This window comes from Bufo bufo, chromosome 5 (assembly GCF_905171765.1).
Source record: "Bufo bufo chromosome 5, aBufBuf1.1, whole genome shotgun sequence".
NCBI lineage: Eukaryota > Metazoa > Chordata > Amphibia > Anura > Bufonidae > Bufo > Bufo bufo.
Window position 1 is genome coordinate 188490260 of NC_053393.1, and position 72089 is coordinate 188562348.

Here is a 72089-nt window from a genome sequence, read left to right on the forward strand (position 1 = left end):
TGCACTTTCAGGGAGCAGGGACTTTAATTACACAGAAATGGATCCGCAAAAAACTGATCCATACGGAATGGTTTCTGTATGTTTTCCGTGATTTGTGCATCCATTGACTTGAATGGGGCTGCGGACCGATCTGTGCAGACAATAATGGTAAAAGCTTAATTTTTTTGCAGACGAGAAATGCGGAAACACGGATGCGGACAACATACTGAATGTTGTGTGCACATTTTATTCACCCATAGAAATTAATAGATCCACATCTATTCCGTGAAATGTGGAACGGATGTGGATAGGACGCGGATAAAATTATATAGCCGTGTGAATGTACCCTTAATGAGTATAAGGCCTCTGGAGGTTGAGATGGTATCACATCATGCAACAGATTGTGATAGCCTGGTTCTCAATATAACCATCTTGGGACTCAGAACTGTTAATACATATTATGCTCAACTATCGCTTTACCTCTTAGTACAAGTGCAGGAGCGTACAGCTTACAGGAACTAAGGAAGAAACATCTGGATTCTGAGTTCCTTAGCAGAGAATTGTATTGAGTACTGAAGGTGCTGGTTGTGCATCAATTTTACTATATGCATATGCTTTGTTTTGATCATGTAAGTAACCAGTGGATGATCAGGCCATCTGATGTATATACTGCTAAGTGTCAATCTATGCATCTATTCATGATCTATGCATAAGGTGTTCCACTGTATTATACACCTAATTCTAATACTACACTATTACTCTGTTAGTAATGATCATTTACCTCCTGGTTTTCCAGTATCCTAGTGCCTCGTCATTATGTTTTTATTTTTTATTAGGTTTACATTTATTGATATATCAACAAAGAGAACAGGTACCACTAAATACCCAAAATATAAAAAAATTATTAGACATAAAAACATAAACACAGATACAAATCTGTAGAGACAATACAAAGTTGATTTTTATAGCTGTCTTGCTATAGAATCTTTGTGAGCTGCCGCTGTGGGCACTTTGTATTGTCTCTACAGATTTGTATCTGTGTTTATGTTTTTATGTCTAATACATTTTTGATATTTTGGGTATTTAGTGGTACCTGTTCTCTTTGTTGATATATATTTAGGAGGTACACCCGTGCAAGCGCCAGGTGGTGTCGATCCAGTTGATTGTTACATTTATTGATGTATGCTTTGGGATAGTTTTGCTTTTGAACATATTAGTTTTGTGTAAACATTGATTGCAAAATAATAATAATAATAATTATTATTTGTTTTGTACAATGGTCAAAGCCATCCTAACATAATAGAGGAGTAGATATGAAGCTGTATGAGCCAGCCACCAACTGATATTAGTATTGGTTCTGAGTGCATGGGGTTGTGTTAGATACTATTGGATGATGGATCAGGCTCTAAAGACTTAGGTTAAAGTGTGTGTGTGTGTGTGTGTGTGTGTGTGTGGAGGGGGGGGGGTGGAGAAGAGTTAGATAAGGGGATTTGATAGGCTACTCTAAAAAGATTTGTTTTTAGGGAGTGCCTAAAATTGTGGATGTTGGGGATTAACCTAATTGCTTGGAGTAGAGCATTCTAGAGAAACGGTACAGCTTGGGGAAAAATCCTAGAGGTTCATATTATGGTGGATGTTAATCTTAGATAATTTGCAGAGCGTAGAGGACAAGTAGGGTGGTAGATAGAGATGAGTGCCGAGATATAGAGGTGTACAGAACTGTGGAGAGCTTTGTGGGTGAGAGTGAAAAACTTATATTGAATCCTCTACTGCATGGTCAACCAGTGCAATGACTGGCACAGGGTGGAGGTATCAGAGTAGCAGTTAGACAGATGAGTCTGGTGGATTGGAAAGGGGAGAGTTTAGGGAGGGGGAGTCCAATTAGCTGTGAGTTACATTAATCAAGATGAGAATTGATCGAGGCAACAGAGTTTTTGTTATTTCCACAGTAAGAAAAGGGGTGAATTCTAGAGATTTTTTTTTGAGGTGTAGGCAGCATGAGCAGGCAAGAGACTGAAAATAAGGGGTTAAGTAGAAATCAGTGTCAAACAAGACAGCAGAGTGCTGTCTAGGCATTATGGTAATGCCACACATTGAGAGAGAAATATTAGGTTTAGGCAAGTTAGTAGATGCAAAAAACACAAGTAGTTCCGTTTTTGAAAGATTCCATTTCAGATAGAGAGGTGAGGGAGTATGAATACATATCAAGGCATTGTAGATGGTACTGAAAAGCAAATCTACTGATAATCTGTCCAATGCGGATCTTCAACAGCAAGAGGAAGAGAAGAAGAAGTAGAGCCAGCAAATGACACACTGAAAGAGCGGCCAGAGATATAGGAAGAAAACCTGGGTCCTTGAATGGGTATTCCGGGTTTTCAATTTTCAGCACTGATTGACAGGAAACAACAAATTATCATTTACTAATGGTGATTACTTATCTGTAATGGCCTGTTTTTTTGCAGTCTATCTTGGTCATGTCATTTTCCACTGTGTGAGGCTCTGCCCTGTAGACACAACATCGTTAGTGACCTTAGCTCTCAGGCTCTGCCCTGTAGACGTGATGTCAGATACTGTGTCTTAGGGCATTGTTTTTCCAGCAGTGCTTCAAACATGCTTGGATCTAGGGCTGCCATCAGTAATTTAAAGTCTCCATAAAGGCAAACAGTATGCCTCCCCCATTTTTACTTATGCTGTTTCCAAATCACCATAAATAATATGTTCAATATATTGTAGGGTTATTTCGTTTACAGGGATACCAAATTCTGGTTTGTGATATTTACTAGTGTTGATCCAGCACCAAAGTGCTCGGGTGCTCTGGTACTTGAGTAGAACACTTTGGGATGCTTGTGTGCTCTACAGAGCACCCGAGCACAATGGAAATCAATGGGAGAACCCGAGCATTAAACCAGACACCCCCTGCTCTGAAGAGGAAGGAAAAGGTCAGAAATTGATGGAAACACCACTGAAATGGTTCGGGAACAGCATGGGGAGGATGTCTGGATGCATCTTGGACTCCTAAGTCGCTGCTAGGAACCATGTTGTCCGAGTAGTACACCACTTTTACAGACTGACAATATTACACACTAAACCAAAGATAAAATTGATTTTACAGGAAAAATTGTCAGAAAACATTCTCCTGTATATTTATTTGTATATAAAGTGCAAGTGCTGCCAAAAATTACAAGGAAGAGGCACTCCGATACAACCTGTATATCACATAAAGGAGGGCCTCATTCACATTGTGGTACAATTGTTCATCTAGTGGGACTCCTACACTCATAAAGCCTATGCACTAAGTGAAAGGGCTGCCAAAAACTACAAGGAACCGGCACTCCAATACACCCTTTATTACACATAAAGGAAGGCATCATACACACCCTTGAAAAAATATGATTGATGGCCTGCTGGTGACCCTCTAAAACATTAGGGGCGAGGGCCTTCTGCTGATCTGACCATCTAAAACATTGAGGTGAGGATCTGCTGCTGAGCTGACGATCTAAAACATTAGGGTCGAGGGCCTGCTGCTGATCTGCCCAACTAAAATATTAGGGGTGAGGGTTGGCTGCTGAGCTGACCATCTAAAACATTATGGAAAAGGGCCTGCTGGTGACCTTCTAAAACATTAGGGGTGAGGGTCTACTGCTGAGCTGACCCTCTAAAACATTAGGGGGAGAGGGCCTGCTGCTGATCTGACCATCTAAAACATTAGGGGTGAGGGTCTGCTGCTGAACTGACCCTCTAAAACATTAGGGGTGAGGGCTTGCTGCTGATCTGATCATCTAAAACATTAGGGGTGAGGGTCTGCTGCTGAGGTGACCCTCTAAAACATTAGGGGAGAGGGCCTGCTGCTTATCTGACCAGAAACAAAAATAGATATAACAAACAATAGTAGTGTCCTCAAAAACTAGAAAATAGTTTAATTTACAAAAAGAAGGACCCTTAAAACTACAACTTTATTAGGATTAAGTTAAAATCCCCTTATAAACCCACTAATATATAGGTATTAGTTCAGGGCAACAACAGTGGCCCAAGCAGCCTTAGTACAAATAGTGCCCAAAGGATGACAGGTACAATGACAAGGTTCCATAAAAAGGGATCGGGTTGAAGGACAGTATGATTGTGGAGTAACGAGCGGGGAGCGCTTTCCCTATCGAGGCCCTACTAGAAGCCTCAGCCCAGGGACAACCCCTAATGGTGGGGTCTCCCTGTCCTTGTGCCTGCCCTAAAAATCCCTGGAATGCCCAAAGTGATTGGATTATTATTATTAACACCTCAACGCGTTTCCCCCGGACGGGTTCCTCAGGGGGTTGGTAATAGAAATAGTCCCAACAATTATAATAATGTATTAGATGTAATAAGATAGACACAAAAAACATCAGTTTAGGCAAACTTAACAATGAGTACTAGATACATCACATGTTCCCGCTGGGCTTTTGGAGGAGGATACCACCTACAAATAAAAGAATCAAAATGCCCAAGAGGGAGGATCAAGTGACATAAGAGTCACAATATGTACAATGGAAGATCTAACTTACATGTGAAGTGCCCCATCGGATGCTAGAATGCCTCAGGAAGAGTGCTCGATACAGCAGTGAGGCATATTAATCGGGGGAGGTTTAAATAGGGTGCCGAAGCGCGCCTCTCAAACACCGGAAGGAGCACTTCCGGTAGGTGGAACGCACGCTGTGCCCTCACTTCAGGTGCCATAGAACGCATGTGTCACTTCCGGTTGGTGAATCGCATGCGCTCCAATCGTATCCCCGGAAGGGAGGGAAGGGGGCATGTGTGAGCGGTCGTGTATTCATATCCCAACAGTCCCCGCCCTTGGGCAATGTATTAATGATAAGAGGGCACAATGGAACCAATATGGGGATATGAGCCACCTCAGAAAAGGACAAAACACACAGTCCTAAGGGGTCAATGAGAAGACGATTGCCATGATAAGATATAGTTTAAATTTTATGATTTTTTTATTTTGTTAACAGATGGTAGTACATGAGTACATGAAGAAGCCGTAATAGTAAAAGCGTCCGCGGTAAAGGCAATACCTCCCTCATACCGTCCCTACCCCCTAGTTTTGATGTCCTCCGCATCCCACAGGCAGGGCACTCATAAGGCTCGCAAATTGTTCAAACTGTTTTCCAGATAAGAACAGTCCGGTTCGAAGAACTTCACATATAATTCTTTAAAAAAATATATATATAATTGAATGCTTTTCGCATTCATAACCAGTTAGGGTTGTCAAAATGTTGGAAGAAGAGGTCTCACTCAGAAAAGGAAAAGTTTATTTTACTTGAGAGAACTGCATAAAAAAAAGTAAGGACTCATAGATGCTAAATAATGCAAGTGAAGGACGGTCAGTCTCTCATTGAGACCAGAGGGTGATTGGGATTTACATCTGTAAATCCATTCTCCCTCCTTCTGGAGAATTTTCCTATCCCAGTCTCCCTTTCTAGGGGAGGGAAGCACTACATCAAAGACAGAAAACCTTAGTACTTGGGGGTTACCTACATGGTGCTCAGTCACGTGATGGGCAATGGGCGTGATGTTTTCCTTACATACATCATTGATATGCTCGCATACCCTTCTTCTCAACTCCCTAAAGGTTTTTCCGATATAATCCTTAGGGCAGGGGCACTGGCAGATATAGACCACGCCTTTGCTATTGCAGTTGACAAAATCACGGATGGTAAAAGTTTTTTGCGTAGCAGAACATGTGACCATTTTTGATACAGAGATGAAATCACATGCCTTGCAGTTCCCACATCTAAACATGCCCAGCGGTTGACAATCAAGCCAAGGGCCAGGTTTGGCCGGAGGTACATAGTGACTATGTACCAAGCGATCCCTGAGGCTCCTACCCCTACAGTATATTACACTAGGGTAAGGAGAGATATTCTGTGCCACCTCCGGATCCATCACTAGGATGGGCCAGTATCATCTCAGGATCGCTTTGACCTCTGCATTCGCCACGTTAAAGGTGGAGATGAGACAGGTTAGTGTCTGTTCTCCCTCGAATGGTGTTTTTATGGTAAGTAGGGTTTCCCTTTCCGTGGCTAGTGTGTGTTGAAAGGATTGTCTAAGGGTAGCCTTAGAATAACCCCTCTCAATCAATCTATTGTATAATTTTCTCAATTCCAGATGGAATTCATTGATGCTCGAACAGTTTCTGCGCACCCACAGGTACTGGCCTCTCAGGATACCCCTTTTCTGGGGAATGGAATGGTGACTATCCCAAAGCTAAATTGCAAACCAAGTTACGGTTATTATCAAACACAACCATGCCTGGTTGTAGGTTGAGTGGCGAGAACTCAGTCTGGTCCCTTATACCCTGCCGCAGCTCTGTGGCGGTGTGCTGTTTGTCACCTAAGCAAATTAGTTTCAGCACAGCCTGTTGCCACTTCCCCACTGCAGTGCTACACTGCTTCCAACTACTGACTGATGGCTGACTGGTGCTGCAAGATGAAAATTCAGAGGTGAAAGTGGAGGAGGTGGAGGAGGAGAAGGGGGGGTTGCAGCCACTAATGTAGGTGGTGGCGGAAATCCTGATGGAAGTAGCGCCCACAATCCTTGGCGTTGGTAGCACCTGTGCCATCCCAGGGTATGACTCTCTCCCGGCCTACACAGCGTTCACCCATTGTGCATCAGGAAAATTTAGCGTTTATGTCCAAAAGCACTTGTCCATGTGTCAGTCATTAAGTGGACCTTCCCAATAACTGTGTTGGTCAGGGCACTGGTGATGTTACTGGACACATGCTGGTGTAAGAAGGGGATGGCACACCGGGAAAAATAGTGGCGGCTGGGTACTAAGTAATGAGTGACGGCCGCCTCCATCAGGCTGCGGAAAGCCTCAGTGTCCACAAGCCTAAATGGCAACATTTTCAGGGCCAGCAATTTCGAAAGGTGCGCATTTAGTGCTTTGGCTTGTAGGTGGGTGGCTGGGTATTTGCGCTTTCGTTCAAAGGCTTGGGGTATGGACAGCTGTACGCTGTGCTGGTACACAGAAGTGGATGTGCTATCTTGTGAAGGTCCAGGTGCAGGGCAGGAGGCATTCAGGCCAGCGACTTGGAGAGGGGATTGGCCAGCACGCAACACAGGGGAAGAGGAGGCAGTGGTGGGACCCACAGACACTGATTATGGACCCAGGCATTTGGCCTACCTATTAGGGTGCTTTGATGTCATGTGGCGGATCATGCTGGTGGTGGTGAGGTTGCTAATGTTCACGCCCTGGCTCATTTTGGTACGGCACAGGTTGTAAATAACAATTCTTTTATTGTCTGCACTTTCTTCAGAAAAGCGCCAGACTGTGGAACGCCTACCCCTTGGCAAGGGAGATTGCCGCAAGAGGGTGCTCCGGGGACCAGTTGTGGGCCTGTTTGGTGTGGCCCGCCTTCTCCCTTTTGCCACCCCACTGCCTCTTCCAGCCTGTTACGGTGCTGCGGATCCCTCCCCCTCTGTACAGCTGTCCTCGCTCGGCTTGCCACCTTCCCAGGTTGGGTCAGTGATTTCATCATCCACCACCTCCTCTTCCACTTCCTCACTCTGGTCATCCTCCTGACTTGTTGACCTAACAGGAACCTCACTTATTGACAACTGTGTCTCATCCTCATCATCAACCTCTTGAGACACTAATTGCCATTGACTTATTAAAAACTGTGTCTCATCATCATAATCCACCTTGTGAAACACTAATTACCATTCCCCACTGTCATCTTCTTCTGATTGTGGATGCTCAAGAGTTTTGGAATCAGTGCACAACCTCTCCTCATGTCCATCTTCAAGCGTGCTTGGCGAGAGGCACAAATCAAGGAATGGCGCTGGATAGATCTCCTCGGAATATCTGAGTGTGGGATCAGTTGTTTGCCAAGACTCTCCATTGTGGGAGGAAGGAGGACCAGGGTGAGGATTCTGTTGACCAGACTCTTAGCTACTGAGACTGGACTTTGTGGAAGACAGTGTGGTGCTTAACTGACTGGGAGCATTATTTGCTGCAATCCAACCGACCACCTGGTTGCACTGGTTTGACTTCGAGAGTGGTGTTCTGCGCCGCCCTGCAAATGGGACATAAAGCTAGGTATCGTGGATTAGTGTGTTTCTTGTGCTCTGGCAGCAGACACAGTTTCACTGCGCCCAGGGCCACGGCCTCTGCGTGCACCATCAGCAGCGCGGCCACTACTCCATCCTTTACTGCTCGCCTTGAGCATATTAAATGGTATATATGCTTACAGTATGTCACACTTACAGTAGCGCAGGTTTTTTAAGTGTATGAACAATTAAGTTACACTGAATGTCACAGATATTTGGAATGCGCAAACTTTATACAGAAGATGTAGCATAGGTAATGTCGCTGTCGCCAGCAGCGAATTTTTTTACTGAATGTTCACAAATATTTTGGATGCGCCAACGTTATACAGGAGATGTAGCGCAGGTTATGTCGCTGTCACCAGCGGCTAAGAAAAAATTAGACTGAATATCACAGATATTTAGGATGCGCAAACGTTATGCAGATCTCCCTGACTAAGACTGAGCCAAACCACGTGTCATCGGGTGCTATATAGCACCCGATAACGTGTTCCGGCCAGCCAATCACTGTAATGCCAGTAACCAACATGACTACGGCATGACAGTGAGGATCAGTACTCCCCCGCATGTTTTTTGGCTGCGTAGCAGCCAACAAATGTGTGGGGAGGAGACTTGAGCACTGCACTTGAGCACACGTGGTGTTCGGCCAAACATAGCTATGTGCAGAGCATCGCGATGCTCGAGTCAAAATGGTGTTCACCCGAGAATGCTTGCCCAACACTAATATTTACAAAAAATAAATAATAGGGGATAAAAATTCCATCTTTACAGAAGAGTTTTCTATAGACGAGTGAGTAATCAGCTGCTTACTTTACAGAGGTTCTGGGGTTCAAATTTCACCGAGCCCTATAAAGTAATCTTAATAGTAACATTTATCACAGAGATTTTTTTATTATTCACTCTTTTTTTTTATGGATAGTTAAGATATTCAGCAAATTTACTGTTACTACAAAAATAGCAAATCAAAAACCATTAAAATTTAGTTGAGCAAACATATTTGTGTCCTTTACCCTAAGGACTTTAATAATAAATCATTTTAAGAAAAATGGCGCTCAAGACCTGCATATATTAATTAAAAAATGTAATAGAAGTCACCATAGACATATAATAAACCAGATATGTCTGCCTGTAAACAAGGCAGACATAGCAGAGCTGGAGAGGGTCCAGAGGAGGGCAACTAAAGTAATAACTGGAATGGGGCAACTACAGTACCCTGAAAGATTATTAAAATTAGGGTTATTCACTTTAGAAAAAAGACGACTGAGGGGAGATCGAATTAATATGTATAAATATATCAGGGGTCAGTACAGAGATCTATCCCATCATCTATTTACCCCAAGGACTGTGACTGTGACGAGGGGACATCCTCTGCGTCTGGAGGAAAGAAGGTTTGTACACAAACATAGAAAAGGATTCTTTACGGTAAGAGCAGTAAGACTATGGAACTCTCTGCCTGAGGAGGGGGTGATGGTGAGTACAATAAAGGAATTCAAGAGGGGCCTGGATGTATTTCTGGAGCGTAATAATATTACAGGCTATAGCTACTAGAGAGGGGTCGTTGATCCAGGGAGTTATTCTGATTGCCTAATTGGAGTCGGGAAGGAATTTTTTATTCCCCTAAAGTGGGGAAAATTGACTTCTACCTCACAGTTTTTTTTTTTTGCCTACTTGCAGGATAATAGGCCGAACTGGATGGACAAATGTCTTTTTTAGGCCTTATGTACTATGTTACTATGTTACTAATTCACATATACAAAAAGAAGAAAAATAAAAACAATATTTCAAAATATTTCATAATACATAACAAACATAAAAAAGTCTTTTAAAAACAATAAATCAGAGCACTAGGTGTGAACTAGGGTCCAAGCGGTAGTATTTAAAGTGCTTGTGCAGGACCCATGCATCAGCACTAAGAAATCAATATGTCCATTTAATGCAGCTGGAATCAACCATAAACATAACTATATTGATGGTCCTGGAATAATCTAATAATTATAATGTTCTTCAGATATAAATTATTATACATCTAGTACAGCTTTACTTCAGTTATTTTTCATTTACTGAGCAGTCACTAATAGGCCATATTTGCCAATGGTGTCATGCTATTAGGTAATCCGATGTATAAACCGGATTCCAAAAAAGTTGGGACACTAAACAAATTGTGAATAAAAACTGAATGTAATGATGTGGAGATGGCAAATGTCAATATTTTATTTGTAATAGAACGTGGATGACAGATCAAACGTTTAATCCAAGTAAATGTATCATTTTAAAGGAAAAATACGTTGATTCCAATTTTCACGGTGTCAACAAATCCCAAAAAAGTTGGGACAAGTAGCAATAAGAGGCTGGAAAAAGTAAATTTGAGCATAACGAAGAGCTGGAAGACCAATTAACACTAATTAGGTCAATTGGCAACATGATTGGGTATAAAAAGAGCTTCTCAGAGTGGCAGTGTCTCTCAGAAGCCAAGATGGGTAGAGGATCACCAATTCCCACAATGTTGCGCAGAAAGATAGTGGAGCAATATCAGAAAGGTGTTACCCAGCGAAAAATTGCAAAGACTTTGCATCTATCATCATCAGCTGTGCATAACATCATCCGAAGATTCAGAGAATCTGGAACAATCTCTGTGCGTAAGGGTCAAGGCCGTAAAACCATACTGGATGCCCATGATCTCCGGGCCCTTAAACGACACTGCACCACAAACAGGAATGCTACTCTAAAGGAAATCACAGAATGGCTCAGGAATACTTCCAGAAACCATTGTCAGTGAACACAATTTACCGTGCCATCCGCCGTTGCCAGCTGAAACTCTACAGTGCAAAGAAGAAGCCATTTCTAAGCAAGATCCACAAGTTGTCTTATTTCTGTGGAGGTTTTTTTTCAGGCCCTGGGTACCCTCTATGACGAACCAGACAGGGCCCTGGTAGCCGAGACGGCTCTTAGGGCACTGGTTCAGGGCCATCTCCCTGCGGAGGAGTATTGCACCCAATTCAGACGGTGGTGTGTCCCCTCAGGATGGAATGAACCAGCCCTGAAGAGTCAGTTTAGGTCTGGTCTATCTGATAATTTAAAAGATCTATTAGTCAATTATCAAATTCCTGAGACCTTAGAGGAGATGATGACCCTAGTTGTCCGACTTGACAGACGAGTTAGAGAGAGACGGCAAGAACGACAGTTCTGTTCTCAGATGGTGGTCCAGCCAGCGGCCTTTTCCAGGGACAACACTGAGGTGTCCACCGAGGAACCCATGCAGGTTGGCATGACCCGGGGTAATCTTCGTCGCAGACGCGGAGAGTGCTTCTACTTTGGAGATCCTGGCCATTGGATCAACAAGTGTCCTAAGAGGGTCCTCTCTGGGGGTTAATAAGTGGCCGGGTAAGGCCTTTATTGATTCCGGTTCAGCGGCCAGCTTTATTGACTTTGAATTTGCTAGTAAATTGTTTATTCCAATGTTTGCTTTACCTACACCTATCCATGTCATGGCTATTGATGCTACTCCCCTGATTGGTGGTACGGTGAGGTCATGTACCTCTGAAATTTCTCTGACAGTGGGTGTGTGCCACTCTGAGAGAAGTTCTCTTCTAGTCCTGGAGAACCTACAGGTTGAGGTGGTACTAGGGTTGCCTTGGCTCTGTTTACATAACCCCACAATTGATTGGTCCAAAGGAGAGTTGGTGAAATGGGGACCTAAGTGCTTGTCTGTGGTCCAGGCTGGGGTTTCAGTAAGGTCTAATACATTACCCTCTGTTATTAAAGAATATTCTGATGTATTCTTGTCCCCTACTCCAGAGGTTCTACCTCCCCATAGACCTTATGATTGCGCCATAGAGCTAATAGAGGGTGCCGAATTTCCTAAAGGGCGAATTTATAATCTTTCAGGGCCCGAACGCAAGGCATTGGAAGACTATATTAAGGAGAGCCTTGCTAAAGGGCATATTAGACCTTCAGTCTCTCCTATGGGAGCAGGGTTTTTCTTTGTTAACAAGAAGGATGGTGGTCTTAGGCCTTGTATTGATTACCAGAGATTAAATAAAATCACCGTCCAAAATAGATACTCTCTCCCATTGATTCCGGATTTATTTAACCAGGTTTTAGGGGCAACCTGGTTTTCCAAGATTGACCTGAAAGGGGCATACAATCTAATCCGAATCAAGAAGGGAGACGAATGGAAGACAGAGTTCAATACTCCGATAGGACACTTTGAATATCAGGTGATGCCTTTTGGACTCAGCAATGCCCCAGCTGTGTTCCAAAACTTAATGAACGATGTTCTTAGGGAGTTCTTAGGTAAATTTATTATTGTCTATCTTGACGACATTTTGATATTCTCTCCTGATTTCGAATCTCATGTGTCTCATGTCAAACAAGTATTAGAGGTGTTGAGGGAGAACCAGCTATCCTCTAAGCAAGAGAAATGTGTCTTTGGTGTACAGGAGATACTGTTTCTAGGGCATGTTTTGACTCCTCACGCCTTTAAGTAAGGTTTTAGCAATTAAGGAATGGGTAAGGCCTTCATCCTTAAAGGCTTTACAACGGTTTTTGGGTTTCGCTAATTACTACCGTAAAATTATCATGAATTTTTCTGTAATTGCTAAGCCATTGACCGACCTTACTAAGAAAGGGGCGGATTTGGAGAATTGGTCTACCAAGGCCATTTCTTCATTTGAAACATTAAAAAAGGCATTTAGTAGCGCTCCCATTCTGATCCAGCCTGATCAGGAGAGACCCTTTATTGTGGAGGTGGATGCGTCCGAGGACGGCGCAGGAGCAGTCCTTTCACAAGGTCCTGCTAGCCTCACTAACCTGAGACCGTGTGCCTTCTTCTCTAGGAAATTCTCTCCCACGGAGAGAAACTACGACATAGGGAATAGGGAGCTGCTGGCTATTAAATGGGCATTTGAGGAGTGGAGGCATTTTTTGGAGGGGGCAAGGCATCGAGTAACTGTTGTCACTGATCATAAAAACCTTATGTTTCTCGAGTCTGCTAAGAGGTTGAATCCCCGACAAGCCCGATGGGCTCTGTTTTTTACCTGTTTTGATTTCTCCATTACGTTCAGGCCGGGAAGTAAAAATGTGAAGGCAGACGCATTATCTCGGAGCTTCCATGCTTTTCAACAGGATATCTCGGCCCGCATTAAGGCTGAACAACATCTGGCACCGGCATCCACCCCAACAGATAAGTTGTTTGTTCCCGTACAATTTCGTCTCCAGCTGTTGGGTGAGTGTCACGATTCTGCCTTTTGTGGACATCCGGGTGTTGAGGGCACTAAGGATCTGGTCTCTAGATCTTATTGGCGGCCCACTCTGACCAGGGATGTCAAGTCCTACGTGTCAGCCTGTGAGGTTTGTGCCAGGTCTAAGACACCTAGGACTCGCCCTGCTGGTAACCTACGACCCCTACCCATTCCCAGTAGACCCTGGTCCCATATCTCGATGGACCTTATAACTGACCTACCGCTGGCGGAGGGTAAGACTGTGGTTTGGGTAGTGGTCGATAAGTTTAACAAGATGGTTCATTTCATTCCCCTGTCTAAACTTCCGAATGCTAAAACCCTGGCGTCTATTTTTGTGAGAGAGATTGTTCGTTTTCATGGCATCCCGGAAAATATTGTTTCTGACAGGGGTGTGCAGTTTGTGTCCAAATTCTGGAGCGCCTTCTGTCAAAGATGTAAAATTTTGTTGTCTTTTTCTTCCGCCTACCATCCTGAGAGTAATGGGCAGACTGAACGCCTTAATCAGTCTGTGGAACAATTCCTTAGGTTGTATGTTGCTGATGACCAGCAATTATGTGTCAAATTCCTTCCGTTGGCTGAATTTGCTTTGAATAACCGTGTCAATTCTTCTGCTGGGGTCTCCCCATTTTTTTGTAACCATGGTTTTCATCCCTGTTTTCATTCTGGGTCGTCCGTCTCCTCTAACCCTGAAGCTGATAAACTCTCCTCCGAACTGTGCACAGTTTGGGCCCTGGTTCAATCGAACCTAGAAAAGGCTCAAAGTTCTCAAAAACTCAAGGCCGATAGGAGATGTTCAAGGGGGGTGAACTTTCAGGTTGGGGATAAAGTATGGTTGTCCTCCAAAAATCTATCTCTCAAGGTAGCTTCTAGAAAATTTGCTCCTCGTTTTATTGGACCGTATAAGATCACGGAGGTGATTAACCCGGTATCATTTAGTTTGGAGCTGCCCGAGTCATTTCACATTCATAATGTGTTCCATAAATCTCTACTTAAAAAATATTTTGAACCGGTAGTACCATCAAAAGCCTCGCCTCTGCCGGTTCTTGTTAATGATGCTGTCGAGTATGTGGTGTCTAAAATAGTGGATGTCAGGAAGGTGCATAATTCCTTGCAGTACCTGATTCACTGGAAGGGGTATGGACTTGAAGAGAGATCTTGGGTACCTGCCAGGGAGGTTCATGCTCCTAGACTGATTCGTAAATTTCATTTAGAACACCCTGAAAGGCCATCGCCTGAAGTCTTGGGTCCGGTGGCCCCTCGTAAAAGGGGGGGTACTGTAACGGGGTTCCGAAGGTGCACTCGGTCCCCCATTACCCGTAGACCTGTTGCTTAGCTTTGGGAATGAGAATCTGTGTTTGACCTCATTCCCAGGGCGGCTTTACTGCTGGGTGGCTCCCTGCTCCTAAGTCTGCCTTGAGCGCCGAGCTGATCACTCTGTGCTCAACTGGTTGGTCTGTCGGTCATGTGACGCTGGCCACGTCACATGACCCTCACTCCCCACTATAAATACAGGCAGCCTGCTAGCCACAGGTTGCCTGTTAATTTCTAGTTTCCTGGCTATTTGTTGGACTACTGAATACTCACCTGATTCCCTGACGATCCTTTGCCTGCTCCTCCTGTACTGCGCTTCCGTCCTGGTATTGTGACCTCGGCTCCCACCTGACTACTCTCTTAGGACTCCTCTTGTACTTCTCTATTCTCCTGGTATTTGACCCCGGCTTCTCCTGACCATTCTTAGCTTAACCCTTTGTACTGCGTAGCTCTCTTGGTTCTGACCCGGTCCGTTCATGTTCCGTATTTTGTCTTGTCTATCTTCCCTGCACGTATCCTAAGTTAGGGACTGTCGTCCAGTTGACCCCTGTCATCAGAACTCGTGAGGCAAGTAGGCAGGGCCAGGGGTGAGGGTGGAGCGCAGTGGTCACTATCCTTTCCCCTGTGTGTGTGTGGACGTGACCGTTACACATAGAAAACCAAAAGAATACAATGACTATTATTAAAAAGGGACCAAATCATGTATGTCATATTAGAGGTTAATCTCGAATGCCTCATTTAGACCATGCAGATTGAGGCAATTTAATTTGTAAAACTCCTACAACAGCACCCACCAATAGCTCCCTGAAAATAAGAAAATAGTCAGATATGAAATATAGAAAATTCTTTATTGGTATAAAATATATATGACATAGGTGAAAACGAGGGGAGAAGGAAGCCAGTGGGTTGGCGAAACGCGCGTTGGGGCATCAGCATACAGTGAGCCTCGGGTCATCAGTCGACTATGGGTAATTGATTTAAGCCATTATTTGCCAATATAGTATATTGTTATGTAGCTTATGCATTCATGCTCTGTTGTACGGACCTGTTACTACTTTATTCTGTGCACCCCTGGTATCGGGGTTTGGTTCCCGTTTCCACATTGTCCTCACACACTGCAGGTTTGCAGGATACTTGGGTCTGTATATGTAACCATTGTTCTACCATGATCAATATTTGTATTTAATTGGCTGCATATACATATACCGTTTTGCTGGCACTATTCATCACAATTCCTTTGGGCTGTTGACCTGTAGTTGTTCCTGTGTGGTCTCTACTACCAGGAGTTCAGGGGTTCAGGAGTCCCTGTGGCCTCCTTCTCCCCTCGTTTTCACCTATGTCAAATATATTTTATACCAATAAAGAATTTTCTATATTTTATATGTGACTATTTTCTTATTTTTTGGGGGCTATTGGTGGGTGCTGTTGTAGGAGTTGTACTGTATAAGTCTAGGCCCCCTTTCGTCTTTTCTTTGTTATATCTGAGGTATGTTTTGGTTCCAATTTAATTTGTAAATACAGAACATTTTGTGTCTTCTTAGTGTCTGGATGATATAATGACCAGAAATAAGCAAATTTCTAAAAAATTCGATACAGCCGGTTCGCCAAATTTTCCCCAAAAATTTGGTTAGATTCAAATTTATTTGTGGCAAATCGCGTTAAAAAACTGCTATTTTCTGGCTGCATAGAGCCTTTTATAGTGGTGTAGATAACTGTGCCTTGCAGTAACAGGGAGTCTGCTTTGGTAGTGAAATAATAATGTGAGTTAGTATGACATACAGATGACAGGCGTCGCTCTTAGAATGACTGCACACTTCACTTATTTGGGCAGTCACTGGGCCAAAACTGACCAAATAACTCAAGTATGAACTGAGCCTTACAGGTTGATGTTAGCGCCAAGAACAAGCGCACTCCTTTCACACCGTCAGCTGATTCCACATAGATGTCTACAGAACCTGTTCTATTAAATGCTTATACAAGTAGAGCCCCCCGACAGAATGGAGAGGGTGTCAGCAGTAAATTTGTGTTGACGTCACTAATTATTTTGCCCTTCCTCTGATCTGTCAGAACAAAAACCTCCAAAAAATGGTTCTTGTCTGTTGAGCATGCGCCTTCATTCGGTCAGCATTTGGTCAGAAATCCATCAGTATTGCTAATGCCAAAAAAACAGGAGTGGATCCAAAACAGAGAAGACACGTGAATGGAATATTTGCATGTCTTCTGTGCTTTGTACCCACTCCTGCTTTTGGCTACCAAATCACAAGACAATTCTGATGGGACCGTACAGGTCTTACAGCTGCTATACAGACAGGATCTGTTGTGCGTCTCATTTTTCCTTTCTTCTGATAGATCAGAAGAAGGGCAAAATAAATTATGTCAGCCAGGCCAAAAGGCAAAATAGTGGCCCAGTCATGAAGTGGGGAGGGTGGGAACAGAGTGAGAAGTCCACAGAGTGGCCCTATGACATAGAGGTGAGGTGGAAGCAGCATGAGGAGGCCACAGAGTGTCACAATGACAGTGTGGAGGTGGCAGCAGCAGCATCAGGATGCCACAGAGTGGCACAATGACATAGTGTGGAGGTAGCGGCAGCAGCAGCATCAGGAGGAGGCCACAGAGTATCACAATGACAGTGTGGAGGTAGCGGCAGCATTAGGAGGCCACAGAGTGGCAAGGTGACATAGTGTGGAGGTGGCAGCAGCATAAGGAGACAACAGAGTGGTAAGGTGACATAGTGTGGAGGTGGGTGGCAATACCAGTACCAGCTAAAGATGGTGGTTGAAAGAAAGAGCACTTGACATCAGATGTGTGGCATCAGGCAGGTGGCAGCATCACAATAGTAGCTAAGGCAGGTAGCCAGAAGAAACCGGTCTTTTTTGTCAAAGTGTTGGTGTGGCACCATGAATGATCTAGTCTGGTGCATCAGACATTGGTGGGTGAAAATCCTGGCTGATCCACGCCTGATTCATCTTGACAAAGGTCAGTCTCTCCACATTTTGGGTAGACAGACAAGTTCTTCTTGGGGTAACTATGGACCCCGCCACGCTAAACACCTGGTCTGATGCCACATTACTGGCCAGGCAGGACAGCTTTTCCAGGGCAAACTCTGCCAGATGTGGCCACAAATCCACTTTGGCTGCCCAGTAGTCAAGTGGATCTTCAACTTGGGGTGGCAGGGTGCTGTCCAAGTATGCCACCACCTGCTGGTTCAGGTCCTGCTCTATGTCTAGCTGCTGGTGAGTAGTTTATTCACTATCATCAGCAACTTTAGACTCAGGCTGCTGCTGATGGAGCTGCTACTGCTCCTGCCACCCCACCCCTCCCCAGCAGCCATGGCAGTGGAACGTGAGCACAGAGGGCCCCCCCGGTCAGACCTGCGGGAGAATGGACGATGGCGCAGATAGGCAGCAACCAACTGACTACATAGGATGTTTCTATAGTAGTTCAGTATGTCCTCCCTCTCGGCGGGTGTAAAAAAGGCCCCCATTTTGGAACAGTAGTGAGGGTCCAACAAGGTGGAGAGCCAGAAGTCATCCCACTGTCTAATGGTGACAATTCGACTGTCACTATACAAGCAAGTGCGCATGTATCGGGCTATTTGTGCAAGTGATTCGGAGGGACTCCCTGCCTCTATCTTCACTGCATACTGCCACTGTGTGTCTGGGTCCTCTGCCACGTCTTCCTCATCACCCTGTAGCTCCTCTGCCTGCTTCTGCTCCTCCTCTCCTGTCACCTGTGTCGAAAAACCACCCACATTGCCTGTGGTCCAATGTCCTCCTCCTCCTCCAGTTCAGTCCCCACAGGCCTCATGCGGCGCCACATCTCCAGTCCCCTGACCAGCCAGATTTACCAGCATCTGTTCCAGGACATGAAGCAGTGGAATGACATTGTTCATCCCGTAGTCCTGGTGACTGACAAATAACGTGGCCTCCTCAAAGAGCCTGAGCAAACGGCAGGTGTCACACATGAGCTTCCACTGGCTGACATCGAAGTTACACAAGGGAGTACTCCTGTCGGCTTGGATCATCAAGAAATCGTTTATGGCCTTTCTCTGTTTATACAGTCAGTCCAGCATATGGAGGGTGGCAACGTCGCATATCAATCTATGTTGGGGAATGCCGTTCTGCCGCTGCAGCTCAAGGAGGGTGAGCTTTCCGGTGTACAAGTGGCTGAAGTGCATGCAAAGTTTCCTGGACATTTTTCGGATGTCTTGCAGACTTCATTAACCGCTTGACAACAAGATTGAACACGTGTGCTATGCAGGGTGCATGGCTCAGCCCTCCTTGACGCAGCACCAACACCATGTTCTTTAGTGATGAGCGGCAGGGGCTATATTTGCATTTGTGATATTTGACAAATATTTGTAGAATATTCATCATATATTAGCGAATTTTGAGAATTCGCAAATTTTTTATTGAATGCAAAAAATCGGCAATTTAAAAATCGCGTAATGCGACTTCATAACTAGTGTTGAGCGAACAGTTCGAGCATAGTTCGGGTCCGTACCGAATTTTGGGGTGTTCGTGACACGGACCCGAACCCGAACTTTTTCGTAAAAGTTCGGGTTCGGGTTCGTCGTTCGGCATGTATTTTGGCGCATTTTGAAAGGCTGCAAAGCAGCCAATCAACATGCATCATACTACTTGCCCTAAGATGCCATCGCAGCCATGCCTACTATTGGCAAGGCTGTGATTGGCCAAGTGCAGCATGTGACTCAGCCTCTTTATAAGCTTGTGCGCACGTCGGGACGTGCTCACTCCCGATGTGAATAGAACAGGGATAGACGCAGCTGATGCTAGGGCGAGAATAGGCAGGGATAATTGAATAACTGGAAGCAAATTTCTCTCCTCCACCTGTGATTCATCTGAACAACTGCAGCTGAGCTGCTTTTTTGATAGGGATTGGCTATTTTTAGAGTGGCCAGAGTGATTTTTCCATCCACATGTACCTGGGCTGACCGCCGGCCGCCATTTTGCGACTTGTAGTGCTGCAGCAGAAGCTGCCACAGTGTGCATTCCAAAGCTCCAAACAAGTCAGACATCTACACCTGGGATTCAGACCAATAGCGATTTAGCAGCACAGTCCAAGGCTATTTTTTTTAAAGGTTGTGCAGACCATTTTGTGGCACATGTTACTGGGCTGATAGGCGGCGGCCATCTTGGGACTAGTGCTGCAGCACAATCTCTCCCAACGTCCATTAATCACTTGTAATAGTGGTCTGTGCCATAGAAATCCTACATCAGGGACTTGGGTGTGCTTGTGTCACCCCTACTAATACCAGTCCACCTGTAATACATACAGTGAAAAGCCATAAAGTATTCCAGTGAGGGAATTTTTTTTTTATTTAAAAAAGGCCAAGTTAGTTTATCTGGCGTTCAATATACTAGATACAGTTAGGCCTGCATTTCATACATCTGGAATTAGCAAACTAATGTGCTGGGGTTGGGAAAACATATATGTACCCATACTAGAATCTGTCAAAGAAAGCGGTACTCACATATAACAGTCATTCCATCTGTAATCCATACAGTCAAAAGACTGAAAGTATTCCAGTGAGGGAATTTTTTTTATTTAAAAAAGGCCAAGTTAGTTTATCTGGCGTTCAATATACTAGATACAGTTAGGCCTGCGTTTCATACATCTGGAATTAGCAAACTAATGTGCTGGGGTTGGGAAAACATATATGTACCCATACTAGAATCTGTCAAAGAAAGCGGTACTCACATATAACAGTCATTCCATCTGTAATCCATACAGTCAAAAGACTGAAAGTATTCCAGTGAGGGGATTTTTTTTATTTAAAAAAGGCCAAGTTAGTTTATCTGGCGTTCAATATACTAGATACAGTTAGGCCTGCGTTTCATACATCTGGAATTAGCAAACTAATGTGCTGGGGTTGGGAAAACATATATGTACCCATACTAGAATCTGTCAAAGAAAGCGGTACTCACATATAACAGTCATTCCATCTGTAATCCATACAGTCAAAAGACTGAAAGTATTCCAGTGAGGGGATTTTTTTTATTTAAAAAAGGCCAAGTTAGTTTATCTGGCGTTCAATATACTAGATACAGTTAGGCCTGCGTTTCATACATCTGGAATTAGCAAACTAATGTGCTGGGGTTGGGAAAACATATATGTACCCATACTAGAATCTGTCAAAGAAAGCGGTACTCACATATAACAGTCATTCCATCTGTAATCCATACAGTCAAAAGACTGAAAGTATTCCAGTGAGGGAATTTTTTTTATTTAAAAAAGGCCAAGTTAGTTTATCTGGCGTTCAATATACTAGATACAGTTAGGCCTGCGTTTCATACATCTGGAATTAGCAAACTAATGTGCTGGGGTTGGGAAAACATATATGTACCCATACTAGAATCTGTCAAAGAAAGCGGTACTCACATATAACAGTCATTCCATCTGTAATCCATACAGTCAAAAGACTGAAAGTATTCCAGTGAGGGAATTTTTGTTATTTAAAAAAGGCCAAGTTAGTTTATCTGGCGTTCAATATACTAGATACAGTTAGGCCTGCGTTTCATACATCTGGAATTAGCAAACTAATGTGCTGGGGTTGGGAAAACATATATGTACCCATACTAGAATCTGTCAAAGAAAGCGGTACTCACATATAACAGTCATTCCATCTGTAATCCATACAGTCAAAAGACTGAAAGTATTCCAGTGAGGGGATTTTTTTTATTTAAAAGTGGCCAAGTTAGTTTATCTGGCGTTCAATATACTAGATACAGTTAGGCCTGCGTTTCATACATCTGGAATTAGCAAACTAATGTGCTGGGGTTGGGAAAACATATATGTACCCATACTAGAATCTGTCAAAGAAAGCGGTACTCACATATAACAGTCATTCCATCTGTAATCCATACAGTCAAAAGACTGAAAGTATTCCAGTGAGGGGATTTTTTTTATTTAAAAAAGGCCAAGTTAGTTTATCTGGCGTTCAATATACTAGATACAGTTAGGCCTGCGTTTCATACATCTGGAATTAGCAAACTAATGTGCTGGGGTTGGGAAAACATATATGTACCCATACTAGAATCTGTCAAAGAAAGCGGTACTCACATATAACAGTCATTCCATCTGTAATCCATACAGTCAAAAGACTGAAAGTATTCCAGTGAGGGGATTTTTTTTATTTAAAAAAGGCCAAGTTAGTTTATCTGGCGTTTAATATACTAGATACAGTTAGGCCTGCGTTTCATACATCTGGAATTAGCAAACTAATGTGCTGGGGTTGGGAAAACATATATGTACCCATACTAGAATCTGTCAAAGAAAGCGGTACTCACATATAACAGTCATTCCATCTGTAATCCATACAGTCAAAAGACTGAAAGTATTCCAGTGAGGGGATTTTTTTTATTTAAAAAAGGCCAAGTTAGTTTATCTGGCGTTCAATATACTAGATACAGTTAGGCCTGCGTTTCATACATCTGGAATTAGCAAACTAATGTGCTGGGGTTGGGAAAACATATATGTACCCATACTAGAATCTGTCAAAGAAAGCAGTACTCACATATAACAGTCATTCCATCTGTAATCCATACAGTCAAAAGACTGAAAGTATTCCAGTGAGGGAATTTTTTTTATTTAAAAAAGGCCAAGTTAGTTTATCTGGCGTTCAATATACTAGATACAGTTAGGCCTGCGTTTCATACATCTGGAATTAGCAAACTAATGTGCTGGGGTTGGGAAAACATATATGTACCCATACTAGAATCTGTCAAAGAAAGCGGTACTCACATATAACAGTCATTCCATCTGTAATCCATACAGTCAAAAGACTGAAAGTATTCCAGTGAGGGAATTTTTTTTTTATTTAAAAAAGGCCAAGTTAGTTTATCTGGCGTTCAATATACTAGATACAGTTAGGCCTGCGTTTCATACATCTGGAATTAGCAAACTAATGTGCTGGGGTTGGGAAAACATATATGTACCCATACTAGAATCTGTCAAAGAAAGCGGTACTCACATATAACAGTCATTCCATCTGTAATCCATACAGTCAAAAGACTGAAAGTATTCCAGTGAGGGAATTTTTTTTTTATTTAAAAAAGGCCAAGTTAGTTTATCTGGCGTTCAATATACTAGATACAGTTAGGCCTGCGTTTCATACATCTGGAATTAGCAAACTAATGTGCTGGGGTTGGGAAAACATATATGTACCCATACTAGAATCTGTCAAAGAAAGCGGTACTCACATATAACAGTCATTCCATCTGTAATCCATACAGTCAAAAGACTGAAAGTATTCCAGTGAGGGGATTTTGCTTATAAAAAATAATATATTTCATTGTGGTGCGAGTTGAATCGCAACAATGAAGAAAAATACTATTAAGGGACGAGGACGCGGTCGTGGTGGTGTCCGTGGAGCCTCTGTTGCTGGTAGAGGACGTGGCCGTTCGGCCCCAGGCGCACACAGTAGGGAACGAACTCCCTCAACTAGCCGGCAGAATGTACCGCAATATCTCGTGGGGCCCAATGCCGCTCTTAGGATGGTAAGGCCTGAGCAGGTACAGGCATTAATCGATTGGGTGGCCGACAGTGCTTCCAGCACGTTCACCACATGGTCTTCCACCCAGTCTTCTGCGGAAAGCGCACAGGTGGCACCTGAAAACCAAGCCCATCAGTCTGTCACATCACCCCCAAGCATATCAGGGAAACGGTCTGAGCCACAAGTTATGCAGCAGTCTCTTCTTCTGTTTGAAGACTCTGCTTCCAGGGTTTCCCAGGGGCGTCCACCTAGCCCTTCCCCAGTGGAGGAAGACATACCATGCACTGACGCACAACCACTTATGTCTCCAGATGAAGAGGACATGGGAATACCACCACAGCAGAGTCACCGACTCTCTGATGATGACGAAACACAGGTGCCCACTGCCGCGTCTTTTTGCAGTGTGCAGACTGAACAGGAGGAGGTCAGGGAGGGAGACTGGGTGGAAGACGATGCAGAGGACGATGAGGTCTTAGACCCCACATGGACTGAAGGTCGTGGCGATGACTTTCACAGTTCAGAGGAAGAGGTAGTGGTAAGACCGAGACAACAGCGAAGCCAAAGAGGGAGCAGGGGGCCAAAGCAGACGAGCCGCCGCCCCCAGAGTTCGCCTGCTACTGGACATCGCCAACAGGGACCCAGCCCCACAAAGGCAGCTTCAAAGAGTTCCCTGGCATGGCACTTCTTTAAACAATGTCCTACCGACAAGACCCGAGTGACTTGCACGCTCTGCCATCAGAGCCTGAGGCGAGGCATTAACGTTCTGAACCTCAGCACAACCTGCATGACCAGGCATCTACATGCAAAGCATGAACTGCAGTGGGGTACACACCTTAAAAACCAGGCACTCGCTGAGGCTCCCCCTGCTCCCTCTACCGCTGCTGCCTCGGCTTCCGCCTCGAGAGGAATGTTGCCACCTGCCGAGCAGCAAACAGAGGATGTGCCACCGACACCACCACCACCGCCACCGTCAACTAGCGTCTCCACTATATCACACAGCAGCGTTCAGCTCTCAATATCTCAAACCTTAGAGAGGAAGCGCAAATTCCCCCCGAGTCACCCTCGAGCCCTTGGCCTGAACGCCAGCATTTCTAAACTGCTGGCCTTTGAAATGCTGTCATTCCGGCTGGTGGACACAGACAGCTTCAAACAGCTGATGGCCATGGCTGTCCCGCAGTATGTGGTTCCCAGCCGCCACTACTTCTCCAAGACAGCCGTGCCTTCCCTGCACATGCAAGTGTCCTATAAAATCAAGTGTGCACTGCGCAACGCCATTTGTGGCAAGGTCCACCTAACCACAGATACGTGGACCAGTAAGCACGGCCAGGGACGCTATATCTCACTAACTGCACACTGGATGAATGTAGTGGCGGCTGGGCCCCCGGCGGACAGTTCCTTGGCGCACGTCCTTCCGCCCCCTAGGATCGCAGGGCATCATTCTCTGCCTCCTGTAGCCTCCTCCTCCTACTCGGCTTCCTCCTCCACTGCTTCCACCAGCTCATCCGGTCAGCCACACACCTTCACCACCAACTTCAGCACAGCCCGGGGTAAACGTCAGCAGGCCATTCTGAAACTCATATGTTTGGGGGACAGGCCCCACAGCGCAAAGGAGTTGTGGCGGGGTATTGAACAACAGACCGACGAGTGGTTTCTGCCGGTGGGCCTCAAGCCAGGCCTGGTGGTATGCGATAATGGGCGAAATCTCGTGGCAGCTCTGGGACTAGCCGGTTTGACGCACATCCCTTGCCTGGCGCATGTGCTGAACTTGGTGGTGCAGAGGTTCATTCACCACTACCCCAACATGTCAGAGCTGCTGCATAAAGTGTTCACATCCTGCCGCTGCTCGCCTGTCTGCGCTACAGCGGAACTTCGGCCTTCCCGCTCACCGCCTCATATGCGACGTGCCCACCCGGTGGAACTCCACCTTGCACATGCTGGAGAGACTGTGCGAGCAGCAGCAGGCCATAGTGGAGTTTCAGCTGCAGCACGCTCGCGTCAGTCGTACTGCCGAACAGCACCACTTCACCACCAATGATTGGGCCTCCATGCGAGACCTGTGTGCCCTGCTGCGCTGTTTCGAGTACTCCACCAACATGGCCAGTGGCGATGACACTGTTATCAGCGTTACAATACCACTTCTATGTCTCCTTGAGAAAACACTTAGGGCAATGATGTTAGAGGAGGTGGCCCAGGTGGAGGAGGAGGAGGAGGATGAGGGCTCGTTTCTAACACTTTCGGGCCAGTCTGTTCGAAGTGGCTCAGAGGGAGGTTTGTTTAAGCAGCAGAGGACAGGTTCACAAGTCGCCAGCCAAGGCACTGTACTGGAGGACGAGGAGGATGAGGAGGAGGAGGTGGAGGGGGACGAGGATGACGCAAGTTCACAGCGGGGTGGCAGCCCAGGCCCATCACTGGTGCGTGGCTGGGGGGATACGGTGGACGATGACGATACGCCTCCCACAGAGGACAGCTTGTCCTTACCCATGGGTAGCCTGGCCCACATGAGCGAATATATGCTCCAATGCCTGCGCAACGACAGCAGAGTTGCCCACGTTTTAACGTGTGCAGACTACTGGGTGGCCACCCTGCTGGATCCCCGGTATAAAGACAATGTGCCCACTTTAATTCCTGAACTGGAGCGCGACCGTAAGATGCGCGAGTACAAGCGCACGCTGATAGAGGCGCTCTTGAGAGCATTCCCACATGTCACAGGGGAACAGGTGGAAGGTGAAGGCAGAGGAGTGGCAAGAGGTCGCCAACGCAGCTGTGTCACGGCCAGCTCATCTGAGGGCAGGGTTAGCATGGCAGAAATGTGGAAAAGTTTTGTCTCCACGCCACAGCTATCTGCACCGACACCTGATACGGAACGTGTTAGCAGGAGGCAGCATTTCACTAACATGGTTGAACAGTATGTCTGCACACCCCTCCACATCCTGACGGATGGTTCGGCCCCATTCAACTACTGGGTTTCGAAATTGTCCACGTGGCCAGAGTTAGCATGTTATGCCTTGGAGGTGCTTTCCTGCCCGGCGGCCAGCGTTTTATCTGAACGCGTATTCAGCACGGCAGGGGGCGTCATTACTGACAAGCGCAGCCGCCTGTCCACAGCCAACGTGGACAAGCTGACCTTCATAAAGATGAACCAGGCATGGATCCCACAGGACCTGTCCCTCCCTTGTGCAGAGTAGTCCTTATTAACTGCCTAAAACATGTCTTGTTGTGCTACGGGCCACTTCTTTATTTGATACAAATTTTATGAAACCCACAGTTGAATGAAACTCTTCTCTGTCTGGGCGCCGGGGCCTAACCAGATGAAAGTGGCCGGTTAAACTAACGGGTGACATGAAGCCATAACCTCTGCCATGCTACCTCTGTCTTCTGTCTGGGTGCTGAGGCCTAAGTCAAATAAAGCGGTCTTCTGCTGTGCTGGGGGATATAAAGCTAATCTCTGACCTCTCTCCTCTGTCTGGGTCCAAAGGCCTAAATCACTGAAAGAGGCCTTCTCCTGTGGTGTGTGATATGATGCCAGAATATGTGCTGTGGGGCCTCTCTCCTCTTCCTGGGTGCAGGGGTCAAATAAACTAAATTGTGGCCTACTCCTGTGGTGGTTGATATGATGCCTGATTCTCTGATGTGGAACCTCTCTCCTCTGTTTGGGTGAAGGGGTCAAAGTAACTAAATGGTGGCTTCTCCTGTGGTGGCTGATATGATGCCAGAATATGTGCTGTGGTGCCTCTCTCCTCTTCCTGGGTGCAGGGGTCAAAGTAACTAAATGGTGGCTTCTCCTGTGGTGGCTGATATGATGCCAGAATATGTGCTGTGGGGCCTCTCTCCTCTTCCTGGGTGCAGGGGTCAAAGTAACTCAATGGTGGCTTCTCCTGTGGTGGCTGAAATGATGCCAGAATATGTGCTGTGGTGCCTCTCTCCTCTTCCTGGGTGCAGGGTCAAAGTAACTAAATGGTGGCTTCTCCTGTGGTGGCTGATATGATGCCAGAATATGTGCTGTGGGGCCTCTCTCCTCTTCCTGGGTGCAGGGGTCAAAGTAACTCAATGGTGGATTCTCCTGTGGTGGTTAGTATGATGCCAGAATATGTGCTGTGGGGCCTCTCTCCTCTTCCTGGGTGCAGGGGTCAAAGTAACTCAATGGTGGCTTCTCCTGTGGTGGCTGATATGATGCCAGAATATGTGCTGTGGTGCCTCTCTCCTCTTTCTGGGTGCGGGGGTCAAAGTAACTCAATGGTGGCTTCTCCTGTGGTGGCTGATATGATGCCAGAATATGTGCTGTGGGGCCTCTCTCCTCTTCCTGGGTGCAGGGGTCAAAGTAACTCAATGGTGGCTTCTCCTGTGCTGATTGATATAAAGCTGATGGTTGTGCCATCTGACATGGTTGCCAGGGTCTGATTCAATGGGGGCCTACTCCTGTGGTGGGTGATCTAAATGCCTGATTCTCTGCTGTGAAACCTCTCTCCTCCGTCTGGGTGTAGGGGTCAAAGTCTTTCAAAGTCGCCTTCTCCTGTGCTGATTGATATGAAGCTGATGGTTGTGCCATCTGACATGGTTGCCGGGGTCCCATTAAATTGTGGCCTACTCCTGTGGTGGTTGATATGATGCCTGATTCTCTGATGTGGAACCTCTCTCCTCTGTTTGGGTGAAGGGGTCAAAGTAACTAAATGGTGGCTTCTCCTGTGGTGGCTGATATGATGCCAGAATATGTGCTGTGGTGCCTCTCTCCTCTTCCTGGGTGCAGGGGTCAAAGTAACTCAATGGTGGCTTCTCCTGTGGTGGCTGATATGATGCCAGAATATGTGCTGTGGGGCCTCTCTCCTCTTCCTGGGTGCAGGGGTCAAAGTAACTCAATGGTGGCTTCTCCTGTGGTGGCTGATATTGATGCCAGAATATGTGCTGTGGTGCCTCTCTCCTCTGTCTGGGTCCAAAGGCCTAAATCACTGAAAGAGGCCTTCTCCTGTGGTGTGTGATATGATGCCTGAATATGTGCTGTGGTGCCTCTCTCCTCTTCCTGGGTGCGGGGGTCAAAGTAACTCAATGGTGGCTTCTCCTGTGGTGGCTGATATGATGCCAGAAAATGTGCTGTGGGGCCTCTCTCCTCTTCCTGGGTGCAGGGGTCAAAGTAACTCAATGGTGGCTTCTCCTGTGGTGGTTAGTATGATGCCAGAATATGTGCTGTGGGGCCTCTCTCCTCTTCCTGGGTGCAGGGGTCAAAGTAACTCAATGGTGGCTTCTCCTGTGGTGGCTGATATGATGCCAGAATATGTGCTGTGGTGCCTCTCTCCTCTTCCTGGGTGCGGGGGTCAAAGTAACTAAATGGTGGCTTCTCCTGTGGTGGCTGATATGATGCCAGAATATGTGCTGTGGGGCCTCTCTCCTCTTCCTGGGTGCAGGGGTCAAAGTAACTCAATGGTGGCTTCTCCTGTGGTGGCTGATATGATGCCAGAATATGTGCTGTGGTGCCTCTCTCCTCTGTCTGGGTCCAAAGGCCTAAATCACTGAAAGAGGCCTTCTCCTGTGGTGTGTGATATGATGCCTGAATATGTGCTGTGGTGCCTCTCTCCTCTTCCTGGGTGCGGGGGTCAAAGTAACTCAATGGTGGCTTCTCCTGTGGTGGCTGATATGATGCCAGAATATGTGCTGTGGTGCCTCTCTCCTCTTCCTGGGTGCGGGGGTCAAAGTAACTCAATGGTGGCTTCTCCTGTGGTGGCTGATATGATGCCAGAATATGTGCTGTGGGGCCTCTCTCCTCTTCCTGGGTGCAGGGGTCAAAGTAACTCAATGGTGGCTTCTCCTGTGGTGGTTAGTATGATGCCAGAATATGTGCTGTGGGGCCTCTCTCCTCTTCCTGGGTGCAGGGGTCAAAGTAACTCAATGGTGGCTTCTCCTGTGGTGGCTGATATGATGCCAGAATATGTGCTGTGGTGCCTCTCTCCTCTTCCTGGGTGCAGGGGTCAAAGTAACTCAATGGTGGCTTCTCCTGTGGTGGCTGATATGATGCGAGAATATGTGCTGTGGGGCCTCTCTCCTCTTCCTGGGTGCAGGGGTCAAAGTAACTCAATGGTGGCTTCTCCTGTGGTGGTTAGTATGATGCCAGAATATGTGCTGTGGGGCCTCTCTCCTCTTCCTGGGTGCAGGGGTCAAAGTAACTCAATATTGGCTTCTCCTGTGGTGGCTGATATGATGCCAGAATATGTGCTGTGGTGCCTCTCTCCTCTTCCTGGGTGCGGGGGTCAAAGTAACTCAATGGTGGCTTCTCCTGTGGTGGCTGATATGATGCCAGAATATGTGCTGTGGGGCCTCTCTCCTCTTCCTGGGTGCAGGGGTCAAAGTAACTCAATGGTGGCTTCTCCTGTGCTGATTGATATAAAGCTGATGGTTGTGCCATCTGACATGGTTGCCAGGGTCTGATTCAATGGGGGCCTACTCCTGTGGTGGGTGATCTAAATGCCTGATTCTCTGCTGTGAAACCTCTCTCCTCCGTCTGGGTGTAGGGGTCAAAGTCTTTCAAAGTCGCCTTCTCCTGTGCTGATTGATATGAAGCTGATGGTTGTGCCATCTGACATGGTTGCCGGGGTCCCATTAAATTGTGGCCTACTCCTGTGGTGGTTGATATGATGCCTGATTCTCTGATGTGTAACCTCTCTCCTCTGTTTGGGTGAAGGGGTCAAAGTAACTAAATGGTGGCTTCTCCTGTGGTGGCTGATATGATGCCAGAATATGTGCTGTGGGGCCTCTCTCCTCTTCCTGGGTGCGGGGGTCAAAGTAACTCAATGGTGGCTTCTCCTGTGGTGGCTGATATGATGCCAGAATATGTGCTGTGGTGCCTCTCTCCTCTTCCTGGGTGCGGGGGTCAAAGTAACTCAATGGTGGCTTCTCCTGTGGTGGCTGATATGATGCCAGAATATGTGCTGTGGGGCCTCTCTCCTCTTCCTGGGTGCAGGGGTCAAAGTAACTCAATGGTGGCTTCTCCTGTGGTGGTTAGTATGATGCCAGAATATGTGCTGTGGGGCCTCTCTCCTCTTCCTGGGTGCAGGGGTCAAAGTAACTCAATGGTGGCTTCTCCTGTGGTGGCTGATATGATGCCAGAATATGTGCTGTGGGGCCTCTCTCCTCTTCCTGGGTGCAGGGGTCAAAGTAACTAAATGGTGGCTTCTCCTGTGGTGGCTGATATGATGCCAGAATATGTGCTGTGGGGCCTCTCTCCTCTTCCTGGGTGCAGGGGTCAAAGTAACTCAATGGTGGCTTCTCCTGTGGTGGCTGATATGATGCCAGAATATGTGCTGTGGTGCCTCTCTCCTCTGTCTGGGTCCAAAGGCCTAAATCACTGAAAGAGGCCTTCTCCTGTGGTGTGTGATATGATGCCTGAATATGTGCTGTGGTGCCTCTCTCCTCTTCCTGGGTGCGGGGGTCAAAGTAACTCAATGGTGGCTTCTCCTGTGGTGGCTGATATGATGCCAGAATATGTGCTGTGGTGCCTCTCTCCTCTTCCTGGGTGCGGGGGTCAAAGTAACTCAATGGTGGCTTCTCCTGTGGTGGCTGATATGATGCCAGAATATGTGCTGTGGGGCCTCTCTCCTCTTCCTGGGTGCAGGGGTCAAAGTAACTCAATGGTGGCTTCTCCTGTGGTGGTTAGTATGATGCCAGAATATGTGCTGTGGGGCCTCTCTCCTCTTCCTGGGTGCAGGGGTCAAAGTAACTCAATGGTGGCTTCTCCTGTGGTGGCTGATATGATGCCAGAATATGTGCTGTGGTGCCTCTCTCCTCTTCCTGGGTGCGGGGGTCAAAGTAACTCAATGGTGGCTTCTCCTGTGGTGGCTGATATGATGCCAGAATATGTGCTGTGGGGCCTCTCTCCTCTTCCTGGGTGCAGGGGTCAAAGTAACTCAATGGTGGCTTCTCCTGTGGTGGTTAGTATGATGCCAGAATATGTGCTGTGGGGCCTCTCTCCTCTTCCTGGGTGCAGGGGTCAAAGTAACTCAATGGTGGCTTCTCCTGTGGTGGCTGATATGATGCCAGAATATGTGCTGTGGTGCCTCTCTCCTCTTCCTGGGTGCGGGGGTCAAAGTAACTCAATGGTGGCTTCTCCTGTGGTGGCTGATATGATGCCAGAATATGTGCTGTGGGGCCTCTCTCCTCTTCCTGGGTGCAGGGGTCAAAGTAACTCAATGGTGGCTTCTCCTGTGCTGATTGATATAAAGCTGATGGTTGTGCCATCTGACATGGTTGCCAGGGTCTGATTCAATGGGGGCCTACTCCTGTGGTGGGTGATCTAAATGCCTGATTCTCTGCTGTGAAACCTCTCTCCTCCGTCTGGGTGTAGGGGTCAAAGTCTTTCAAAGTCGCCTTCTCCTGTGCTGATTGATATGAAGCTGATGGTTGTGCCATCTGACATGGTTGCCGGGGTCCCATTAAATTGTGGCCTACTCCTGTGGTGGTTGATATGATGCCTGATTCTCTGATGTGGAACCTCTCTCCTCTGTTTGGGTGAAGGGGTCAAAGTAACTAAATGGTGGCTTCTCCTGTGGTGGCTGATATGATGCCAGAATATGTGCTGTGGGGCCTCTCTCCTCTTCCTGGGTGCAGGGGTCAAAGTAACTCAATGGTGGCTTCTCCTGTGGTGGCTGATATGATGCCAGAATATGTGCTGTGGTGCCTCTCTCCTCTTCCTGGGTGCGGGGGTCAAAGTAACTCAATGGTGGCTTCTCCTGTGGTGGCTGATATGATGCCAGAATATGTGCTGTGGTGCCTCTCTCCTCTTCCTGGGTGCGGGGGTCAAAGTAACTCAATGGTGGCTTCTCCTGTGGTGGCTGATATGATGCCAGAATATGTGCTGTGGTGCCTCTCTCCTCTTCCTGGGTGCGGGGGTCAAAGTAACTCAATAGTGGCTTCTCCTGTGGTGGCTGATATGATGCCAGAATATGTGCTGTGGTGCCTCTCTCCTCTTCCTGGGTGCAGGGGTCAAAGTAACTAAATGGTGGCTTCTCCTGTGGTGGTTGATATGATGCCTGATTCTCTGCTGTGAAACCTCTCTCCTCCATCTGGGTGTAGGGGTCAAAGTCTTTCAAAGTCGCCTTCTCCTGTGCTGATTGATATAAAGCTGATGGTTGTGCCATCTGACATGGTTGCCAGGGTCTGATTCAATGGGGGCCTACTCCTGTGGTGGGTGATCTAAATGCCTGATTCTCTGCTGTGAAACCTCTCTCCTCCGTCTGGGTGTAGGGGTCAAAGTCTTTCAAAGTCGCCTTCTCCTGTGCTGATTGATATGAAGCTGATGGTTGTGCCATCTGACATGGTTGCTGGGGTCCCATTAAATTGGGGCCTACTCCTGTGGTGGGTGATCTAAATGCCTGATTCTCTGCTTTGAAACCTCTCTCCTCCGTCCGGGTGTAGGGGTCAAAGTCTGTCAAAGTCGCCTTCTCCTGTGCTGATTGATATAAAGCTTATGCTTGTGCCATCTGACATGGTTGCCGGGGTCTGATTCAATGGTGGCCTACTCCTGTGGTGGGTGATCTAAATGCCTGATTCTCTGCTGTGTAACCTCTCTCCTCCGTCTGGGTGTAGGGGTCAAAGTAACTAAATGGTGGCCTACTCCTGTGGTGGGTGATATGATGCTTGGTTCTTTGCTGTGGGACCTCTCTCCTTTGTCTGGGTGCTGTGGTCAAAATAATAGTAAGTGACCTTCTCCATTGGTGGGTGACTTGAAGCCTGATTCTGTGCTATGGGACCTCACTCCAATTAATATTGTTTAATTTTTATTTATTTTATGTTAACTCATCATTTCCCTATCTACATTTGTTTGCAGGGGATTTAACTACATTTTGCTGCCTTTTGCAGCCCTCTAGCCCTTTCCGGGTGTGTTTTACAGCCTTTTTAGTGCCCAAAAGTTCGGGTCCCCATTGACTTCTATGGGGTTCGGGTTCGGGATGAAGTTCGGGTCGAGTTCGGATCCCGAACCCGAACATTTTTCGAAAGTTCGGCCGAACTCGTCGAACCCGAACATCCAGGTGTTCGCTCAACTCTATTCATAACGCTATATACAGACGTGGGTCACTTTGGCTACTTTTTTCAAGCTGGTATAAGTTTACTCAGACTGGAGAAAATGGTTGGCACGGCAGAACATTAGAATAGCTTTATATGCAGATATAGTCAAGTGCTCCAATAAATTCACGATTGCGATAATCGCTAGTGATTAGAATAGTTTTTAGCAGATGTGTGGCATCAGGCAACTTCACATTTTAGCAGGTCTGACTACAGATTACTGATTGGTGCACTAAGTATTGTTGTGAACTTGACATTGCATCCTTCTCATTGGCCCACAAGCAAGAAGCAGAGAGGAATCATGTGTTCAAATGGAAAAAAAAATGCTGAATATTCGATATAACTAAAATGTAGCACCATATTCTAAATATTCACAAATTCTCTAAGTGGCGATATTCACAATAAAAATTTGCTATTCAAATATTCATGCTCAACACTATAGTTCTTCCCGTTGTCGGTCACCATAAGTCCAATTTTCAGTTGTCGCAGAGAAAGCCATTATTCGATTTCTTGATGAAGGACATGGAGCATTTCCTCCCCTGTGTGACTCTGTTCGCCCAGGCAAACGAGGTGTAGAACAGCCTGACACTGCCACGCCCTGCACATGTGGTATGCTGGAGGAGCACCTTGAATTTTCCTTGCAAAAAGGGCTTTAGAACATATACAGTTGCAAGAAAAAGTATGTGAACCCTTTGGAATTATATGGATTTCTGCACAAATTGGTCATAAAATGTGATCTGATCTTCATCTAGATGCTAAGTGTTACCATGTTTTTATTGAACACACCATGTAAACATTCACAGTGCAGGTGGAAAAAGTATGTGAACCCTTGGATTAATAACTGGTTGAACCTCCTTTGGCAGCAATAACTTCAACCAAACGTTTCCTGTAGTTGCAGATCAGACGTGCACAATGGTCAGGAGTAATTCATGACCATTCCTCTTTACAGAACTGTTTCAGTTCAGCAATATTCTTGGGATATCTGGTGTGAATCGCTTTCTTGAGGTCATGCCACAGCATCTCAATCGGGTTGAGGTCAGGACTCTGACTGGGCCACTCCATAAGGCGTATTTTCTTCTGTTTAACCATTCTGTTGTTGATTTACTTCTATGCTTTGGGTTGTTGTCCTGTTGCAACACCCATCTTTTGTTGAGCTTCAGCTGGTGGACAGATGGCGTTAAGTTCTCCTGAAAAATGTCTTGATAAATTTGGGAATTCATTTTTCCTTCGATGATAGCAATCGGTCCAGGCCCTGATGCAGCAAAGCAGCCCCAAACCATGATGCCCCCACCACCATACTTCACAGTTGGGATGAGGTTTTGATGTTGGTGTGCTGTGCCTCTTTTTCTCCACACATAGTGTTGTGTGTTTCTTCCAAACAACTCAACTTTGGTTTCATCTGTCCACAGAATATTTTGCCAGTACTGCTGTAGAACATCCAGGTGCTATTGTGCAAACTGTAAACGTGCAGCAATGTTTTTTTGGACAGCAGTGGCTTCCTCTGTGGTATCCTTCCAGGAAATCCATACTTGTTTAGTGTTTTACGTATCGTAGATTCGCTAACAGGGATGTTAGCATATGCCAGAGACTTTTGTAAGTCTTTAGCTGACACTCTAGGATTCTTCTTCACCTCATTGAGCAGTCTGCGCTGTGCTCTTGCAGTCATCTTTACAGGACGGCCACTCCTATGGAGAGTAGCAGCAGTGCTGAACTTTCTCCATTTATAGAAAATTTGTCTTACCTCGGACTGATGGACAGCAAGGCTTTTGGAGATACTTTTATAACCCTTTCCAGCTTTATGCAAGTCAACAATTCTTAATTGTAGGTCTTCTGAGAGCTCTTTTGTGCGAGGCATCATTCACATTAGGCAATGCTTCTTGTTAAAAGAAAACCCAGAACTGGTGTGTGTTTTTTATAGGGCAGGGCAGCTGTAACCAACACCTCCAATCTCATCTCATTGATTGGACTCCAGTTGGCTGACACCTCACTCCAATTAGCTCTTGGAGATATCATTAGTCTAGGGGTTCACATACTTTTTCCACCTGCACTGTGAATGTTTAGATGGTGTGTTCAATAAAAACATGGTAACATTTAATTCTTTGTGTGTTATTAGTTTAAGCAGACTGTGATTGTCTATTGTTGCGACTTAGATGAAGATCAGATCACATGTTATGACCAATTTGTGCAGAAATCCATATCATTCCAAAGGGTTCACATACTTTTTCTTGCAACTGTAACTGCACTGCTGAACATCAAATATATTTTTTCTTTTTCCACTAATACACACCATAAAAGGCTTTATAACATATAATTGCACCGCTGAACGGCAAATGTATTTTTTCTTTTTCCACTAATACATGCCACAAAAGGCTTTAGAACATATAACTGCACCGCTGAACAGCAAATATATTTTTATTTTGCCACTATTACATGACAAAAAGGGCTTTATAACATATAACTGCACTGCTGAACATCAAATAAATTTTTTCTTTTTCCACTAATACACACCACAAAAGGCTTTATAACATATAACTGCACTGCTGAACGGCAAATGTATTTTTTCTTTTTCCACTAATACACGCCACAAAAGGCTTTAGAACATATAACTGCACCGCTGAACAGCAAATATATTTTTATTTTGCCAAGATTACACAACAAAAAGGGCTTTAGAACATATAACTTCTCCGCTGAACGGCAAATATATTTTGATTTTGCCACTATTACACAACAAAAAGTGCTTTAGAACTGATAAAGATGCCCTCAATCGGGGCTGATTACGTTTGCTCTACTGCTCCAAATTAATAGTGTAACGATCGCGTACACACACACACAGGGGGGAGGGAAGTGACCACTGCGCTCCACCCTCACCCCTGGCCCTGCCTACTTGCCTCACAAGTCCTAATGACAGGGGACAACTGGACGGCAATCCCTAGCTTGGAATAAGTGCTGGTATGACAGACAGACAAACAACAGAACGTGAACGGACCGAGTCAATACCAGGAAAGCTACAAAGTACAAATGGAGCAAGCAGAGAATTGTCAGGAGAAGCCGGGGTCATAAATACCAGGAGAGACGTGAAGTACCAAAGGAGTCAGCAGAGGATCGTCAGGAGGAGGCCGGGGTCAGAATACCAGGAGAGCAGCAAAGTACACAAGGAGCAGGAAGAGGATCGTCAGGAATTCAGCAGGAGGTAAGTACGCCAGGAGAGAAAAAATCACAGGTGGAACCTAAATTAACAGGCAACCTGTGGCCAGCAGGCTGCCTGTATTTATATTGGGGAGTGAGGGTCATGTGACGTGGTCAGCGTCACATGACAGACAGACCCACCAGTCGAGCACCCAGTGATCAGCTCGGCGCTCAAGGAAGACTTAGGAGCAGGGAGTCACCCAGCTAGTAAAGCCGCCCTGGGAACGAGGTCAAACACAGATCCTCGCTCCCGAAGCTAAGCAGCAGGTCTGCGGCTAATGGGGGACCTTCGGTACCCCGTTACAAATAGTAATCCAAGGGTTTTACGTGCACGTAAGAAAATAACTGTGACACACACACTGGGGTCAAAGCAAATTCTTGTTTATTACAGGAAGTACAGCAGTTTATAAAGTCATCAGAGGGGCATTCCCCCTGAGGCATGTGACATTGTTACATTGGCGAAAATATGAAAATATGAAAAGAGATAACACTTAGCATCTGCCCATTCTGCATTGTTTTACTAACTTTGGTATATGAACTATGTAAATATCTAATTATAGACGCCATCTTGTAATGGAGTTTTCACTAACAGCAGAACAGCATATATGACATTGCAAGGAGGCGTGTTCTCTTTGTGCTCTGGAGAAGATAAGGTGTTGTCTGAGAGCAAAAGTACGTGGGAGCTTTCTTAGCTGAACCAAAAAATGTAGTCCATCTCTATCAAAACATATAAATGCACCTCTGAACGGCAAATATATATTTTCTTTTTCCACTAATACACGCCACAAAAGGCTTTAGAACATATAACTGCACCGCTGAACTTTTGCCACTAATGTACGACAAAAAGGGCTGTAATTTTAGCACTTCAACACATAACGGCTAATAAGCCCTTTTTTCCAACTAATACAAGCCAAAAAATGCTTTAGAACAGATAACTGCACCGCAAAAGGGCAAATAAGACGTAGAAATATTGCCTTTTAATAAACCCTGTTAATGCCTGTATCAACAGCACTTGCACCCTAATAAGAACAGTTTGCTGGAATTACAGAGCTGTATAATGGCAATTTGGGTGCCCAGTCAGTGCAGCAAGGAGTAATAGGATGGTTCCTGTAACCTCCCCTACTGAGCAGGTGCTAGGGACAGTGCTAGGAAAAACTTCTTTGTGATAAAAAAAAAAGATTTACATGTGCAGGGAAAGATTATTCAAGGCGTAGGGAAAGGATAGGGAGGAATCATTCTACAGCATTAATGTTGAACAGGGGTTCAACATTAATGCTGTAGAATGATTCCTCCCTATTCTTTCCCTACGCCTTGAATAATCTTTTCCTGCACTTGTAAATCATTTTTTTTATCACAAAGAAGTTTTTCCTAGCACCTGCTGACATCTCTCCCTGTATTAAGTACACTGGAAAATGGCAGAATCCAAGATGGCTGATGCTATTTATAGGGCTGTGACATCACAGGGCTGGTTGGCTGCTGATTGACTAGATGCATGGCATTATGGGTGATCCCGCCTTCCCAGAGTCCCTTTCTCCATGTCCTCACACATGCAGCAGCCATTTTAGGAAAAAAAGGGATTTGTTACCACGAATCGCTAGGAAATTCGGATTGAATTCTGCTTCATTATCTTCGATTCGCTCATCTCTACTTACTTATGTACAATAAAGCTAAATTTTTTAACTATATAGTGTCTACAGAGTGCACTTTTCTTCTTTGGTGTTCTCTTACTAAACACCTTGTTAATAAGACAGCTACCATACTGTTTGTCAAGCTCCATGTCAGTATATCCACTGTCAATATAGTTCATAGCAATCGTAAAATAAGAGAACTTAAATGAAGGAAGTCATGAAAAAAGGAACGTTTGTTGCACAATGACAGTAGATTCCAGAATACACAGTTAAAAGAGGGAAGAGAAGACAAAATGAATGTTAATGAGGGTCACAGGATTTCTATGTCGAAAGAGGAAGGGCTTAAAATCAGCAGAAGCAGGTGGACCAGGATCAGGAGAGATGTCATCAGAACTGAAAAGCAAAAGAAAAGAGATTAACAGCAAGTGGTTCAGTGATTTGTAAGATTGTTTTTTGTGCTGAATTCTGGGACGTGATGGGTTAAGTTGAAACAAGAAGGTGAATAGGGATGAGCGAACCCGAACTGTATAGTACGGGTTCGTACCGAATTTTGGGGTGTCCGTGACACGGACCCGAACCCGAACATTTTCGTAAAAGTCTGGGTACGGGTTCGGTGTTCGGCGCTTTCTTGGCGCTTTTTGAAAGGCTGCAAAGCAGCCAATCAACAAGCGTCATACTACTTGCCCCAAGAGGCCATCACAGCCATGCCTACTATTGGCATGGCTGTGATTGGCCAGTGCAGCATGTGACCCAGCCTCTATATAAGCTTGGGTCACGTAGCGCTGCACGTCACTCTGCTGATACAAGCGTAGGGAGAGGTTGCTGCTGCGACGTTAGGGCGAGATTAGGCAGATTAACTCCTCCAAAAGACTTAATTCAGTGATCGATCTCCAGCTGTGGATCATTGAAGTGCTGATATTGAATTGCTCACTTTTTTTAGGCTGCCCAGAGCGTTTTTTTTAATCACTTTTTTCTGGGGTGATCTGCGGCCATTTTGTGGCTTGTGGTGCACCAGCACAAGCTACCACCAAGTGCATTTAACCATCAATAGTGTGGTTATTTTTTGCTATATCCTACATCAGGTGCAGGCTGAGCCTGTGTCACCCAAGTGCATTTAACCATCAATAGTGTGGTTATTTTTTGGCCATATACTACATCAGGTGCAGGCTGAGCCTGTGTCACCCAAGTGCATTTAACCATCAATAGTGTGGTTATTTTTTACTATATCCTACATCAGGGTCAAGCTTTCATCAAGTGCATTTAATCATCAATAGTGTGGTTATTTTTTGGCCATATACTACATCAGGTGCAGGCTGAGCCTATGTCACCCAAGTGCATTTAACCATCAATAGTGTGGTTATTTTTTGCTATATCCTACATCAGGGTCAAGCTTTCATCAAGTGCATTTAACCATCAATAGTGTGGTTATTTTTTGGCCATATACTACATTAGGTGCAGGCTGAGCCTGTGTCACCCAAGTGCATTTAACCATCAATAGTGTGGTTATTTTTTGGCCATATACTACATCGGGGGCAAGTTGAGCCTGTCACCCAGCGCCTAAAAAATAGGCCTGACATTTCTATTCCTCCAAATCAGTACAGTTTTAGCTAGTCAAGTTATATTTAGTGACCGTAAAAGCACAGTTTTTGTTCTGGGTTGAAAAACTATTCCCAAATTTGCCATTCTCAAAATTAGTAGTTTCTGCTATATCAGGCCTACTTTAAATCTATCCCAAAAAGGATATCTTAGATTCAAGGTACTGATAGTGTCATTCTGAAAAACTTAACACACACGCTACAGTGCAGATACAAGTCTAATTCTGTGATTAAAGGTATATCTGTCACACAGCGCGTAAAAAATAGGCCTCACATTTATATTCAACCAAATCTGTACTGTTTTAGCTGGTCAAGTTATATTTAGTGACCGTAAAAGCACAGTTTTTGTTCTGGGTTGAAAAACTATTCCCAAATTTGCCATTCTCAAAATTAGTAGTTTCTGCTATATCAGGCCTACTTTAAATCTATCCCAAAAAGGATATCTTAGATTCAAGGTGCTGATAGTGTCATTCTGAAAAACTTAACACACACGCTACAGTGCAGATACAAGTCTAATTCTGTGATTAAAGGTATATCTGTCACACAGCGCGTAAAAAATAGGCCTCACATTTATATTCAACCAAATCTGTAGTGTTTTAGCTGGTCAAATTATTTGTAGTGACCGTAAAAGCACAGTTTTTGTTCTGGGTTGAAAAACTATTCACAAATTTGCCATTCTCAAAATTAGTAGTTTCTGCTATATCAGGCCTACTTTAAATCTATCCCAAAAAGGATATCTTAGATTCAAGGTGCTGATAGTGTCATTCTGAAAAACTTAACTCACACGCTACAGTGCAGATACAAGTCTAATTCTGTGATTAAAGGTATATCTGTCACACAGCGCGTAAAAAATAGGCCTCACATTTATATTCAACCAAATCTGTCATTACTTGTGTGCCTGTATTAGTGTAATACGGTACCTAAATAGATAGCCAGACAGTGTTAGGTGTCTGTAAAAAAAGGCCTGAATTTTAATTCAATACATTGGCCCGAATAATATTTTTCTTATTGTGGTGAACGGTAACAATGAGGAAAACAACTAGTAAGGGACGCGGACGTGACATGGTCGTGGTGGTGTTAGTGGACACTCTGGTGCTGGGAGAGGACGTGGCCGTTCTGCCACAGCCACACGTCCTAGTGTACCAACTACCTCAGGTCCCAGTAGCCGCCCGAATTTACAGGGATATTTGGTGGGGCCCAATGCCGTTCTAAGGATGGTAAGGCCTAAGCAGGTACAGGCATTAGTCAATTGGGTGGCCGACAGTGCATCCAGCACGTTCACATTATCTCCCACCCAGTCTTCTGCAGAAAGTGCACAGATGGCGCATGAAAACCAAGCCCATCAGTCTGTCACATCACCCCCATGCATATCAGGGAAACTGTCTGAGCCTCAAGTTATGCAGCAGTCTCTTATGCTGTTTGAAGACTCTGCTGCCAGGGTTTCCCAAGGGCATCCACCTAGCCCTTCCCCAGGGGTGGAAGAGATAGAATGCACTAACGCACAACCACTTATGTTTCCTGATGATGAGGACATGGGAATACCACCTCAGCACGTCTCTGATGATGACGAAACACAGGTGCCAACTGCTGCGTCTTTCTGCAGTGTGCAGACTGAACAGGAGGTCAGGGATCAAGACTGGGTGGAAGACGATGCAGGGGACGATGAGGTCCTAGACCCCACATGGAATGTGGAAAGGTCGTGCCACTGACTTTCACAGTTTGGAGGAAGAGGCAGTGGTGAGACCAAGCCAACAGCGTAGCAAAAAACAAAGAGGGAGCAGTGGGCAAAATCAGAACACCCGCCGCCAAGAGACTCCGCCTGCTACTGACCGCCGCCATCTGGGACCGAGCACCCCAAAGGCAGCTTCAAGGAGTTCCCTGGCATGGCACTTCTTTAAACAATGTGCTGACGACAAGACCCGAGTGGTTTGCACGCTGTGCCATCAGAGCCTGAAGCGAGGCATTAACGTTCTGAACCTTAGCACAACCTGCATGACCAGGCACCTGCATGCAAAGCATGAACTGCAGTGGAGTAAACACCTTAAAAACAAAGAAGTCACTCAGGCTCCCCCTGCTACCTCTTCTGCTGCTGCCTCCTCGGCCTCTTCTGCTGCTGCTGCCGCCTCGGCCTCTTCCTTCGCCTCTGGAGGAACGTTGGCACCTGCCGCCCAGCAAACATGGGATGTACCACCAACACCACCACCTGCGTCACCAAGCATCTCAACCATGTCACACGGCAGCGTTCAGCTCTCCTTCTCACAAACATTTGAGCGAAAGCGTAAATTCCCACCTAGCCACCCTCGATCCCTGGCCCTGAATGCCAGCATTTCTAAACTACTGGCCTATGAAATGCTGTCATTTAGGCTGGTGGACACAGACAGCTTCAAACAGCTCATGTCGCTTGCTGTCCCACAGTATGTTGTTCCCAGCCGGCACTACTTCTCCAAGTATCACGGTCGGCGTGGCTATCACATACGTGACACAGAGGGAGGGAACGAGGAAGGCCCTGCCCAAGTGAGAGGGAAGATGGTGACCCCTGACTCACCTGGCGGCCGGCACCTGGCTGCCCTGACGTCCCTAGACGGGTTCCTCACCCGTACGCCGATCACGTGCCTAAAGCCCTGGCTTTCCCTGAGCTGAGCCCTAGGTAGTGAACAGGGCGATGGGAACACTAGTCCGCACCACTAACTCTAAGGGAAAACACCAAGGGGAGGACAGACAACACAGACTCAACATATATTCCCAGGTGGGCGACAACAGGAGACAACAATAAGCCCAACAGGGATCCGGAGGGTAGCACTCAGGAACGACAAGCAGGATTCACCACTCCAGTGGGTCAGTATAGATGTCCAGGCAGGAAGCTCTATAACTGGCAACTAGAGAAGTGTGAGGGGAGAATATAAGGAGGTAGGGAGTGGCAGACAAGAAACAGCTGAGGAGGAGAAGCTACGGATCCCTGAGAGAGACAAAAAGGATAGCAAGGCAAACACAGAAAACAATCACTAAAAAACAACGTGATCTTTAGATATAGAGCGCGCAGCCACCCGCTGCGACTTCCTGACCCCGGGTATAACGGAGTCAGACGTGGCTCTTGATACCCTCGTGACAGTACCCCCCCTTTCACGAGGGGCCTCCGGACACTCAGGACCAGGTCTCTCCGGATGAGAGGCATGGAAAGTCTGAATTAAACTGTTGGCGTTTACCTCTGACGCTGGAACCCACATTCTTTCCTCGGGACCGTAACCCCTCCAATGCACCAGATACTGAAGAGAGCAGCGGACCCGACGAGAATCAACAATTCTGGCTATTTGAAACTCCAGATTACCAGCCACAATGACAGGAGGAGGTGACAGCGGCGATGGTTCTAGAGGTGGAACATACTTCTTGAGTAACGATTTATGGAAGACGTTATGGATCTTAAAAGTCTGAGGTAGCTTCAGGCGAAAAGCCACAGGGTTAATGACGGCTACTATTTTATAGGGACCAATGAACCTAGGACCCAGTTTCCAAGAAGGAACCTTCAACTTAATATTCCTAGTAGACAACCACACATAGTCATTCACTCCTAGGTCCGGACCTGGCGACCGTTTCTTATCGCCCATGCATTTATATTTACCACTCATCTTTTTCAAGTTAACTTGCACCTTCTGCCATACCGATGAAAGAGATGAAGAAAACCTTTCCTCTTCGGGAACCCCAGAAGACCCCCCCTCTTTGAAGGTACAAAATTGGGGATGAAAACCGTATGCACCAAGGAATGGTGACTTGCCAGTGGACTCCTGATAATGATTATTTATGGCAAACTCAGCTAACGGTAAATATGATGACCACAACTCTTGGTTTTCAGACACAAAACACCTTAAATATGTTTCTAGGTTTTGGTTGGTACGCTCAGTCTGTCCATTCGACTGAGGATGGAAAGCTGAGTAAAAGGACAAGTAAACCCCCAAACGGGAACAAAAAGCTTTCCAAAACTTAGAAATAAACTGGGTTCCCCGATCCGAAACCACATCGGAAGGGACCCCGTGAAGCTTCACGATTTCACTGATAAACACCTGAGCGAGAGTTTTAGCATTAGGAAGTGCGGGTAGCGCAATAAAGTGTACCATTTTGCTAAACCTGTCTACTACTACCAAGATAACTGTTTTACCCGCCGACAACGGTAAGTCAGTGATGAAATCCATTGACAGATGTGTCCATGGCCTATTGGGGATGAAAAGTGGCAAAAAAAGACCCTGCTGGACGTGTATGAGAGACTTTCGCGCGTGCACAAGTAGAACAAGTAGACACGAAATCCATTACATCCTGACGCAACCTTGGCCACCAAAAACGACGAGATAAAAGCTCCAAGGTTGCTTTACTACCCGGGTGTCCAGCAAGTGCCGAATTATGATGTTCTTTTAATAATTCAAGACGCAGATTTAACGGTACAAACAATTTCTCTGAGGGGCAAGAGGCCGGGGCGTCCCTGAGCCTCTAACACCTTTCCCTCTAGAACAGAGTGTACAGCAGAGACAACCACTCCTCTTTGTAAAATAGGTACCGGATCACAAACATTACCCCCTCCAGGGAAACTACGAGATAATGCGTCTGCCTTGGTATTTTTTGCCCCAGGACGATAGGTGATTACAAAATTAAATCTGGTAAAGAATAGCGACCACCTAGCTTGTCTAGGGGTGAGACGCTTAGCCGATTCTAGGTACAGAAGGTTCTTGTGATCCGTAATCACCGTGACGGGGTGGATTGCTCCCTCTAAGAAGTGACGCCACTCTTCAAGCGCCAGTTTAATCGCCAACAGTTCCCTATTTCCAATATCATAATTCTTCTCCGCAGAAGATAATTTTTTGGAAAAGAAAGCGCAAGGACGCCATTTGCCAGGAGACGGACCCTGAGACAATACAGCTCCCACTCCCACCTCTGACGCATCTACCTCGACAATAAAAGGCTGGGAGACATCAGGTTGAATTAGAACAGGTGCCGAGGTAAACCTCTCCTTTATAGAGGAAAATGCATCTTTAGCGGCGACAGACCATTTGGAAAAATCCGTCCCCTTCCTAGTCATGTCGGTAAGGGGTTTAACGATCACTGAATAATTTTTAATGAACTTTCTATAGAAATTAGCGAAACCCAAAAACCGTTGTAGGGCTTTAAGGTTCTCAGGAAGATCCCAATCTAAAATTGCCTGGACCTTCCCAGGATCCATGCGGAAACCTGAAGCAGATAATAGATATCCCAGGAACTGTAATTCCTGAACAGCGAAGACACATTTTTCAATTTTCGCATATAATTTATTCGTCCGTAGGACCTGCAGTACTTGCCTGACATGCACCAGTCGAATAAATTAAGATATCATCTAGGTATATGACTACAAACCTGCCGATGAGATGACTAAAAATATCATTAACGAAATGTTGGAAGACAGCAGGGGCATTGGTCAGACCGAAAGGCATAACTAGATTTTCATAATGCCCCTCAGGGGTGTTAAAAGCTGTCTTCCACTCATCTCCTTCCCTTATACGAATCAGATTGTAGGCCCCCCTAAGATCAAGTTTGGAGAACCACTTAGCACCCGCAATCTGATTAAAAAGGTCAGGAATGAGAGGAAGAGGGTATGGGTCACGGATGGTTATCTGGTTTAACTCACGGAAATCTAAGCAAGGACGCAGGCCCCCATCTTTCTTTTTAACAAAGAAAAACCCTGCAGCCACGGGTGAAGAAGAGGGTCTGATGTGTCCCTTAGCCAGACTCTCGGAGATATAATCTTTCATGGCTTGTCTCTCGGGACCCGAAAGATTATACAACCTGGATTTGGGTAATTTTGCCCCGGGAATCAGGTTAACCGGGCAATCATAAGGACGATGAGGTGGTAGTTTCTGACAACCCTTTTCAGAAAAAACGTCCTCAAAGTCCGAAATAAATGTAGGTAGGGAAGCAATGGAGGCGATTAAGCAATTGTTATTTAAGCAATTCTCTCTGCAATGCTCACTCCACTCCAATATCTCCCTGGCCTGCCAATCCACCACTGGATTGTGCGCTATCAACCAGGGAAGACCCATTACCACCGGAGAGGGAAGGCCCTCCAGAACGTAACATGAAAGACACTCATTATGGTGGTCCCCTACCCGAAGGTGTAAATTACGAACATTGTGGGTGAGGTTTCTCTGAGACAGAGGAGCAGAATCTATAGCGAATACGGGAATAGGTCTCTGCAGCGTACAGAGAGACAAACCCATAGTGCGGGCAAAATGGGCATCAATCAAGTTTACCCCTGCTCCACTGTCTAGAAAAACAGAAATAGACTCCGTCTTAACACCAAAAACAATGACCGCTGGTAACACAAATTGAGATGTTCGTATGGAGGAAACGTATACCCCCCGGCTGACATCCTCCGCACAGCCCGGGGTTAGTAGTTTTCCGACGGTCTTTTGTTTTTGAGAAAGGAGGGACAGACATTAATGAAATGACCCCTCCCCCCACAGAAAAAACAAGCCCCCCCCCTACGGCGAACCTCGGGAGGACGGACCTGACGAGAAGTTCCGCCTAGCTGCATAGGCTCATCTAAGTCAGTACAGGCTGACTGTTGCTTGGGAGAGGTAACCAATTGTTCCGGAATTTTCGATCTCTCCCTAAGACGTCTATCTATTCTGATAGAGAGGGACATAACAGCAAGGGGAGGACAGACAACACAGACTCAACATATATTCCCAGGTGGGCGACACCAGGAGACAACAATAAGCCCAACAGGGATCCGGAGGGTAGCACTCAGGAACGACAAGCAGGATTCACCACTCCAGTGGGTCAGTATAGATGTCCAGGCAGGAAGCTCTATAACTGGCAACTAGAGAAGTGTGAGGGGAGAATATAAGGAGGTAGGGAGTGGCAGACAAGAAACAGCTGAGGAGGAGAAGCTACGGATCCCTGAGAGAGACAAAAAGGATAGCAAGGCAAACACAGAAAACAATCACTAAAAAACAACGTGATCTTTAGATATAGAGCGCGCAGCCACCCGCTGCGACTTCCTGACCCCGGGTATAACGGAGTCAGACGTGGCTCTTGATACCCTCGTGACACCAAGAGAGCCGTGCCTTCCCTGCACAACCAAGTGTCCGATAAAATCAAGTGTGCACTGCGCAACGCCATCTGTGGCAAGGTCCACCTAACCACAGATACGTGGACCAGTAAGCACGGCCAGGGACGCTATATCTCCCTAACTGCACACTGGGTAAATGTAGTGGCGGCTGGGCCCCAGGTGGAGAGCTGTTTGGCGCACGTCCTTCCGCCGCCAAGGATCGCAGGGCAACATTCTTTGCCTCCTGTCTCCTCCTCCTACTCAGCTTCCTCCTCCTCTTCTTCCACCTGCTCATCCAGTCAGCCACACACCTTCACCACCAACTTCAGCACAGCCCGGGGTAAACGTCAGCAGGCCGTTCTGAAACTCATATGTTTGGGGGACAGGCCCCACACCGCACAGGAGTTGTGGCGGGGTATAGAACAACAGACCGACGAGTGGTTGCTGCCGGTGAGCCTCAAGCCCGGCCTGGTGGTGTGCGATAATGGGCGAAATCTCGTTGCAGCTCTGGGACTAGCCGGTTTGACGCACATCCCTTGCCTGTCGCATGTGCTGAATTTGGTGGTGCAGAAGTTCATTCGCAACTACCCCGACATGTCAGAGCTGCTGCATAAAGTGCGGGCCGTCTGTTCGCGTTTCCGGCGTTCACACCCTGCTGCTGCACGCCTGTCTGCGCTACAGCGTAACTTCGGCCTTCCCGCTCACCGCCTCATATGCGATGTGCCCACCAGGTGGAACTCCACCTTGCACATGCTGGACAGACTGTGCGAGCAGCAGCAGGCCATAGTGGAGTTTCAGCTGCAGCACGCACGGGTCAGTTGCACTGCGGAACAGCACCACTTCACCACCAATGACTGGGCCTCCATGCGAGACCTGTGTGCCCTGTTGCGCTGTTTCGAGTACTCCACCAACATGGCCAGTGGCGATGACGCCGTTATCAGCGTTACAATACCACTTCTATGTCTCCTTGAGAAAACACTTAGGGCGATGATGGAAGAGGAGGTGGCCCAGGAGGAAGAGGAGGAAGAGGGGTCATTTTTAGCACTTTCAGGCCAGTCTCTTCGAAGTGACTCAGAGGGAGGTTTTTTGCAACACCAGAGGCCAGGTACAAATGTGGCCAGACAGGGCCCACTACTGGAGGACGAGGAGGACGAGGATGAGGTGGAGGTGAAGGAGGATGAGGATGAAGCATGTTCACAGCGGGGTGGCACCCAAAGCAGCTCAGGCCCATCACTGGTACGTGGCTGGGGGGAAACACAGGACGATGACGATACGCCTCCCACAGAGGACAGCTTGTCCTTACCTCTGGGCAGCCTGGCACACATGAGCGACTACATGCTGCAGTGCCTGCGCAACGACAGCAGAGTTGCCCACATTTTAACGTGTGCGGACTACTGGGTTGCCACCCTGCTGGATCCCCGGTACAAAGACAATGTGCCCACCTTACTTCCTACACTGGAGCGTGATAGGAAGATGCGCGAGTACAAGCGCACGTTGGTAGACGCGCTACTGAGAGCATTCCCAAATGTCACAGGGGAACCAGTGGAAGCCCAAGGCAAAGGCAGAGGAGGAGCAAGAGGTCGCCAACGCAGCTGTGTCACGGCCAGCTCCTCTGAGGGCAGGGTTAGCATGGCAGAGATGTGGAAAAGTTTTGTCACCACACCACAGCTAACTGCACCACCACCTGATACGGAACGTGTTAGCAGGAGGCAACATTTCACTAACATGGTGGAACAGTACCTGTGCACACCCCTCAACGTACTGACTGATGGTTCGGCCCCATTCAACTTCTGGGTCTCCAAATTGTCCACGTGGCCAGAGCTAGCCTTTTATGCCTTGGAGGTGCTGGCCTGCCCGGCGGCCAGCGTTTTGTCTGAACGTGTATTCAGCACGGCAGGGGGCGTCATTACAGACAAACGCAGCCGCCTATCTACAGCCAATGTGGACAAGCTGACGTTCATAAAAATGAACCAGGCATGGATCCCACAGGACCTGTCCATCCCTTGTGCAGATTAGACATTAACTACCTCCCCTTAACAATATATTATTGTACTCCAGGGCACTTCCTCATTCAATCCTATTTTTATTTTCATTTTACCATTATATTGCGGGGCAACCCAAAGTTGAATGAACCTCTCCTCTGTCTTGGTGCCGGGGCCTAAATGTGTGACAGTGGCCTGTTCCAGTGGTGGGTGACGTGAAGCCTGATTCTCTGCTATGACATGAAGACTGATTCTCTGCTGACATGAAGCCTGAATCTCTGTTATGGGACCTCTCTCCTCTGCCTGGGTGCCTGGGCCTAAATATGTGATAGTGGCCTGTTCCAGTGGTGGGTGACGTGAAGCCTGATTCTCTGCTATGACATGAAGACTGATTCTCTGCTGACATGAAGTCTGAATCTCTGTTATGGGACCTCTCTCCTCTGCCTGGGTGCCTGGGCCTAAATATGTGACAGTGGCCTGTTCCAGTGGTGGGTGACGTGAAGCCTGATTCTCTGCTATGACTTGAAGACTGATTCTGTGCTGACATGAAGCTAGATTCTCTGTTACGGGACCTCTCTCCTCTGTCTGGGTGCCTGGGCCTAAATATTTGACAGTGGCCTGTTCCAGTGGTGGGTGACGTGAAGCCTGATTCTCTGCTATGACATGAAGACTGATTCTCTGCTGACATGAAGCCTGAATCTCTGTTATGGGACCTCTCTCCTCTGCCTGGGTGCCTGGGCCTATATGTGACAGTGGCCTGTTCCAGTGGTGGGTGACGTGAAGCCTGATTCTCTGCTATGACATGAAGACTGATTCTCTGCTGACATGAAGCCTGAATCTCTGTTATGGGACCTCTCTCCTCTGCCTGGGTGCCTGGGCCTAAATATGTGACAGTGGCCTGTTCCAGTGGTGGGTGACGTGAAGCCTGATTCTCTGCTATGACATGAAGACTGATTCTCTGCTGACATGAAGCCTGAATCTCTGTTATGGGACCTCTCTCCTCTGCCTGGGTGCCTGGGCCTAAATATGTGACAGTGGCCTGTTCCAGTGGTGGCTGACGTGAAGCCTGATTCTCTGCTATGACATGAAGACTGATTCTCTGCTGACATGAAGCCTGAATCTCTGTTATGGGACCTCTCTCCTCTGCCTGGGTGCCTGGGCCTAAATATGTGACAGTGGCCTGTTCCAGTGGTGGGTGACGTGAAGCCTGATTCTCTGCTATGACATGCAGACTGATTCTCTGCTGACATGAAGCCAGATTCTCTGTTACGGGACCTCTCTCCTCTGCCTGGGTGCCTGGGCCTAAATATCTGACAATAGACTGTTCCAGTGTTGGGTGACGTAAAGCCTGATTCTCTGCTATGACATGCAGACTGATTCTCTGCTGACATGAAGCCAGATTCTCTGTTACGGGACCTCTCTCTTCTCTGCCTGGGTGCCGGGGCCTAAATATATGACAATGGACTGTTACAGTGGTGGGTGACGTGAAGCCAGATTCTCTGCTATGGCATGAAGACTGATTCTCTGCTGATGTGAAGCCAGATTCTCTGCTATGGGACCTCTCTCCAATTGATATTGGTTTATTTTTATATATTTTATTTTTATTTTTATTCATTTCCCTATCCACATTTGTTTGCAGGGGATTTACCTACATGTTGCTGCCTTTTGCAGCCCTCTAGCTCTTTCCTGGGCTGTTTTACAGCCTTTTTAGTGCCGAAAAGTTCGGGTCCCTATTGACTTCAATGGGGTTCGGGTTCGGGACCAAGTTCGGGTCGGGTTCGGATCCCGAACCCGAACATTTCCGGGAAGTTCGGTCGAACTTCTCGAACCCGAACATCCAGGTGTTCGCTCAACTCTAAAGGTGAATAATGCATGTGAGCTGTACATGGGTAAGGGAAGGAGAAAGGGACTGATGTGGAGGGGACAGGGCTGTAAGTGGGGAGGAAAATAGCATATGATAAAATTAACATAGATGCACTAAATATAGTCCGGGATGTTAGCAATTGTGTAAAATCTAACTGCCAAGTTTAACTGTAAGACACTTTTCCACAATGACACTTTGCCTAAGATAACTTCTGCCCTTGTGCCATCCCACTACCATGTCTAAATTTCTAGAGGAGTGTGTGCTTAGATTTATAGCTAATTAAGCTTGTTTATTGACCAACTAAACTTAAAGAGATTGTCTGGGCTTTTAATATTTATGACCTATCCTCAGGATAGGTCATCAATATCAGATTGCGGGGGTCGGTCACCCGGCCCCCCTGCCAATTAGCTGTTTAAAGGAGATGGCACGTGCAGTGTGCATATGCCATCTCCCTTCTCTGTTCCTGCTCTCTGCTTTATGTCCATGGGACAGCAGCAGCGGATAGGAAGAGAAGGGAGACAGCACATGGGCACTGAGGATAGGTCATCAATATAAAGAGCCCAGACAACCCATTTAAGAAGGAAATTTGCAGCTATGACAGCAGATGTACAGCAAATAGAGGGTTAACCACAAGATCAAAAATTAATATGTACCTGTATTAAAAAAAGAGAAATGGCTGTAAGACACTTTGCCACAACAACACTTAACCTAAGACAACATCTGCCCCTGTGCCAACCCCAGCATGGAATCTCACGTGCAAAAATATAAATTATAAAAATCAAAGAAACATTAAACCTAGAAATAAATGCTACAGTTTTGTAGAAAGAAATTGTCTTGCACATAACCTCCAGAGAACATAGGGGTTAATTTTAATTTCATTGCTGATTTGTTCCATTCTCGGCTTGGAAGCTGCTGAAGAGGTGGAGCTTAGCCAAATTGGTGAGGCTTAGCAATCTTTAAGTCCTACTGGACACAGGGCAAAGCAGGGATGTTCCTGCTGCAGCCAGTTTTATACCGTAGTCAGACATAGGCTAATGAAGGGGGGGGGGGGGGGCTTAGATAATCTTTTTGAACAGATACAAAAGTTTTCTTTAAATATGATTTAGTTTAATATGAAAGGAAATGGGGAAATATGGAGGAATTGCAGGGATATTATTTTTTTTTTTTTGCTTTTTTATGTTTAGTGTTTCTTTTGGTCCACATGCAGCCTTAAGTTTACCCACAGTCGAATAAAATAATAATCATAATCCTCAATTAAACAACTGTAGATGTGGATAAGATGCAGTACAGCCAGAAATGTTGTGTCCTACACCCTAGGTTCTCAGCCTGTGGCACATATACTCCATTAGAGTACATGCCATGTCTTTGCATTCATGCTGTTCTCAGACACAATAAATATACATCATTATAGCTTTGTGGGTACTTTAATATAATTTGAGAGTCCCAATCGCATATTTTGGGCCCTTTTCTCCCCTCTGCTGGTTTCTATTAATCGATCTATCTATCTATCAAAATAAAGTAATAAACTCCACTGTTCTAAATCTATATTACTCAGTATAGATGACTAAAAAATGGAGCATTTAGGATTTCTTTTTTCTGGTTGCCAAAATCTTAGAGCAAACAGTGTTATGATTGCAAATAATCTCTGTCAAGTTGTCTGCAATAATGAAGCAAAATATTTCTGGCTTAGATCCTGTTGGAGGACCACCTGTAAGTTTAAAGGGAGGATAAACCATCAGTATCTAAGTCCTTTCTTATATCAACTAATTTAGTTATCAAGTTCAAGATGAAACTGAATTCAGGAAAATAGCAGCAATATCCTGAGAAGTATGATACAGTGATAAAGTGGACTCTTGCAAAGATAGAGCTAGCTGTGCGTCTCACCGGTTTATAGAGCAGATGGTCAGTTAAATGTAAGATGACAGTTTCAATGATTTCCTGAACATACTGTTTGAAGGGAAGACAGAAAATGTATCATTAAAAACTTCAACTCAAATTATATTTAACTTTCTATATATTTGGCTTTAATATGCAATGGACTCAGTTTTATAATTATAGCATTCCAGTTCAAACCTAATGTTTCATGACACAGGTTTAGTCAACATATCTGGTGCCCTCCAATCATCTCTTGCTGCCTTTGTCTGTTTTACTCTCCCACCAGATTCCTTTCAAGATGGTCCTCATGTCTCAGACTTCCCCATGCAGAGAACATTGTAGAAATGTCTAAGACATGCCCTTCAGCCTTCTAATGCCTTGTCATGGATAAAGCACCTGCATAATTGGCACTTGTCTATCTGAGGGCAGTGGGGGTAGGTTTGTGTTCCCTACAGACGGTGAAAGGGCTCTGGACTTGAGGCTCACTTTAAGCTTTCGCCTACCTGATATAAATAAATTTATGCAACAAGAACAATGAAAACAAATCTGTGCCTCTTATATATTATTACTGGGAAGATATTTTCCCATTGATACATATTGTTCTTCGCTATAATGTCAACACTGTTATTTTAAGGGGCTCATGAGATACACTGGAATTTTAGAATCTTGACTTGCAAGATCCTTCTGATAACCAAACTAATTTTAACAAGACATTGGAAGACCAATTTACCTTTGATAGATGAGAAGATATCTCCTGTTAATACTACTTGTTTCTATAAAATGGTCAATAATTTGGGAGTTTCTCTTTAACATATGGAACACTTGGATTCACGGTCCTCATGGATCCTTCTCTTTAATTCTGAATATGTGGTCTACCAAATATTCCCTGCAATGGCTGCAAGTACAACTTTGTTCAATGAATCACACTGGTATAATGTTGCTCTTATTTTATTCTTTGGTTATGATGTGCAATTTGTCATAATATATATATATATATATATATATATATATATATATATATAAATATATACAGTCAGGTCCATAAATATTGGGACATCGACACAATTCTAACATTTTTGGCTCTATACACCACCACAATGAATTTGAAATGACACAAACAAGATGTTCTTTAACTGCAGACTGTCAGCTTTAATTTGAGGGTATTTACATCCAAATCAGGTGAACGGTGTAGGAATTACAACAGTTTGCATATGTGCCTCCCACTTGTTAAGAAACCAAAAGTAATGGGACAATTGGCTTCTCAGCTGTTCCATGGCCAGGTCTGTGTTATTTCCTCATTATCCCAATTACAATGAGCAGATAAAAGGTCCAGAGTTTATTTCAAGTGTGCTATTTGCATTTGGAATCTGTTGCTGTCAACTGTCAAGATGATATCCAAAGCGCTGTCACTATCAGTGTAGCAAGCCATCATTAGGCTGAAAAAACAAAACAAACCCATCAGAGAGATAGCAAAAGCATTAGGCGTGGCCAAAACAATTGTTTGGAACATTCTTAAAAAGAAGGAACGCACCAGTGAGCTCAGCAACACCAAAAGACCCGGAAGAACTCGGAAAACAACTGTGACTGATGACTAAGAACTCTTTCCCTGGTGAAGAAAACACCCTTCACAACAGATCAAGAACACTCTTCAGGAGGTAAGTGTATGTGTGTCAAAGTCAACAATGAAGAGAAGACATCACCAGAGTAAATACAGAGGGTTCACCACAAGATGTAAACGATTGGTGAGCCTCAAAAACAGGGAGGTCAGATTAGTTTGCCAAACGACATCTAAAAAAGCCTTCACAGTTCTGGAACAACATCCTATGGACAGATGAGATCAAGATCAACTTGTACCAGAGTGATGGGAAGAGAAGAGTATGGAGAAGGAAAGGAACTGTCATTATGCTAAGCATACCACCTCATCAGTGAAGCATGGTGGTGGTAGTGTCATGGCGTGGGCATGTATGGCTGCCAATGGAACTGGTTCTCTTGTATTTATTGATGATGTGACTGCTGACAAAAGCAGCAGGATGAATTCTTAAGTATTTCGGGCAATATTATCTGCTCATATTCAGCCAAATGCTTCAGAACTCATTGGACGGCTCTTCACAGTGCAGATGGACAATGACCCAAAGCATACTGCAAAAGCAACCAAAGAGTTTAAGGGAAAGAAGTGAAATGTTATCCAATGGCCAAGTCAATCACCTGACCTGAATCCGATTGAGCATGCATTTCACCTGCTGAAGACAAAACTGAAGGGAAAATGCCCCAAGAACAAGCAGGAACTGAAGACAGTTGCAGTAGAGGCCTGGCAGAGCATCACCAGGGATGAAACCCAGCGTCTGGTGATGTCTATGCGTTCCAGACTTCAGGCTGTAATTGACTGCAAAGGATTTGCAACCAAGTATTAAAAAGTAAAAGTTTGATTTATGATTATTATTATGTTCCATTAGTTTTGGTCCCTTAACAAGTGGGAGGCACATATGCAAACTGTTGTAATTCCTACACCGTACACCTGATTTGGATGTAAATACCCTCAAATTAAAGCTGACAGTCTGCAGGTAAAGCACATCTTGTTTGTTTCATTTTAAATCCATTGTGGTGGTGTATAGAGCCAAAAATGTTAGAATTGTGTTGATGTCCCAATATTTATGGACCTGACTGTATGTGTGTGTATATATATATATATATATATATATATATATACATACACACTCATGTTTGTATTAAATTGCAATTTTGCAGATGTATTCAGCCCCCCTTTTTCTGTTTCTGTCCATTTCTGTATCATATTTTGAAAAATAATAAAAATATCAAAGTAAAAACAATGAAAGATCAAAGTTTCCTGTATTTGACACTGATCTGCAGATATCTCTCACTTCCATACTTGACAAGATAAGAAAAAAAAATCCACACAAGTCATATTCAAGAGGACCCGGCTTCTGTATACATTCTCCGTATAAATAAAATAACAAGCCAATTCACTTTCTATCCTTCTGTGTTCTGAGTGACAAGGATGAAAGTTTTCAAATGTCCTATGGAATACATATTTTAGTACAAATAAAGAACATCTGGTTGCTGTGTCACCAAACAAGCAGCAGTTCAAACGAAAGATGCCAAATGCATATTGTTAGCGAGCTTCATTAGAAGAAAATACAAATGCATCAAATGTAAAGTGATATGAACAAGGGACACAGTCCACTAATAGGGACTTGTAATCTCTAAACTTTCACCTCCCTGCCCTCGGAGTGCTCAGGAGAGACTTTTGTGCCTACATCTCTAATTTTGGTTTATTTGTCAGCTGAGATTTGAGAGTCACTTGATCTGTTTCAAAGAACATGTCGCAGGCTTGACAGCAATTACTGAAAGTCTGCAAAACATTTTGGTTTACTGTCTTGGAAGTGAAATGTTTTGCAATAATATTGATTCAGACATAATACAGCATGGATGAGACTCTGGAAAGAACGTTCACAACAAATGTGAGTTGGTGGCAGGCTGGATTTATTCACTAATGAGAATTACCGATGTATACAGAAAGATTTTTCATTTGCTTCAGCTAGACATCACATTTACAACTGTATTATTTGTGGAGCGACAGGCATGGGAAGGATGATAGAGATGAACAGAACACAGCTGGCAGATTTGTGAAGTTACTCAATCAACAAGAGAGAATTTTTTTTCTTATGAAGAATTTAAAGGAACACTGTTATCATAAAATGTTAAAACAGTGAGCGCAGAGTTCCACGTTCAAGGGACTGTTCTGTAGGCGCTGTACTACCCCTTTTTTTTAAAGGATTGGACAAGAATATGCTTTCTTCCAAAGACAGTACCACACTTGTTCATAGGTCCTCTGTAGTATTACAGCTATGCAGGGGCGGATTGGCCATAGACCTTACAAGGAAATTTCCCAGTGGGCTGATGCCCAGGGGGCCACCTGAGCCCTCCTCACGGCCGGCCAGTGGAAGTTTTTGGGGATGTATTATGTGCTGCTGGCAGCAGTATTTTGTGGTGGAATGTGGTATTTGGCTCTGTTGGGGTGGGATAATGTGCCACAATATGGTATTGCTGGCCCACCTACTTGTGTTTGCGCTGCATTTCATCTATTTGGATCCGACTACAAAATGGCACCACTTTTAGTATTTTTTCCAGGGCCACTTTAGGTTCCCAATCCGCCCCTGCAGCTATGTTAGGGCTACTTTCACACAGTCACTGTGTGGTCAGTGTTCAGTCTGTGATTTCCACCAACGATTGTGAGCCAAAACCAGGCACGAGTCAAAAACACTGAACACTAGCACATCTTTCCATTATACTGTGTAGCCTCCACTGTTTAACCTTCTGGTTCAGCTTACAATCACTGATCAATACTTGAGGATCACTGATCAATACTTGACTGTGTGAAATTGGCCTAAGCCTTACTTAGTTTATTAGTGCCAAGCTACAATACTGTCATGGTCTTACCTGCTTGCTGCTCTCCTTCGTTTGACATGTGCTGGCGGCCATCTTGGTTTCTGGGTTTCTTGTAGCCTTCCACCCTGCGGATCCTTCCCCTGGGAGGAGCTGGATGCCTAGCTCATATATATAGGAGGTCTGTGGCTTCAGTTCCTTGCTTGGTCCTCTTGTGTTCACATGCTTCTAAGACTGCTGCTGCTTCTGGTTCCTGATCCTGGCTTCGTCTGACTACCCTGCTGGTTCCTGATCCTGGCTTCGTCTGACTACCCTGCTGGTTCCTGATCCTGGCTTCGTCTGACTACCCTTCTGGTTCCTGACCTCTGGCTTCGCAAAGACTCTGCTCGGTTTCACCATCCGTTTGGACTTTTGCTTTACAGCTTTATTTTCAATAAAGCCTTCTTATTTTCACTTATCTCTTGTTGTACGTCTGGTTCATGGTTCCGTGACATTAGGACCAAGCCATGAATTCTGACGGTACAGGGCCATCCTCGCTACCCACGCTGGTTGCCAGACTTGATCAGCAGGATCACCTGTTGGGTCGGTTCGATGTGGCGTTGCAAACCCTGCTTGAACGCACGGCTCATTTCGCTCCCGTTGCCGATGGGTCGGTTGTCGCTCCTGGGCTCGCTCCTACTGCCGCTCCGGTTGTTGCGCCAGAGTCTACTCCGACACCTGTTGTTGCGCCTGCGGTGTTTCGGGGTATGACCGGTTCTGCCCCTCTTCCACAGCACTTTGGGGGAGAGCCAACTCAGTGCCGAGGTTTCCTTAACCAGGTAGGCATTTATTTTGAGTTGCTGCCACATGCCTTTCCTACTGAGAGATCAAAGGTGGGCTTCTTGATCTCGCTGCTCTTGGACAAGGCCTTGGCCTGGGCCAGCCCTTTATGGGAGAACAACAATCCGGTGGTTGCCGAGTTTTCCGGTTTTGTTGCTTCTCTTCGGAAGGTATTCGATGTGCCGGCTCGTGCTGCCTCTGCTGCGAAGCTCCTTATGTCCATCAGACAGGGTTCACGATCCGTAGCTGAATACGCCATTGAGTTTCGTACCCTGGCAGCAGAGGTGGGCTGGAATAATGAGGCTCTGGTCGCTGCTTTCTCTCATGGTCTCTCGGATGCCTTGAAGGATGAGGTTGCAGCTAAGGACCTACCAGTTGAGCTCGAGTCTCTTATTTCTTTCCTGATTTTGATTGACACCAGACTCAGGGAGAGACCTTCCTTTAAGGAGAACCTGCGGAGGTCTTCTAACAGATTGGTGCCTACGTTTGCTGTCCCACCCGTGCCTCCCTCTCCTCCCACGCCTCCTGGGGATGACTTGTCTGGGGGTGAACCCATGCAGCTGGGGTTTGCTCGCCTGTCCGAGGGGGAGAGGGCACTCCGGAGACGCGAGGGCCGATGCATGTACTGTGGTCTCGGTGGGCATTTTCGGTTGGCATGTCCGAACCGTCCGGGAAACGCTCGTACCCTGAGATCCTGTCGGGGGCAGATCTTGGGTGGAGTCTCCTCGTCCCCGGTTTCCCGTGTTGACAAACCACTGATCACTGTTGTCCTCTCCTGGGTCGGGGGCTCGGTGACGACCCAGGCGTTGGTGGACTCTGGTGCTGGTGGTTTGTTCATTGATAGTGTGTTCGCTGCCGCCAATTCCATTCCTCTGCAGGCTCGAGGTTCCCCACTGGCTCTTGAGGCGATAGACGGCAGACCCCTTCTGCCGCCACACGTGACTCATGAGACCCTTCCAGTGGGGATAGCCATTGGTGCCGTTCACAGAGAGTCGGTCTGCCTCCAGGTTATTTCGTCTCCACACTACTCGGTGGTCTTGGGGTACCCCTGGCTCCAGAAGCATAATCCGACTTTCGATTGGAGATCGGTCTAGATCCTCTCGTGGTCACCGCAGTGTGGGGCTAGTTGCATCCATGGGTCTGTCAAGTTGCTGTGTACTTCCTCGGACTCTCTGTTGCCTCCTGAATACGAGGAGTACCGGGATGTATTCGATAAGGTGCGCGCGGTTGCCCTACCTCCGCACCGCCCATACGATTGTGCCATAGAGTTACAATCTGGTGCTGTTCCTCCTCGTGGCAAAGTCTATCCACTGTCGGTAGCGGAGAATGAGGCCATGGAGGAGTACGTGAGGGAGGCGCTTTCACGCGGACACATTCGCAAATCTTCGTCCCCGGCAGGGGCTGGATTTTTCTTTGTGAAAAAGAAGGGCGGTGAGTTGAGGCCTTGCATCGATTACAGTGAGTTGAGGCCTTGCATCGGTCTCAATCGCATCACGATCAAGAACGCTTACCCGATACCCTTGATTTCCGAGCTGTTCGATCGCCTTAAAGGGGCCACGGTCTTTACCAAACTCGACCTGAGGGCGGCATATAACCTGGTAAGGATCAAGGCGGGCGATGAGTGGAAGACCGCGTTTAACACCAGGACCGGTCATTACGAATCCTTGGTTATGCCCTTTGGGTTGTGCAATGCGCCCGCAGTCTTTCAGGAATTCATCAACGATGTTTTCCGTGACCTGTTGCAGCAGTGTGTGGTAGTCTATTTGGATGACATCTTGGTATATTCTGAATCCATGGAGGCCCACATTCTGGATGTCAGACGAGTGTTGCAACGGTTACGAGAGAACAAGCTGTTCGGTAAGCTTGAGAAATGCGAATTTCACCGATCCCAGGTAACCTTCTTAGGTTACATCATTTCCGCTGAGGGGTTCTCCATGGATCCTGAGAAGGTTTCGGCTGTCTTACAGTGGCCCCAGCCCAGTGGTCTTCGTTCCCTGCAGCGCTTTTTGGGCTTCGCCAATTATTATCGGAAGTTCATCAGGGACTTTTCCATGCTGGCCAAGCCTCTCACAGATCTGACCAGGAAGGGCAGTAATTCCCAGGTCTGGCCGCTCGAGGCCATCCGAGCTTTTGAGGCCCTAAAGTCCGCCTTTGTGTCGGCTCCGATTCTGTCGCATCCCAACCCTGGGTTGCCCTTTGTCCTCGAGGTGGACGCGTCTGAGACGGGAGTAGGCGCCCTTCTGTCTCAGCGTAGAACACCAGAGGGTCCTCTGCTTCCTTGTGGGTTTTACTCCCGGAAACTGTCTTCCGCGGAGTGCAACTATCAGATTGGTGACAGGGAGTTATTGGCCATCGTGCAGGCCCTTAAAGAATGGAGGCACTTGCTCGAGGGTTCGGTGGTTCCGGTTCTCATCCTGACGGACCACAAGAATCTGACCTACCTTTCTGAGGCCAAGAGATTGACACCACGTCAGGCCAGATGGGCTCTGTTCTTGTCACGTTTTAATTACGTGGTCTCCTACCTACCCGGTTCCAAGAACATCAGGGCGGATGCCTTATCACGGCAGTACTCCGAGCTGTCCAGGGAGGAGTCGATTCCGACTTCGGTCATACCTCCGAATCAGATCCTGGCCGCCATTCGCACCAGCCTGACCTCTCCCCTGGGTGAGCAGATTTTGGCGGCTCAATCTGGTGCTCCCTCTGGGAGACCCAACGGCAGATGTTTTGTGCCTGAGGAGTTGCGCACTCGGTTGTTGCGAACCTACCATAACTCCAAGACCGCGGGGCATCCTGGAAAGAATCAGCTGTCCTGGGCTGTTTCACGTCTGTTCTGGTGGCCTTCCCTACGTTCCGACATCGCCGCATATGTAGCGGCATGCTCCGTTTGTGCCCAGAGTAAGTCCCCTCGGCACCTTCCGTTGGGCCTTCTGCAACCCATAGCCACCGGGGAGCGCCCATGGTCACACCTGGGGATGGATTTCATTGTGGACCTTCCTGCATCCCGAGGCCATACGGTCATTCTCATGATTGTGGATCGGTTTTCCAAAATGTGCCACTGTGTTCCTCTCAAGAAGTTACCCTCTGCACAAGAGTTGGCCACGATTTTTGCCAGGGAGGTCTTCCGGTTGCACGGTTTGCCTAAGGAGATTGTGTCGGATCGGGGGAGTCAGTTTGTGTCCAGGTTCTGGCGCGCCTTTTGCTCCCAGTTGGGGATTCATCTCTCCTTCTCCTCGGCCTACCACCCTCAGTCCAATGGGGCCGCAGAACGATCCAATCAGGCCTTGGAGCAATTCCTTCGTTGCTATGTCTCCGATCACCAAGACAATTGGGTTGACCTCCTGCCTTGGGCTGAGTTTGCCAGGAACACGGCGGTGAACTCTTCCTCTGGGACGTCTCCCTTCATGGCCAATTATGGGTTCCAACCTGCCGTGTTACCGGAGGTATTCTCTCCCCAGGATATTCCGGCTGTGGAGGATCACCTTTCCGTCCTACGTGCTTCTTGGGTACAGATCCAGAAGTCCCTTGAGGTCTCTGCGCAGCGCCAGAGACTCCAGGCTGATCGCAGACGAGCGCCTGCTCCTTCCTACCAGGTCGGAGACCGTGTATGGTTGTCCACCCGCAACCTCAACCTTCGAGTGCCCACTCCCAAGCTGGCGCCTCGCTTTGTTGGTCCCTTCCGAGTGCTTCGCAGGGTAAACCCGGTAGCCTATGCCCTTGCGCTTCCTCCTGGCATGCGGATCTCCAACGTGTTTCATGTCTCCCTGTTGAAGCCACTGGTGTGTAATCGTTTCACTTCCTCGGTTCCTCGGCCTCGTCCGGTCCAAGTGGGCAATCGTGAGGAATATGAGGTGAGCAATATCCTGGACTCACGCCTGGTCCGCGGTCGGTTGCAGTTTTTGGTCCATTGGCGTGGTTATGGTCCAGAGGAGCGTTCCTGGGTTCCCTCCGCAGATGTCCATGCTCCTGCCTTGCTCCGAGCCTTCCACGCACGCTTCCCTCAGAAACCGTTTTGTGCTCCGCGGAGGAGGGGCCCTTGAGGGGGAGGTACTGTCATGGTCTTACCTGCTTGCTGCTCTCCTTCGTTTGACATGTGCTGGCGGCCATCTTGGTTTCTGGGTTTCTTGTAGCCTTCCACCCTGCGGCTCCTCCTTCCCCTTGGAGGAGCTGGATGCCTAGCTCATATATATAGGAGGTCTGTGGCTTCAGTTCCTTGCTTGGTCCTCTTGTGTTCACATGCTTCTAAGACTGCTGCTGCTTCTGGTTCCTGATCCTGGCTTTGTCTGACTACCCTGCTGGTTCCTGATCCTGGCTTCGTCTGACTACCCTGCTGGTTCCTGATCCTGGCTTCGTCTGACTACCCTTCTGGTTCCTGACCTCTGGCTTCGCAAAGACTCTGCTCGGTTTCACCATCCGTTTGGACTTTTGCTTTACAGCTTTATTTTCAATAAAGCCTTCTTATTTTCACTTATCTCTTGTTGTACGTCTGGTTCATGGTTCCGTGACAAATACCAGAATCAACCTATAGGCATGGGAGTCAATGTTTCTTGAAGAAAGTAGCCAACTTTCTCTAATCCTCTACAACCTTATATGATACATTGTTTAAGGGGAAATCTGTCAGCAGTTTTATGCTGCCATATTTGATAATAGAGTCCCTGAGTGAAACTTTGGGTCATTTTCTTGAATTGCTTTTTGTGAAAAAAATTGTATTGAACTGCTGCAGCATGAGTCGAGTTCTGGAGCTCTTCAGTTCACAGCACGTGCCTTTGAGTCCACATATTCCTGCTGTCCACGCTCTTTCCACCCTCTCTACTGATTGTAATAGGAAAAAGCTATCATTCAGTGGGGGTGGGGAGAGCCAGTAGCTCATGAAAACTCTCCGGTAAACACTGTTTATTGACTCTGCTCGCGCTGGAGCCAGTCAATACAGTGGTCCCTCAAGTTACAATATTAATTGGTTCTGCGGCAACCATTGTAAGTTCAAAATATTTTAACTTGAGCGAGAAATCTAGTAATTGGCCCCAAAGCCCCAAAATGTTATCCCAAGATAAGAGAAAATGAAGATTTAAGAAAAATAAGCAGATGACTAAGACAGTTAAGCCAAGTCTTTACATATAAAAGTCACAAATAGATGCTGGAAACTGTTAAGGTTCACTCAACAGATTTTGCCTCTGCAAGTCCACCATGTATTCTAATGCAGAAACTGACACACTTTCTGCCACAGTTTTTCATTTAACCTCACTGAGTGGAGCTAAACCGGTTTCTAGCAGCCTCTGTCTGGACACCACACCAAGAAGGAACATGTCCCCTCTTGGGGCAATCAAAGCTTTAAACCACCGGTGGTTTACAGGGTAGTGCAGCCTCCCATAGAAAAAATATTCTTGGCCACCACCAGAGTTTTGCCATTTATTCTGCTCGAAAATGTTGGCAGCAAAATCTGTCATGTGTATGGGCCCTAAATTACTTCCTGTGATGAGGACAGGAGCTTCTTTTGGGTCCTGTATAGCACATAGTATACCTAAAAAATAAAATGGAGCTGCCTCAGACATCCAAAGGAGCAGCTTAACCTGACACAGACAGAAGGCAGTCCAGCACATGTACAAAGTAAAGCTCTGTACTGTAGAGAGAAGCTACTAGACAACCAATACAGGTGTTGTACCAAAAAAATGGTTATGTTGATTGGTTGGAGGCATTGTACTTGGAGTCTACTTTCAAGTTATGATGGTCCAGGAAATATCATTGTATGCTGAAAATATGACATCTTGAGGCCATTGTATATTGAAGGATTAATGTAAAGATTTTTTCAAATCAGCTCGGTCAGTTCAAGAAAGTGGCCAAGTGTTTTAGTCAGGGTCTCTGTCATAAGATAGGACAGCATAAAAATGGTGACAGATTCCCTTTAAAAGACCTAAAAATCTCTTCTGGTAAGTGCTTCAGTGTGTTAAAAGGCCTAACAATCTTTTGTGATAACACTTCAGTGTGTTAAAAGACTTGAAAATGTGTAATAATGCTTCAGTGTGTTAAATCATGTTTCTGGTCAAATAATCCCAAATGATTGTTCAGTCTTTTTTGTACTTTGACTTAGTTATCAGTGTAATATAAGCATTTAATATAACATATGCCGTAAGTTAAATGTAACACATAAATGGCATACAATGCATAAGCACAGCAGAGTGGCCCCTTATATCTTAACTATGAGGCCAAAAACTGCAAAGTTTTAGGACAATGTCCCATCTCCCCAAACAAAGGTAATTAAAAGCTGTTTTTCTAAGTAACACATCTTGCAGTTAAAGCAGGAACCAAGCAACAGTTTTCATTGGAATTGTTTTGGCTGAAGAAATCCTAATTTACACATAGGTATTCTTTTCCATATAAACATGTTTTAATTTTACACCATTTATACTGTTTTCAGTCTTAGAGAAAGAAAATGTATGAAATATTTTTTTTTTTTTTGCAACCCTGATACTCTATTTGCTTTTATTGCAGATGCTTTATTTATATTCAAGAAGCTAAAATGTGCTACAGTGTATTACAACATGCCACATACTGTCATATTAATGGCTCATTAAAAATGATCTGTGTGAAGTGGCAGCACCGCTATGACAGGGTATAGCAACAGGAGGAACATAATTGTTTTATTAGTATAACGCATGTACTTTATGGTGGCGAAATTACAGCTCAAATATCATTTCAACAGATTAGATTCCTCCAACAACTGCTATTTCATTTTTTGCTTTACATAAGGTTAATATGCACTTACTGAGTGGAATCCATATCTTTATAGATTCTAAATTATGTAAACCATCAGGACATATGATAATGTCATTGCAAAGCATGGTACAGCATTGCATTAAAAGGTAGTTAACATTCATTAAAAAAAAACAGAGCAATTAAAATCAAGCATGTAAACAATCTGAACAAGTCAAAGCTCAGAGGCTGGTGGTGGATTAATTAGAACATCATTATAAACTAGTTCATACAGAAGATCCTATAGACATGACTTGTGTATATTAAATGCTATTGACTATGATGTGTATACAGCAGTGGCCACCAACAACTCCTGCCTTGTGCAAGCCTAATGCAAAGTGTCAGCATTTCCATGGTAAATGAAAAGGGTATTCTGTTCCATCAAATAACATGTATTCATTGAATAATGAAAAGTTACATCATTTTACTATACTTCTATATACTTTCTGTATCAATTTCTCATGGCTTTCGAGATCTTTGCTTGCAGTCATTCAATGAAAACCTCAAGTTTTTTCTTCGAGTGGATAAAATTAGTCCTGGTCCAGTGATGGTTACACAGACACAACTCTGAAGTTAGGGTCCTACTGTAGGCAAGATGCTGCCCTGCCATGGGTGCCACTCATTTTTCAAATTGACTGTTTTAAAAATGCATTGTGGAATGGTAATGAAGGTGTGGCCCTCATAAAAGGTTGTAGTCTTTATTCTTCAGCAATAAATTAGCAATGAATTTTTAAACAATTGTAAAACTGCACAGGCTTGCAGGATCACATGGTTTTCAGCCACGCAATGGATGTGGTGTCAGGGCTTTATGTCAGCCATGGCCACAGCTCGGCTAGAGGAAATCCTAATGATAAGTGTATGAGCCCTGAACTTGTGCGGCGTCCATCAAATTGCCAGTGCCGAATTTTCTTGTGAAAGAAAACAATAAAGGTTCTTACTAAATAATTAAAAGCAGAGATCAAAGTATATGTAATTAGCAATGCATGTCAGAAAATTTCATTCAAGTAATAATCTTACAAATAGTTGTACAAATAATAAAATGAGTTATATGAATGAACATTTGAGACTCTTAATTTGTTTTCTACATATTAGACCAATACCAGAACTGTACCTGTGCCTTAGGCCAACATCTGTAACTGTACATTTTATTTCTTCTCTTAATTACGGATGAGTGAACCCGAACTGCAAAGTTCAGGTTTGTACCGAACTTTGCAAGTTTGGGTATCCGGACTTTTTCCCTGAATTTATAAATTACTTTATTATTTTCCATTATAACATGGTTAGATTGGAAAATAACATAATACTTAAGATGGAATGCAAAAGGGACACCTTTAGAGGAATTCCATTATGCATTTCGTCATAATAGAAGTCTATGGGAGCATAACAGATTCATTATGCTGCCAATAGACTTCTATTATGATGGAATGCAAAACGGAATGCATCTTAAAGGCTTCCATTTTGCATTCCATCATAGTAGAAGTCTATGGGCAGCATAACGGATCCATCCTAGTTTCTGTTATGCAGGACAGGATGAATCTGTTATGCTCCCACAGTCTTCTATTATGACGGAATGCAAAATGGAATACCTGTCTTAAGTATTATGTTATTTTCCAATATAACCATGTTATAACGGAAAATAATAAAGTGAGGTTTGGGTCCCCGTTGACTTTAATGAGGTTCGGTTTCAAGTTCGGGTCCTGAACCAAAATTTTAACCTGAAGTTCGGCCGAACCCACCCAACCCGAATTTCCACAGGTTCGCTCATCACTACTCTTAATACTTCTAATATCTGTAGTCTTGTTCTCTAATTGTACTTGAAAACACCATCCATACAATATCATGAGAAAATACTGCTACTAATGCAACAAGGATGTTCCAGCTTTCACCTGTGTCCCACTTATGACCCATTCATGTGCTTCAATATATTTACTAGTGTTGATCAAGCATGTTTGATACGCAGCCAATAAACGTGCAAGTAAGTTTTGCCCTCACTATAATGCTGTAACCATGTTGGCTGCTGGCATTACAGTAATTGGCTGGCCAAAACGCGTCATCGGGTGCTATATAGCACCCGATGACGCATGTTCGGCTCATTCTTAGTCAGGGATAGCTGTGCTGAGGAAGGGACAGACATTGTAGGGAGTGATTTAAGAATATTTTTACCACCAAAACTTTTCAAAGACCCAAAAGTCCTTTTAAGGACTATTGTGTGTGGTAGCAATCTATATTTTTAGTGCAAACTGCGCTAAATTGCTAAAACTTTACAGATCCAAAAGTCCTTCTAAAGAATATTGTGTGTAGCAGCAATATCTATTCTTAGCGCATCTTGCGCTAAATAATGTACAATAGTTAAGCCGCTGCAGACAGCGACATTAGCTGCGCCACATCTCCAGTGTAAAGTGTGCTCATCCCAAAAAAATCTGTGATATCCAGTGTACTTTTTCCGTAAATGGTGTCCGCTGCGGACAGTGACATTAGCTGCGCCACATCTCAAGTGTAAATTGTGCGTATCCAAAAAATATCTGTGACATACAGTGTACTTTTTCAGTGACATAACCAGTGCCACATCTGCAGTGTAACGTGTGCACTAGAAAAAATGTATCTGTGACATACAGTCGTGGCCAAAAATTTTGAGAATTAGATAAATATTGGAAATTGGAAAAGTTGCTGCTTAAGTTTTTATAATAGCAATTTGCATATACTCCAGAATGTTATGAAGAGTGATCAGATGAATTGTATAGTCCTTCTTTGCCATGAAAATTTACTTAATCCCAAAAAAAACTTTCCACTGCATTTCATTGCTGTCATTAAAGGACCTGCTGAGATCATTTCAGTAATCGTCTTGTTAACTCAGGTGAGAATGTTGACGAGCACAAGGCTGGAGATCATTATGTCAGGCTGATTGGGTTAAAATGGCAGACTTGACATGTTAAAAGGAGGGTGATGCTTGAAATCATTGTTCTTCCATTGTTAACCATGGTGACTTGCAAAGAAACGCGTGCAGCCATCATTGCGTTGCATAAAAATGGCTTCACAGGCAAGGATATTGTGGCTACTAGGATTGCACCTCAATCAACAATTTATAAGATCATCAAGAACTTCAAGGAAAGAGGTTCAATTCTTGTTAAGAAGGCTTCAGGGCGTCCAAGAAAGTACAGCAAGTGCCAGGATCGTCTCCTAAAGAGGATTCAGCTGCGGGATCGGAGTGCCACCAGTGCAGAGCTTGCTCAGGAATGGCAGCAGGCAGGTGTGAGCGCATCTGCACGCACAGTGAGGCGAAGACTTTTGGAAGATGGCCTGGTGTCAAGAAGGGCAGCAAAGAAGCCACTTCTCTCCAAAAAAAACATCAGGGGCAGATTGATCTTCTGCAGATAGTATGGTGAATGGACTGCTGAGGACTGGGGCAAAGTCATATTCTCCGATGAAGCCTCTTTCCGATTGTTTGGGGCATCTGGAAAAAGGCTTGTCTGGAGAAGAAAAGCTGAGCGCTACCATCAGTCCTGTGTCATGCCAACAGTAAAGCATCCTGAGACCATTCATGTGTGGGGTTGCTTCTCATCCAAGGGAGTGGGCTCACTCACAATTTTGCCCAAAAACACAGCCATGAATAAAGAATGGTACCAAAACACCCTCCAACAGCAACTGCTCCCAACAATCCAACAACAGTTTGGTGAAGAACAATGCATTTTCCAGCACGATGGAGCACCGTGCCATAAGGCAAAAGTGATAACTAAGTTGCTCGGGGACCAAAACGTTGACATTTTGGGTCCATGGCCTGGAAACTCCCCAGATCTTAATCCCATTGAGAACTTGTGGTCAATCCTCAAGAGGCGGATGGAAAAACAAAAACCCACTAATTCTGACAAACTCCAAGAAGTGATTATGAAAGAATGGGTTGCTATCAGTCAGGAATTGGCTCAGAAGTTGATTGAGAGCATGCCCAGTCGAATTGCAGAGGTCCTGAAAAAGAAGGGCTAACACTGCAAATACTGACTCTTTGCATAAATGTCATGTAATTGTTGATAAAAGCTTTTGAAACGTATGAAGTGCGTGTAATTATATTTCACTACATCACAGAAACAACTGAAACAAAGATCTAAAAGCAGTTTAGCAGCAAACTTTGTGAAAACTAATATTTGTGTCATTCTCAAAACTTTTGGCCACGACTGTACAATGTCCCTTTTCTGTAGACAGTGTCCACTATGGAAAGTGACATTAGCTGCGCCACATCTGTGTAAAGTGTGCACATCCAAAAAATATCTGTGACATCCAGTGTACTTTTTCCGTAGACGTTGTCCACTGCGGACAGTGACATTAGCAGCGCCACATCTCCCGTGTAAAGTATGCGCATCCCAAAAATATCTGTGACATCCAGTCTATTTTTTCCGTAGATGGTGTCCGCTGTGGACAGTGACATTAGCTGTGCCACATCTCCTGTGTAAAGTGTGCGCATCCAAAAAATATCTGTGACATACAGTGTACTTTTTGCATAGATGGTGTCCGCTGCGGACAGTGACATTAGCTGCGCCACATCTCTAGTGTAAAGTGTGCGCATCCCAAAAATATCTGACATGCAGTGTACTTTTTCAATCAGTGACATTAGCTGCGCCACATCTCCTGTGTAAAGTGTGCGCATCCAAAAAATATCTGTGACATCCAGTGTACTTTTTCCAAAGACGGTGTCCGCTGCGGACAGTAACATTAGTTGCACCACATCTCCAATGTAAAGTGTGCGCATCCAAAAAATAACTGTGACATACAGTGTACTTTTTCCGTAGACGGTGTCCGCTGCCGACAGTGACATTAGCTGCGCCACATCTCCTGTGTAAAGTGTGCACATCCAAAAAATATCTGGGACATACAGTGTACTTTTTCCGTAGACGGTGTCCGCTGCGGACAATGACATTAGTTGCGCCAAATCTCCAGTGCAAAGTGTGCGCATCCAAAAAATATCTGACATCCAGTGTACTTTTTCCGCAGACTGTGTCCACTGCGGACAGTGACATTAGCTGCGCCACATCTCCTGTGTAAAGTATGTGCATCCAAAAATATCTGTGACATCCAGTGTACTTTTTCCGTAGACGGTGTCCGCTGCCGACAGTGACATTAGCTGCGCCACATCTCTTGTGTAAAGTGTGCGCATCCAAAAAATATCTGTGACATACAGTGTACTTTTTCCGTAGACAGTGTCCGCTGCGGACAATGACATTAGTTGCGCCAAATCTCCAGTGCAAAGTGTGCGCATCCAAAAAATATCTGACATCCAGTGTACTTTTTCCGCAGACTGTGTCCACTGCGGACAGTGACATTAGCTGCGCCACATCTCCTGTGTAAAGTATGTGCATCCAAAAATATCTGTGACATCCAGTGTACTTTTTCCGTAGACGATGTCCGCTGCGGACAGTGACATTAGCTGCACCACATCTCCATTGTAAAGTGTGTGCATCCCAAAAATTTCTGACATCCAGTGTATTTTTTCCGTAGACGGTGTCCACTGTGGAAAGTGACATTAGCTGTGCCACATCTCCTGTGTGAAGTGTGCGCATCCAAAAAATATCTGTGACATACAGTGTACTTTTTGCGTAGATGGTGTCCGCTGCGGACAGTGACATTAGCTGCGCCACATCTCTAGTGTAAAGTGTGCACATCCAAAAAAAATCTGACATGCAGTGTACTTTTTCAATAGATGGTGTCCGCTGCGGACAGTGACATTAGCTGCACCACATCTCCTGTGTAAAGTGTGCGCATCCAAAAAATATCTGACATCCAGTGTACTTTTTCCGTAGATGGTGCCCGCTGCGGACAGTGACATAAGCTGCGCCACATCTCCAGTGTAAAGTGTGCATATCCAAAAAATGGAAAGCTGAATGAGGACAGCAGTACAGAGGGGGAGAGATCTGTTGCACCGCAACAGGTTGGAAGAGGCAGTAAGGTGGCAAAATGGAGAAGGCGTGCCACACCAAACAGGCCCACAACTGTTCCACGGAGCACCTCCTTACAGAAATCTCCCTTGCCAAGGGGTAGGTGTTCCGCAGTCTGGCGCTTTTTTGAGGAAAGTGCGGACGTCAAAAGAATAGTAGTTTGCAACCTGTGTATATTAAAAAAGAACTGGCCACTCTCAGGATATCTGAACCATACGGAAATGTATTAACACATAATAAAATATACAGGGAGTGCAGAATTATTAGGCAAGTTGTATTTTTGAGGATTAATTTTATTATTGAACAATAACCATGTTCTCAATGAACCCAAAAAACTCATTAATATCAAAGCTGAATATTTTTGGAAGTAGTTTTTAGTTTGTTTTTAGTTTTAGCTATTTTAGGGGGATATCTGTGTGTGCAGGTGACTATTACTGTGCATAATTATTAGGCAACTTAACAAAAAACAAATATATACCCATTTCAATTATTTATTTTTACCAGTGAAACCAATATAACATCTCAACATTCACAAATATACATTTCTGACATTCAAAAACAAAACAAAAACAAATCAGGGACCAATATAGCCACCTTTCTTTGCAAGGACACTCAAAAGCCTGCCATCCATGGATTCTGTCAGTGTTTTGATCTGTTCACCATCAACATTGCGTGCAGCAGCAACCACAGCCTCCCAGACACTGTTCAGAGAGGTGTACTGTTTTCCCTCCTTGTAAATCTCACATTTGATGATGGACCACAGGTTCTCAATGGGGTTCAGATCAGGTGAACAAGGAGGCCATGTCATTAGATTTTCTTCTTTTATACCCCTTCTTGCCAGCCACGCTGTGGAGTACTTGGACGCGTGTGATGGAGCATTGTCCTGCATGAAAATCATGTTTTTCTTGAAGGATGCAGACTTCTTCCTGTACCACTGCTTGAAGAAGGTGTCTTCCAGAAACTGGCAGTAGGACTGGGAGTTGAGCTTGACTCCATCCTCAACCCGAAAAGGACCCACAAGCTCATCTTTGATGATACCAGCCCAAACCAGTACTCCACCTCCACCTTGCTGGCGTCTGAGTCGGACTGGAGCTCTCTGCCCTTTACCAATCCAGCCACGGGCCCATCCAACTGGCCCATCAAGACTCACTCTCATTTCATCAGTCCATAAAACCTTAGAAAAATCAGTCTTGAGATATTTCTTGGCCCAGTCTTGACGTTTCAGCTTGTGTGTCTTGTTCAGTGGTGGTCGTCTTTCAGCCTTTCTTACCTTGGCCATGTCTCTGAGTATTGCACACCTTGTGCTTTTGGGCACTCCAGTGATGTTGCAGCTCTGAAATATGGCCAAACTGGTGGCAAGTGGCATCTTGGCAGCTGCACGCTTGACTTTTCTCAGTTCATGGGCAGTTATTTTGCGCCTTGGTTTTTCCACACGCTTCTTGCGACCCTGTTGACTATTTTGAATGAAACGCTTGATTGTTCGATGATCACGCTTCAGAAGCTTTGCAATTTTAAGAGTGCTGCATCCCTCTGCAAGATATCTCACTATTTTTGACTTTTCTGAGCCTGTCAAGTCCTTCTTTTGACCCATTTTGCCAAAGGAAAGGAAGTTGCCTAATAATTATGCACACCTAATATAGGGTGTTGATGTCATTAGACCACACCCCTTCTCATTACAGAGATGCACATCACCTAATATGCTTAATTGGTAGTAGGCTTTCGAGCCTATACAGCTTGGAGTAAGACAACATGCATAAAGAGGATGATGTGGTCAAAACACTCATTTGCCTAATAATTCTGCACGCAGTGTATAGTTAATGGCGCAATATAT